Source organism: Pagrus pagrus (genome assembly GCF_965226575.1).
Source record: "Pagrus pagrus genome assembly, contig: HAP1_SCAFFOLD_42, whole genome shotgun sequence".
NCBI classification, from domain to species: Eukaryota; Metazoa; Chordata; class Actinopteri; order Spariformes; family Sparidae; genus Pagrus; species Pagrus pagrus.
This window is the reverse complement of record NW_028175421.1, coordinates 79,728-150,895: the sequence shown is the minus strand read 5'-3', so window position 1 is coordinate 150,895 and position 71,168 is coordinate 79,728. Positions and strand designations below refer to the sequence as shown.

Below are 71,168 nucleotides of genomic sequence, written 5' to 3'. Positions count from 1 at the left end.
TGTACAGTCTCCTAAGCTGCATTTCACTGAAAAAAGGTCTTTCAAACAGGTTTTCTAGCCTGAACTGGTTGAATTTGGATCTTCTTCATGGCAAAGCAGTTTTTACCTGGAATTTAATTTATTAAGGGTGAAAACTGGCTCATGTCAATTTTCAGCGTGTCAGACCGAGAAAGTCCCTTTTATTGCACTTACAGTAGCATAAGCTGTATTTGACTGAAAAAAGGTCTTTCACTTAAGTTTTCTAGCCTGAAGTGGTTGAATTTGGATCCTCTTTATGGCAAACGAGGCTTTACCTGGAATTTAATCCATTAAGGGTCAAAACTTGCTCATGTCAATTTTCAGCGTGTCAGACCGAGAAAGGCCCTTTTTTTGCACTTACAGTAGCATAAGCTGTATTTGACTGAAAAAAGGTCTTTCACTTAAGTTTTCTAGCCTGAAGTGGTTGAATTTGGATCTTCTTTATGGCACACGAGGCTTTACCTGGAATTTAATTCATTAAGGGTGAAAACTGGCACATGTCAATTTTCAGCGTGTCAGACCGAGAAGAGCCCTTTTTTTGCACTTACAGTAGCACATGTTAGGCTCTAAAGTTACAGTAGCCAAATGTGCCAGGTACCCCAGAGACAAAGACACAGAACCGTGCTTCAAGTTTAACAACTTTATTAAACAACTTTACGTGGGAGTGGAGCTGGGCCGAGGAGGGAGAGACTGGGTATCCAGGGAGAGGAGAGAGGGTGGAGGGTCCACGTGGTGGTTAGGTGAGGGGCCTGGAAGGCGTGGATGGAGCGAGGAGACACTGGTTTTAACGGAGGGAGCCTGGAACAAACAAAGAGGAGAACAGGATTAGCAAAGATATACAATACAGTCTATTCGAAGATTTACGAGTGCTGCTAGTACACAGCCAGCTAACCTGACCACAATAGTCGACGTTCAAGCAACGGGCGCCCCCTCTCAGCCTCCTCTAATACTCAGGCAGAGTAGATGACGATGTGGAGCAGCTGGGCTGCTCGTCGTCATCATTGCCAGCACCTGAGCTGGGCTGACTGGCTGCTGGCTGCTGGGCAGCCCCAACAGTACCCCCCCCCCCTGAGGGGAGGCACCGGATGACCGCTCAGGGGCACCTGGGTTGTCCCTGTAGAAAGCATCCAACAAGGAGGGGTCAGCGAGGTAAGACGAGTGCACCCAGCATCGTTCTTTGGGACCATAGCCTTCCCAGTCCACTAAGTACTGGAATCCCCGACCACGGCGACGGACGGCGAGCAGCTTGTGAACTGTCCACACAGGGTCACCATCAGCCAGGACTCGGGAGGCGGAGGAGCTGAAACAGGAGACAAGGCGCTTGTGGCCACAGGTTTAAGCTGAGAGACGTGGAAAACTGGGTGAACCTTGAGAGCAGGAGGGAGAATCAGACGTACTGCCAAAGGGCTAATGACGCGTTCCACAGAGTAGGGGCCAACATACCGGGGATTCAGCTTGCGGGTTGAGGTCTGAGAGGTCTGGAGGCGCAGGTCCCGGGCCAACAGCCAAACCTTCTGGCCAGGTTGGTAGACAGGAGCGCATACCCTCCACTGGTTGGCCCCACGCTGGGCTTGTGCGGTGGTACGAAGAAGCGCAGCCCGGGCCGCCTTCCAGACCCGTCTACACCGGCGGAGGTGGACCCTGGTGGATGGGACTGCCACCTCCAGCTCCTGTTGGGGAAACAGAGGGGGTTGGTAACCCAGTGAGCATTGGAAAGGGGACATACCAGTTGCTGCGCTCTCCATGGCGTTGAGAGAGTACTCCACCCAGGGCAGGTATCTGGACCAGGTCAAAGGGTTGCTGGTGGTGACACAGCGAAGGGCCGTCTCAAGTGTCTGGTTGGCACGCTCTGTTTGCCCATTGGTCTGTGGATGGTGGCCAGAGGAGAGGCTGACTGTGGCCCCGATTCCCTTACAGAAGGCTTGCCACACCTTTGAGACGAATTGGGGACCACGGTCAGACGCAATGTCTGAGGGAATTCCATGCAGGCGAACAACATGGAGGGTGAGGAGGTCTGCAGTCTCTACAGCGGAAGGAAGCTTGGGGAGTGGAATAAAGTGGACAGCCTTAGAGAACCGGTCAACCACAGTCAGGATGGTATTATTGCCCTGGGATACCGAGAGCCCTGTAACAAAGTCCATACCTATGTGGGACCATGGCCGAGTGGGGACGGGGAGTGGTTAAAGCAGGCCCGCTGGAGGACGATGGGAAGCCTTGCTCCGGGCGCAGACGGTGCAGGCAGCTACAAACTCCTTAACATCCTTGTTGAGGGAGGGCCACCAGAATCTGCGGCTGATGAATTCTGCTGTTCGGCGTTCCCCTGGGTGGCAGGCAATGTGACTGGAGTGACCCCACTCCAACACTTGTGGGCAGACAGAGGTGGGAACGAACAGTCTGTTTCGGGGTCCATTGCCCGGATCAGGCTGGGTTCGCTGGGCCCGCCTTACCATGGAGTCGATAGGCCAGGTGACTACACCCACGACTCGGGTGGGGGAAAGGATGGTGTTCGGCACCTCTTGGACCTCAGGTAGTTCCCCAGTGACCTGACGGGAGAGAGCATCAGCCCTGATGTTCTTGGAACCCGGGCGGTAACTAAGGGCAAAATCAAACCGGCTGAAAAATAGGGCCCAGCGGGCCTATCTGGAGTTAAGCCTCTTTGCTGTCCTTAAGTAGGTGAGATTCTTGTGGTCTGACCACACTATGAATGGCAGCTTCGCTCCCTCCAACCAGTGTCTCCACTCTTTCAGTGCATCATGGACCGCCAGTAGCTCCTTATTACCCACGTCGTAGTTCCACTCAGCGGGGTTGTAGGCACAAGGATGCACTCTCTGGTCCCCCTCAGACCGTTGAGAGAGAACTGCCCCGATGCCCGTATCCGAGGCATCTACTTCGACGACAAACTGCCTTGTTGGGTTGGGGTAGACCAGCACAGGAGCTGAAACGAACAGGCTCTTAAGCTTACAGAAAGCTGCCTCCGCCTCCGCTGTCCAGGAGAAAGGAGTGAAAGGGGAAGTGAGGGAATTGAGAGGGGCTGCTAGTTGACTGAAACCCTTGATGAACCTGCAGACGAAGCCAGCAAACCCCAGGAAACGCCTTAGCTGAGTTTGGTCGTTGGGACGTGGCCATTCCTCTACTGCCTTGACCTTGGCAGGATCCACCCGGGTCTGTCCATTCTCCAGTACATTGCCCAGGTACGTAACAGAGTCAGAGTGGAACACACATTTTTCAGCCTTGACGTACAGGCAATTCTCCAACAGCCGCTGAAGAACCAGGCGGATATGCTGGTGGTGTTCCTCCAAAGACTTGGAGAAGACGAGGATGTCGTCCAGGTACACCACCGCAAAGATGTTAAGCATGTCTCTCAGCACGTCGTTCACAAGGGCTTGGAAAATGGCCGGGGCATTGGACAGGCCAAACGGCATACTCGAAGTGGCCAAGATGGGTGTTGAAGGCCGTTTTCCATTCGTCGCCCTCCCTGATCCGGACTAAGTGGTAGGCGTTTCGGAGGTCAAGCTTCTTGAAAACTTTGGCATGAGTAAGTGGCTCGAGGGTGGAGCTGATAAGGGGAAGAGGATATTTATTCTTCAAAGTGAGTTTGTTTAGCCCACGGTAATCAATACATGGTCTCAGGCCGCCATCCTTTTTAGCCACAAAGAAAAAGCCTGCTGCAAGGGGGGAAGACGAGGGTCTGATGATGCCTGAATGCAGGGATTCCGCAATGTAGTTGCGCATTGCTTCCTTCTCTGGAAGAGAGATGTTGTAAAGCCGTCCCTTCAGGAAGGGGGTCCCAGGTAGGAGATTGATGGCACAATCATACGGCCGGTGAGGGGGAAGCGACATAGCCCTGTCCTAACTAAACACTGGGGCAAGATCATGATACTCGGGGGGAACACCTGTGAGGTCTGGGGGAGAGGGCACCGCTTGGGAACCACAGGGCGGGGACAGTGCGGAACGCAGGCAGGTTGCATGGCAGGTAGTGCTCTATCCCAGGATCCGGCCGGAGGCCCAGGAGATATGGGGCTCATGCTTCTCCAACCAAGGTCGACCCAACACCAAGGCATGTAGAACAAAGAAACAGATTGACTCGGTGTGATTACCTGAAAGGGTGAGCATGAGGGGCCTGGTAGAATAGGAGATAGCGCCTAATGGACGTCCGTCTATGGCCTGGGGGAACAACGAGTGGTCCAAGGGAACCAAGGGGACACCTGCTTGGCGAGCAAAGGAAACGTCCATGAGGCACTCATCCGCACCAGAATCAATGAGGGCGCTGACAGAAAGTGTCTCTGTGCCCCAGGCCAGCGTAGCAGGGAAGAGGCGGTTGGGATTCTTCTTGGGCTGGTGGAAAATAGTCTTGCTCACCAGTATAGGGTGGGGCCAGCATAGTATATTTTGGGGGAGTGGGGCAAGAGCGAATGAAATGACCTGACTCACCACAGTAGAGACACAGCCTGTTGTTCAGTCTCTGTTCTCTCTCCTCTGGTGTGAGTCGTGATCAGCCAAAGGAGCTGGGGAACGCAGAGGTGAAGGAGGGGGCTCAGCTCGGCTAGCAGAGAACAGAGTTGGAACCTCCGTAGCTGGGTGGTGGGAGGGTTGGCGAGGAGAGCCTCAATGGGCTCTGTCTGCGCGACGTTCCTGAAGCCGGGAGTCCATTAGGAGGGCCAGGGATATTAAGTCGTTGAGGGTTTCAGGGCAGTCACGGACAACGAGATCCTTGATGGCATCACTCAGCCCCTTGCGATAAACACTGAGAAGGGCATTGGTGTCCCATCGGCTCTCCGCTGCCAGGATTCGGAACTCCAGGGTATACTGAGCCACAGAGCGAGACCCCTGACGGATTACCAGCAAACGACTGGCGGCGTCCTTCCCGTCTACAGGGTGATCGAACACTGCCTGAAACTCCCTCTTAAACTGTGCGTAGTCAGTAGCAAGAGAAAGGTTGCCTTCAACTGCAGCTATAGCCCAACTGAGAGCCTCATCAATCAGAAGAGACATGACCAAGGCAATCCTAGACCCATCGGAAGAATATCTAGACGGCTGATGAGTGAAAAGTAACTCACATTGAGCGAGGAAACCCCGACAGTGGATGAAGTCTCCGTCGAACGGCCTAGGGCTGACCAAGTTGGGCTCAGTTTGGGGGTGCGACTGGGCTGGGGAGGCCGCTGAACCCGCCGCTGCAATGGGAGGGCTGGGACTGGTGTTGGCGATGGGAGCTGGAAGTCCGCTGACCGGTGTTCGGGCTGTAAGGGTATCCAGGGATTTCTGAATGTCGGCCAACGCTCCGGAGATGGCGCTCACTTGGGTGGAAAGGGACGCCACAGTTCCTACTGTGGAACGGGAGGCACTTTCAAGCACTGCTATCTGACTTTGCACAGTGAGAAAGGCCTTCTTCAACTCCTGCTGCAGCTCGGCAAGGTCACGGGCCTGTTTGGCAATCAAACCTCCTAAATCTGCAGGAGTCTGGTTCCCTGCCCCTGGGGACCCGGCTTGGCTCATGGTGACTTGAACGTTCTGTTAGGCTCTAAAGTTACAGCAGCCAAATGTGCCAGGTACCCCAGAGACAAAGACACAGAACCGTGCTTCAAGTTTAACAACTTTATTAAACAACTTTACGTGGGAGTGGAGCAGAGGAGGGAGAGATTGGGTATCCAGGGAGAGGAGAGAGGGTGGAGGGTCCACGTGGTGGTTAGGTGAGGGTGAAGGTGAGGGGCCTGGAAGGCATGGACGGAGCGAGGAGACACTGGTTTTAACGGAGGGAGCCTGGAACAAACAAAGAGGAGAACAGGATTAGCAAAGATATACAATACAGTCTATTCGAAGATTTACGAGTGCTGCTAGTACACAGCCGGCTAACCTGACCACAATAGTCGACGTTCAAGCAACGGGCGCCCCCTCTCAGCCTCCTCTAATACTCAGGCAGAGTAGATGATGATGTGGAACAGCTGGGCTGCTCGTCGTCATCATTGCCAGCACCTGTGCTGGGCTGACTGGCTGCTGGCTGCTGGGCAACAGCATAAGCTGTATTTGACTGAAAAAAGGTCTTTCACTTCTTTTCTAGCCTGAAGTGGTTGAATTTGGATCTTCTTTATGGCAAACGAGGCTTTACCTGGAATTTAATTCATTAAGGGTGAAAACTGGCTCATGTCAATTTTCAGCGTGTCAGACCGAGAAAGTCGCTTTTTTTGCACTTACAGTAGCATAGATGCGCCCACTGGATGCGCCCACTGCTATGGCCCTGCCTGATCGTGGATGCGCCTACTGCTATGGCCCTGCCTGATCGTGGATGCGCCTACTGCCATGACCCTGCCTGACACCCACCACTACTGTCGCTAATATTAGTCACATCTCTGTTACATACGTTCCACTACTATTATTGTAATGCATTACTACATACCATCCTTACCATTAATCACTACTACTGTTATCACTAGTAATCACATTTCCATGTGCATTTCATTATTATTGCTGTAATACATCTTTATGTACTTTCACTCCTGTCAACCATCGCTTATAATTGAATACATTGTGATCTCGTTGATCTGCTCTGTACATGCGACATCTATTGCACGTCTGTCCGTCCTGGGAGAGGGATCCCTCCTCTGTGGCTCTCCCTGAGGTTTCTTCCGCATTTTTTTTGCCTGTTAAAAGGTCCTTTTTTGGGGGGGCAAGTTTTTCCTCACTCGAATCGAGGGTCGAAGGACAGAGGGTGTCGTCTCTGTACAGATTGTAAAGCCCTCTGAGGCAAACTGTGATTTGTGAATTTGGGCTATACAAATAAAATTTTATTTGATTTGATTTTTGATTTGCATAAGCTGTATTTGACTGAAAAAAGGTCTTTCACTTAAGTTTTCTAGCCTGAAGTGGTTGAATTTGGATCTTCTTTATGGCAAACGAGGCTTTGTATTTCTACTGTGTATTTCTATTGTCTGCTCTATATTTCTGAAGTGTATTTCTACTGTGATGTGTATTTCTACTGTGTATTTCTATTGTCTGCTCTGTATTTCTAAAGTGTATTTTGACTCTGCGCTGTGTATTTCTACTGTGTGCTGTGTACTTCTACTGTGTAATTCTATTGTGATGTGTATTTCTACTGTGTATTTAGACTGTGTGCTATGTATTTCTAGTGTATTTGTACTGTGTGTTGTGTATTTGTACCGTGTATTTCTATTGTGATGTGTATTTCTACTGTGATGTGTATTTCTACTGTGTATTTCTATTGTGATGTGTACTTCTACTGTGGTGTGTATTTCTACTGTGTATTTCAACTGTGTGCTATGTATTTCTAGTGTATTTGCACTGTGTGCTGTGTATTTCTACTGTGTATTTGCATTGTGTGCTGTGTATTTCTACTGTGTATTTCTACTGTGATGTGTATTTCTACTGTGTGTTTCTCTTGTCTGCTCTGTATTTCTACTGTGTATTTAGACTGTGTGCTATGTATTTCTAGTGTATTTGTACTGTGTGTTGTGTATTTCTACTGTGTATTTCTATTGTGATGTGTATTTCTACTGTGATGTGTATTTCTACTGTGTATTTCAACTGTGTGCTATGTATTTCTAGTGTATTTGCACTGTGTGCTGTGTATTTCTAGTGTGTATTTGCACTGTGTGCTGTGTATTTCTACTGTGTATTTCTATTGTCTGATCTGTATTTGTACTGTGTGCTGTGTATTTCTACTGTGTATTTCTATTGTGATGTGTATTTCTACTGTAATGTGTATTTCTACTGTGTATTTCTATTGTGATGTGTATTTGTACTGTGATGTCTATTTCTACTGTGTATTTCTATTGTCTGCTCTGTATTTCTTAAGTGTATTTGGACTCTGTGCTGTGTATTTCTACTGTGTACTTCAACTGTGTGCTATGTATTTCTAGTCTATGTGCACTGTGTGCTGTGTATTTCTAAAGTGTATTTCGACTGTGATGTGTATTTCCATTGTGATGTGTATTTCTACTGTGTATTTCTACTGTCTGCTCTGTATTTATACTGTGATGTGTATTTCTACTGTGTATTTCTATTGTCTGCTCTGTATTTCTAAAGTGTATTTCAACTCTGTGCTGTGTATTTCTACTGTTTATTTCTATTGTTGGCTCTGTATTTCTACTGTGTATTTTGACTGTGTGCTATGTATTTCTATAGTATTTGTACTGTGTGCTGTGTATTTCTACTGTGATGTGTATTTCTACTGTGATCTATATTTCTACTGTGTATTTCTACTGTGATGTGTATTTCTACTGTGTATTTCTACAGTATATTTGGACATTGTGATGTGTATTTCTCCAATGTATTTCTACTGTCTGCTATGTATTTCTAGTGTATTTCTACTGTGTGCTGTGTATTTCTACTGTGTATTTCTACTGTGTGCTGTGTATTTCTACTGTGTATTTCTCTTGTCTGCTCTGTATTTCTAATGTGTATTTCGACTGTGTGCTATGTATTTCTAGTGTATTTGCACTGTGTGCTGTGTATTTCTACTGTGTATTTCTACTGTGATGTGTATTTCTACTGTGTATTTTGACTGTGTGCTGTGTATTTCTACTGTGCATTTCTTTTTTCTTGTGATGAAATTTTTATTTTATTTTCCAAACTTTGAAAAAGGCAGTGCATTTTAATAACAAATACAAAACATGATGACAGACATAAGAATGAGAAAACCACAATAGTAAAAAAAAAAAAAAAAAACAACATATAAAATAACCACCCCACCCGCCCACCACCACCACCACCCCTGGGCCCCCCAGAACCAAAAGCTACTAGCAAATTAGGTGGCTAGATCCGCTCCTTTAGTTTCCCTGCCACTGAGACCCACAGCTCAATCTCGGATTCCTTGACTCCAATCACACGAGCAGTGGACAACTCCAGGTAAATAATATCAAGAAATGTGAGGATCCAATTGTTCACTGACAGCTTATCGGGGTGTTTCTACCTCATAGCTACTAATTTCTTAGCTGCAGTAAGGCCAGCAAAAATAAGTCTTTTCTGCTGTCCAGATGTTGAAAACTGAGATAAATCATTCAGGAGTAAAGTAGTTATTGACACCGGAATTGTCAAAGAAAAAATATTTGATAAGTGAGAAGATACACGGCTCCAAAAACTAGCGACAGGAGGGCATTGCCAGAACATGTGAAGAAATGTACCAGGAGCTCCGAGGGAACACAGGGTGCACCAGGAGTCAGCCACCAGACCCATTAAGTGCAATCTTCGTGGGGTTAGGTAAGTTCTATGAGCATAATTCAGGTGGATTTGTTGGTGATTTGGATTACGTGAAGTCAACAAAATGTCAGACCAAACCGTGTCCCAATCAAAATCACTTCTCCACTGTTTGTCTAAGAGCAGGTCCTTGTAAGAGGACTTCAGTAGAAAAGTATAAAAAGTAGAGACAAAGCCCCGGGAGGTTCCTCTGCTCGTAACAAGTTTGTGAAAGGGGTGTTGTTTCAGTGGCTAACCCCACGGGACTCCATAGGCCTTAAGTGCCGCCCTAAGCTGAAGATAAAAAAAGAAAGATGAGCCTGGCAGGTCATAACAGTCTTTCAGATCCTGAAATGAGCGAAGACCAGTATCATTATAAACATCCCCTAAGGTGTGAATGCCTTTCTTCTCCCACTGAGAAAAAGTAATGGGCCTCTGTCTTATCACAATTTGGTTGTTATTAAATACTGTGTATTTCTACTGTGCATTTCAACTGTGTGCTATGTATTTCTAGTGTATTTGCACTGTGTGCTGTGTATTTCTACTGTGTATTTCTACTGTGATGTGTATTTCCATTGTGATATGTAATTCTACTGTGTATTTTGACTGTGCTATGTATTTCTAGTGTATTTGTACTGTGTGCGGTGTATTTCTACCCTGTATTTCTATTGTGATGTGTATTTCTCTTGTCTGCTCTGTATTTCTACTGTGTATTTCGACTGTGCTGTGTATTTCTAGTGCATTTGTACTGTGTGCTGTGTATTTCTACTGTGTATTTCTACTGTGATGCGTATTTCTACTGTGTATTTCGACTGTGTGCTATGTATTTCTAGTGTATTTCTACTGTTTGCTATGTATTTCTACTGTGTATTTCTATTGTGATGTGTATTTCTACTGTGTATTTCTACTGTGAGTTGTATTTCTCTGTGTATGTCTATTGTCTCCTCCTTTTTTCTACTGTGTATTTTGACTGTGTGCTATGTATTTCTTGTGTATTTGCACTGTGTGCTGTGTATTTCTTCTGTGTGTTTCTACAGTGATGTGTATTTCTACTGTGTATTTCTATTGTGATGTGTATTTCTACTGTGATGTGTATTTCTACTTTGTATTTCTATTGTGATGTGTATTTCTACTGTGATGTGTATTTCCACTGTGTATTTCTATTGTCTGCTGTGTATTTCTACTGTCTGCTGTGTATTTCTACTGTGTATTTCTATTGTAATGTGTATTTCTACTGTATATTTGGACTGTGTCCTATGTATTTCTAGTGTATTTCTACTGTGTGCTGTGTATTTCTACTGTGTATTTCTATTGTGATGTGCATTTCTACTGTGTATTTCTATTGTGATGTGTATTTCTACTGTGACATGTATTTCCACTGTGTATTTCTATTGTCTGCTCTGTATTACTACTGTGATGTGTATTTCTACTGTGTATTTCTATTATCTGCTCTGTATTTCTAAAGTGTATTTCAACTCTGTGCTGTGTATTTCTACTGTGTATTTCGACTGTGCTGTGTATTTCTAGTGCATTTGTACTGTGTGCTGTGTATTTCTACTGTGTATTTCTACTGTGATGCGTATTTCTACTGTGTATTTCGACTGTGTGATATGTATTTCTAGTGTATTTCTACTGTTTGCTGTGTATTTCTACTGTGTATTTCTATTGTGATGTGTATTTCTACTATGTATTTCTACTGTGATTTGTATTTCTCTGTGTATGTCTATTGTCTCCTCCTTTTTTCTACTGTGTATTTCTATTGTGATGTGTATTTCTACTGTATATTTCGACTGTGTCCTATGTATTTCTAGTGTATTTGTACTGTGTGCTGTGTATTTCTACTGTGTATTTCTATTGTGATGTGCATTTCTACTGTGTATTTCTATTGTGATGTGTATTTCTACTGTGACGTGTATTTCCACTGTGTATTTCTATTGTCTGCTCTGTATTACTACTGTGATGTGTATTTCTACTGTGTATTTCTATTATCTGCTCTGTATTTCTAAAGTGTATTTCAACTCTGTGCTGTGTATTTCTACTGTGTATTTCTACTGTTTATTTCTATTGTTGGCTCTGTATTTCTACTGTGTATTTCTCTTGTCTGCTCTGTGTATTTCGACTGTGCTGTGTATTTCTAGTGCATTTGTACTGTGTGCTGTGTATTTCTACTGTGTATTTCTACTGTGATGCGTATTTCTACTGTGTGTTTCGACTGTGTGCTATGTATTTCTAGTGTATTTCTACTGTTTGCTGTGTATTTCTACTGTGTATTTCTATTGTGATGTGTATTTCTACTGTGTATTTCTACTGTGATTTGTATTTCTCTGTGTATATCTATTGTCTCCTCCTTTTTTCTACTGTGTATTTCGACTGTGTGCTATGTATTTCTTGTGTATTTGCACTGTGTGCTGTGTATTTCTTCTGTGTTTCTACAGTGATGTGTATTTCTACTGTGTATTTCTATTGTGATGTGTATTTCTACTGTGATGTGTATTTCTACTGTGTATTTCTATTGTGTATTTCTATTGTGATGTGTATTTCTACTGTGATGTGTATTTCCACTGTGTATTTCTATTGTCTGCTGTGTATTTCTACTGTCTGCTGTGTATTTCTACTGTGTATGTCTATTGTGATGTGTATTTCTACTGTATATTTCGACTGTGTCCTATGTATTTCTAGTGTATTTGTACTGTGTGCTGTGTGTTTCTACTGTGTATTTCTATTGTGATGTGTATTTCTACTGTCTATTTCTACTGTGATTTGTATTTCTCTGTGTATATCTATTGTGTCCTCCTTTTTTCTACTGTGTATTTTGACTGTGTGCTATGTATTTCTTGTGTATTTGCGCTGCGTGCTGTGTATTTCTTCTGTGTGTTTCTACAGTGATGTGTATTTCTACTGTGTATTTCTATTGTGATGTGTATTTCTACTGTATATTTCGACTGTGTCCTATGTATTTCTAGTGTATTTGTATTGTGTGCTGTGTGTTTCTACTGTGTATTTCTATTGTGATGTGCATTTCTACTGTGTATTTCTATTGTGATGTGTATTTCTACTGTGACGTGTATTTCCACTGTGTATTTCTATTGTCTGCTCTGTATTACTACTGTGATGTGTATTTCTACTGTGTATTTCTATTGTGATGTGCATTTCTACTGTGTATTTCTATTGTGATGTGTATTTCTACTGTGACGTGTATTTCCACTGTGTATTTCTATTGTCTGCTCTGTATTACTACTGTGTGCTGTGTGTTTCTACTGTGTATTTCTATTGTGATGTGCATTTCTACTGTGTATTTCTATTGTGATGTGTATTTCTACTGTGACGTGTATTTCCACTGTGTATTTCTATTGTCTGCTCTGTATTACTACTGTGATGTGTATTTCTACTGTGTATTTCTATTGTGATGTGCATTTCTACTGTGTATTTCTATTGTGATGTGTATTTCTACTGTGACGTGTATTTCCACTGTGTATTTCTATTGTCTGCTCTGTATTACTACTGTGTGCTGTGTATTTCTACTGTGTATTTCTACTGTGTGCTGTGTATTTCTACTGTGTATTTCTCTTGTCTGCTCTGTATTTCTACTGTGTATTTTGACTGTGTGCTGTGTATTTCTAGTGTATTTGCACTGTGTGCTGTGTATTTCTACTGTGTATTTCTATTGTGATGTGTATTTCTACTGTGATTTCTATTTCTCTGTGTATGTCTATTGTCTCCTCCTTTTTTCTACTGTGTATTTTGACTGTGTGCTATGTATTTCTTGTGTATTTGCAGTGTGTGCTGTGTATTTCTTCTGTGTGTTTCTATTGTGATGTGTATTTCTACTGTGTATTTCTATTGTGATGTGTATTTCTACTGTGATGTGTATTTCCACTGTGTATTTCGACTGTGTCTTATGTATTTCTAGTGTATTTGTACTGTGTGCTGTGTATTTCTACTGTGCATTTCTACTGTGTATTTCTATTGTGATGTGTATTTCTACTGTGACGTGTATTTCCACTGTGTATTTCTATTGTCTGCTCTGTATTACTACTGTGATGTGTATTTCTACTGTGTATTTCTATTGTCTGCTCTGTATTTCTAAAGTGTATTTCAACTCTGTGCTGTGTATTTCTACTGTGTATTTCTATTGTGATATGTATTTCTACTGTTTATTTCTATTGTTGGCTCTGTATTTCTACTGTGTATTTCTCTTGTCTGCTCTGTATTTCTACTGTGTATATTGACTGTGTGCTACAGTAGGTACTACTTCGTTGTGGCCGAGTTCACGCGTGATTCTCGCGTGAATCACGCGAGAATCACACACCTTTTTAGTGGCGGATAAATTGTGTTTTCATGAGAAGCGGCAATGTGCCCAAACAACCACCAGGTGGCATCTGTGAGCAGGAGGACGACAACATGCAGCAGCAGGGAGCAGTGACCATGAACGGGAATGGACAGAGTTGCCTGATTTATGTTTCTGTTCATTGTTGCTTAAATACAAGAATGTAGCTAATAATACCTCACCCACTCCACACCTCATTCCAACTCCTTCCTTCAGCCTGTCGCTACAGGGTCCCTCTAGCAAGGACAAACTTAGTGAGTTGTTGATGATGTTGATGGCGGATGAGATGAATGATTTTTTTTCACTATGAAGCCTTTTAAATTACGCACAGCCTACAGAAGTTTCAACGTCCATATAAGCATTTAAGAAATGATTCTTATCAGTTCCATAATTCAGAGAGGATTTTTACTCAACGAAAAAGTGTATAAAGATCAGCTTTTAGGTTGAAGACACGACAGCAGCACGTATGTCCAGACGCTGGTGTGTCAGCTGGGGCAGCGGGTCGGTGAAAGATAAGGCACATGAAAACATTGTGACTGACGTATAGCTCCCCTGGTAGAGCAGCTCCCTCAGTAAGCAGAATCACCCGCTAATACGAGTTCGAATCTCTGTGTAGGCTGTAACTTAAGTTAATGTGTTTTCTTTTCTCATCATCATTATGATCACATATGGCTCCAAGTTTGCGCAAATAAATGAGCAAATGAGCATTAATTCTCCGCCGGCCGCGGCACCAGCTTTCCTGCTTGTGTACATAGATTCTGACACCACAACTGTAGCGTACCGAATATCAATAGATGATAACCAGAAAAAAAACGTTCTATTGATCTGATTCACCGGCTTCATGGACGTCGGAACTATTTTCTGAGAGGGGGGGCGGGGGAAGCACGCACTTTTATCAATGATTAAGGATTTGATTTGAAGTTATTTTATAATGGCGTGCAGTTATAAGAGAACTAGATGGATGAACACGGCATCTTTATTGTTAAGAAAATGAAACTTTGATCACTAAATCAAGCCATTTAAGGAACATAACGGCATTATTTGTACCCTTGAATGAAAAAAAGAAAAGTCTGCGCTCCTGACTCAGGGCTTTCATGCATATCCAAAAGTGGACCTTCTCTCAGTTGACCCACTGATGAAGATTTTAAGCAGGGTCGAGACATCGCTTTCATCCATAAGGTCACTGTGAACGTTCATAACGGTCAAATGTGTTGGTCTCTCCTGCGTCATGGTGTGCAGCCAGGTTTTCAGCCTGCGCAAGGCTGAGAAAGAGTGCTCGGATGCCGCGACAGATATTGGCAGGGCCAGGCACAGCTTAATGAGCTTCTCCACCTCTCTCGTGGAAAGGGGGTCAGTTCCGAGGAACCCACATCCACTCGTTTCCCCTGAGCCGCCTCAAGAACTGCCTGCTCTCGCCCTGCAGCTATGCGGAGTCCTTCCTGATCAAAACGCCGCTCCGCCTCGGAGCGCACCAGGTCCATATGCACATCCTGGATGGTGCTTACTTCTCGTATCTTCCCGTGGGTAGGGTGGCTGATGGGGTGCGTGAGTTCCGACGTCTATGACCGGCTTTCTTTATTTCAGTTGTGGTGTCAGAATTTAACACAAATATTTGTGCTTTCTATTCCTTATATTTTCTACAACAGGCTTATAGAAAGAAGAACGACGCCACGTCATGTCAGACAGTTTTCTCTAGCTTTATTAAAATACATAATCAGCAGCTTCACAGTAGTCGGATATACAGAAGGTTATTTAAAGCGGACTGAGTCCCTGAAGCCGTCTCCCTGCAGGAGGAGATCCCTTGGCCAAGTGATCAATGTATTTGTTGCAGACCTCTTTGCTGTCCTCAGCGCGCGGGGGTGGGGGTGGGGGCGCTGGCGTAGCAAGCTTCTCAAAAGTGTGGGGGATGGATGTGGTCTTTCCAGTTAAGCAACTTGTTCCAGATGCCTTAACATTTGCATTCCCCCATACTGAGGAATGTGTGTAGGGGACGAGAAGTAAGCACCATCCAGGATGTGTCCATCCTGCATTCGGAGGTGGAGAATCCCATTAAGCTGTGTCTGGCCCTGCCAATGGCCGCGTTTCTCAGATTCGTTAAGGAGCTCTTAAGTGCTAAGATCTTCTTAGGAGCGCTCTTAAGAACGCTGTGAAAGAAGGATGTGTTTTCCAGAGTCGCTCTTAGCTTAAGAAGATCTTTCACTAAGAAGGAAATGTAAGATCGAGCTGACCCACTCTTAACAGCCTTCTTACAGCCAAATGCTCAGTGATCAAGCCGCGTCAGGGAAATTTACATCCTCCACTTTTCGAAATAATAAAACAATGCTCAATGTTGAAATGCGCTCATAGCTGCGGACCACTGGCGCAAGAAACATAGGCTAATAGAAGAAGAAGAAAAAACCTTGTTATTGAATTACACGTTTAAGTTTTCCACACATATCTGCATATGAGTTTATAGTAGGCTGCTACACATAAAAATACAACAACCCTGTGGCATTTCACAGATATCAAGGAAACAGATGTAATTAAACTCAACTGAACCTCATCCAGAGAGGCTTCACCTGCTACTCTACAGTATATAAATGCGTTGCCAAAGTCCGCGCGTGTGAGAAACGATGGCTACAATACAGCACATTCTCGCTGCGAACCAACAGGATCGCCGTGCGCGAAGCCAGACGGTTTACATAAATGCATACGTGCGTCAGCACTTCTCCCCACTGGACGTGCTGTCAGACCGGGCTGTCCAGGCAAAGTACCGGCTGCCCCGTGCGGAGATCCAACGGCTGATCACTCTGTCTCCACACATCCAGAGAGCAACCCGCTGCAATTTTGCCCTCAGCCCGGAGGTGCAGCTCCTGGCTGCGCTGCGTTTTTACGCAGTGGGGAGCTTCCTGGAGTTTCATTTTCTTAACAATAAAGATGCCGTGTTCATCCATCTAGTTCTCTTATAACTGCACGCCATTATAAAATAACTTAAAATCAAATCCTTAATCATTGATAAAAGTGCGTGCTTCCCCCGCCCCCCCTCTCAGAAAATAGTTCCGACGTCCATGAAGCCGGTGAATCAGATCAATAGAACGTTTTTTTTCTGGTTATCATCTATTGATATTCGGTACGCTACAGTTGTGGTGTCAGAATTTAATGTATTTTATGTACACAAGCAGGAAAGCTGGTGCCGCGGCCCGGCAGAGAATTAATGCTCATTTGCTCATTTATTTGCTCAAACTTGGAGCTATATGTGATCATAATGATGATGATGATGAGAAAAGAAAACACATTAACTAAAGTTACAGCCTAAACTGAGATTCGAACTCACACTAGCGGCAGATTCTGCTTTCTGAGGGAGCTGCTCTACCAGGGGAGCTATACGTCAGTCATAACACACACCAGCGTCTGGACATACATGCTGCTGTCGTGTCTTCAACCTAAAAGATGATCTTTATAAATTTTTTCGTTGAGTAAAAATCCTCTCTGAATTATGGAACTGATAAGAATAATTTCTTAAATGCTTGTATGGACGTAGAAAATTCTGTAGGCTGTGCGTAATTGTTTCTGCCTCCGCTTATTAGCCATGGCTGCAGCGAGCGAGCAAGCGAAATCACAACCTCAGATGTCTTTAGGGTATCAGATATTTTTATTGGCTATTCTTATATTTAAGCAACATCCAGTCAGGCCGTGATATATGCTCACGGGGGCGGACTGGGACAATAATTCAGGTCGGCAATTTTACCAGTAAACAAATGTTCCTTAAAAAACGACTAATGTAGTTTAGCTCTACTGTAAAACAAAAAAAGCACAAGTGATTATCCAAGGTCACCCAGATAACTGAGGTGTCCCACCGCTGTGAAACAATCAGTCTGAATCAATATGATACGGTTTAGCAGTCCCCCTCTCCATTCACTCTACCTGTAGCCTAAAACAGCGCCACTCTCCATTGCAGCTACATTGTGGTCAAATGTGGAATTGTCCCAAAATCGTTTCAGCTGCAATTCAGTACTATGCTTCCACCTAGTGGCTACAGTTGTCACTGACATTTCACGCGTTGCGTGAATCTCGCTCCCCGCGAGTGAAATGGCCACTTTGAAGTAGTACCTACTGTATGTATTTCTATAGTATTTGTACTGTGTGCTGTGTATTTCTACTGTGATGTGTATTTCTACTGTGATCTATATTTCTACTGTGTATTTCCACTGTGATGTGTATTTCTACAGTGTATTTGGACTTTATGATGTGTATTTCTACAATGTATTTCTACTGTCTGCTATGTATTTCTAGTGTATTTCTACTGTGTGCTGTGTATTTCTACTGTGTATTTCTACTGTGTGCTGTGTATTTCTACTGTGTATTTCTCTTGTCTGCTCTGTATTTCTACTGTGTATTTTGACTGTGTGCTATGTATTTCTAGTGTATTTGCACTGTGTGCTGTGTATTTCTACTGTGTATTTCTATTGTGATGTGTATTTCTACTGTGGTTTCTATTTCTCTGTGTATGTCTATTGTCTCCTCCTTTTTTCTACTGTGTATTTTGACTGTGTGCTATGTATTTCTTGTGTATTTGCAGTGTGTGCTGTGTATTTCTTCTGTGTTTCTACAATGATGTGTATTTCTACTGTGTATTTCTATTGTGATGTGTATTTCTACTGTGATGTGTATTTCTACTGTGTATTTCTATTGTGATGTGTACTTCTACTGTGATGTGTATTTCCACTGTGTATTTCTATTGTCTGCTGTGTATTTCTACTGTGTATTTCTATTGTGATGTGTATTTCCACTGTATATTTCGACTGTGTCTTATGTATTTCTAGTGTATTTGTACTGTGTGCTGTGTATTTCTACTGTGTATTTCTACTGTGACGTGTATTTCCACTGTGTATTTCTATTGTCTGCTCTGCATTACTACTGTGATGTGTATTTCTACTGTGTATTTCTATTGTCTGCTCTGTATTTCTACTGTGTATTTCTATTGTGCTGTGTATTTCTACTGTGTATTTCTATTGTGATATGTATTTCTACTGTGTATTTCTATTGTCTGCTCTGTATTTCTACTGTGTATATTGACTGTGTGCTATGTATTTCTATAGTATTTGTACTGTGTGCTGTGTATTTCTACTGTGATGTGTATTTCTACTGTGATCTATATTTCTACTGTGTATTTCCACTGTGATGTGTATTTCTACTGTGTATTTCTACAGTGTATTTGGACTTTATGATGTGTATTTCTACAATGTATTTCTACCGTCTGCTATGTATTTCTAGTGTATTCCTACTGTGTGCTGTGTATTTCTACTGTGTATTTCTCTTGTCTGCTCTGTATTTCTACTGTGTGCTGTGTATTTCTACTGTGTATTTCTCTTGTCTGCTCTGTATTTCTACTGTGTATTTCAACTGTGTGCTATGTATTTCTAGTGTATTTGCACTGTGTGCTGTGTATTTCTACTGTGTATTTTGACTGTGTGCTGTGTATTTCTACTGTGCATTTCTATTGTGATGTGTATTTCTACTGCGTATTTCTATTGTCTGCTCTTCATTTCTAAAGTGTATTTCGACTCTGTGCTGTGTATTTCTACTGTGTATTTCTACTGTGTATTTTGACTGTGTGGTATTTCTAGTGTATTTGCACTGTGTGCTGTGTATTTCTACTGTGATGTGTATTTCTACTGTGTATTTCTAGTGTCTGCTCTGTATTTCCACTGTGTTTTTATATTGTGATGTGTATTTCTACTGTGATGTTTATGTCTGCTGTGTATTTTTATTGTCTGCTCTGTATTTCTAAAGTGTATTTCGACTGTGTGCTGTGTACTTCCACTGTGTGATGTGTATTTCTACTGTGCATTTCTACTGTGTGCTCTGTATTTCTACAGTGTATTTCTACTGTGATAAGTATTTCTACTGTGCATTTCTATTGTCTGCTCTGTATTTCGACTGAGTATTTCTATTGTGAGGAGTTATTCTGCTGTGATGTGTAATTCTACTGTATATTTATACTGTGTGCTGTGTATTTCCACTGTGTATTTCTACAGTTTTCTGTATATTTCTACTTTGTTATGTGTATTTGTACTGTGTGCTCTGTGCACTGTACAGTAGCATAAGCTGTATTTGACTGCAAAAAGGTTTCTCAAGCAAGTTTCCTAGCCTGGACTGGCTACTATTGTTCTGAAATGCTAAAAATTGACATAAGCCAGTTTTCACCCTCAATGAATTAAAGATCAGGTAAAACCTTGTTTGTCATGAAATAGATCCACATTCAACCAGTTCAGGCAAGGAAACTTCAGTGAAAGACCTTTTTTCAGTCAAATACAGCTTATGCTACACTGTAAACCCGAACGTTCAAATTAATTAAATAGATTAAGTACTGCATACTCAAAGTTTTAAAAAAGTTCTACTAACTTAATTATGTCAAGTTTGTGTAACATGTTCTTTCTTTTTGAGTAATTTATACTAATAATGTTTGATTAAATTGAAATATTTCTTTATTAAGTAAGCATAAATTAAAAACACAACTTAAGTACAAGTTAATAGAATTAAGGCCTACATATAAGAATGGTAAAGTCTTCTTATTTCTATTATTTCAAATAGGTGGAATTTAATAATAGGCCTTGTACATGCTAAAATGCAATAAAAGGGGGGGAGCACCGAAGACAGGCAGCACGGAGGACTGCAGTTGGACCTACGTGGCAACAGTCAGCCTCACTGGACTTACTGTAAGTTTTGAATGTTCATATATTGTTAATATACTAACATTTAGTTGTATTTTGGGTGCGTGTCGAAAAAAATAGCAGAAATGGCGGGTCCCTATTTTTTATGTGCTTTGCCACGCTTCCAGAAGGAAACATTGTGCTAGCAAGCCTAGCAGGTGTTCAGTTGTGTGTTACCTGTTTTAATGAGGCAGTTTAAAATGTTGGATACTTGTCCTAGAGGAGGTTGCAGGGCCGGCTCTTGGCATAGGGGGTATAGGCAGTCGACTAGAGCATAAAACAAAGTGTTTTAATCTTTATAAAATGTAATTGAATCCCCCCCTCTCATGTCTCATGGTGCAACCAACCCCGCTGTGCCCGCAGTCACACACACAGCAGAGGTGTGTGCAGTGAGATTGTTTTCAAGCCGTTTTCTTGTTAGAAATGCCAGCCCCACATAGCAAGCGGGTCAGGGCCAGATCCGGCATCAAGCCGGCACCTCTGGCCTACATCTGGCATGGCAATAGTATGTTAGCCAGATGTGGGCCAGGTCTGGCAGTGATGGCACCGTTTATGAAATGGCATGCCAAATGTGGGCCAATTGTGGTTAGGTGTATGTGGCCCAGGTCTGTACAGTAGCAGACAGGTCTGGGCCAGATCTGGCATCAAGCCGGCACTTCTGGCCTATTTCTGACCTGGTAAATAGTATGTTAGCCAGGTGTGGGCCAGGTCTGGCAATGATGGCACCGTTTATGTAATGGCATGCCAAATGTGGGCCATTTGTGGTTAGTTGTATGTGGCCCAGATACGTAGCAGACAGGTCTGGGCCAGATCTGGCATCAAGCCGGCACTTCTTGTCTATTTCTGACAAGGCAAATAGTATGTTAACCAGATGTGGGCCAAGTCTGGCAATGATGATACCGTTTATGTGATGGTACGCGATACATGGGCCAATTGTGTGTGAGTTTATTAGACCCTAGAGTGACTTTGACTAGGGTCAAAGGGGACTATTTAAGGTTAAAAAAAAAAGAGACAGGTTTTACACATTTGAATTGGTTTTTTTTTAAGTATATTTTTGGGGCTTTTATGCCTTTAATTGATAGGACAGTTCAGAGAGTGACAGGAAATGGGAGGCAGAGAGGGGGAATGACAGGCAGGATAGGGCCGCTGAATGTGGGATTCGAACCAGGGCCGCCTGCTCTACACATGGGGCGGGTGCTCTACCAACTGAACTAAACACCGCCCCAACACATTTGAATTTTAAAAAGGCAGGACAGTCCCTTTTCTTTAATAAATGATCAAAGCTTTGTCCGAGAAGGCTGAAATCCTGACATGGCCTCTGCAGTTTGTAAAGTCCCCAGCCCATACAACCTTCAGAAACTTGAAAGGTCATCCTGGTGCATGTGAGGTCTTCAAATAAACCCCTTTATTTTTATAAATTTTCACATTCTAAAAGACTTAAAGAGCATATTGCAGGTTAGACCCCCCCCTTAAACCAATGCTTAGAAATATAATGTAGGAACAAGTTTTTCTTAAAATTATATTTATAAATATAAATTTATAAATAAGACTTCCGTTTTTGGGAGAAAATTTTACTTCCGCATCGAAAAACCCTTAACGGAAGTGACGTAGGCAGAGGGAGAGCGGTCGGTTTGAACAATAGGAAAACAATGGATTGTGGTGCTGGTTCTGACCCCGAGGGAACTTTACATGTGTATAATTACAAATACGACAGACCACAACCGTATAACTAGGAGTCCATTATGCACATTAGAGAGCAGAGAGACACCAGGAGGAGAATTGATGGCCAGAGGAGAGAGAAATTGAGCTGTGGTGTCAGGACAGTCAGTGCAGAGTTGGTCAGAGACCTGTGGCTTAGCTTACTGTATACGCATTAGCTACGGATATGCTTACATCACAACATCGTACAGATTACTACCATGTATCATGCAATAAAAAAACTAGTATTGATTATCTAATACATGTCGGAGTACTGATACTTACCAATGACAGAATATATAGAATATTTAGATTGACTACAGTAACATTATGACACAAGTTTGGTGAGAGAACATACATTTTATTAAAAACTGACTCATGAAAGTCATGACGTCAATTCTTCCCCTCAACAGCCAGCAGATGTCACTATTTTGACTGTATCGAATGCTTCGAAGCAGTGCATCATTTTCCAGGCAACTTTGTCAAAGTGGTTCAGTGCTTCAGAAAGCTTCGGTTTCACCACCACTAGGCAAAAGTTGCAATGATGGCTAAGGTGACCCATTCAATGGGTAAAATAATAATAAATAAAAGTCAGATAGCCAGCTTTACAGTGTCACATTTCATTGATTAATTTGGTGTTCCTGTTCAACCACTAGATGGCAACACCAGACATAAAATATTCATACTATTCAGTATTTTTTGTATAGCTAGGCTATTTAAATGTCTCAAATACAATAAATTTGGTTCCACAATAAAACACACATTAACAGATACATTGTCATCTAATAGTTTGCCCATGAAATCACATTTAGCACAGTCTACAATTTATAGCCATCATGGATGCCATAGCGATAATCAAATCAAATTACACTATCATCAAAACTGTAATTAATCAAAATTTTCCAGAACATATTCAGTTTATATTTGGCTGGCAATATGCAATCAATACAACTATTTACAATTCAACATTTGGAGAGTACAACATAACACAACTCACCATTTAAGAACACACTCACTCATCACTTGTATTGGAATTTAGCTCGCCTCTCTTTCAAGCAAGCAAAGCGATCAATCACCCTCTCATTGAAATCAGGCATGTTCCTGACAAGTTCCCTCTCCATGGAAAGCAGGCCCAATGCATTCAGACGTTCCTGTCCCATTGTATTTCTCAGGAATGTCTTGAACCTCTTTAAGGTGGAGAAACACCTCTCAGCTTCAGCTGTTGTCATTGGAGTGATTATGAGGATGTTCAACAGCGCCACAGTCTCAGAGAAGGTTTCCTGGAGGTTGTAGCTCTGTAGAACCTGGTACAGAGCCAGTGCACTGCAGGAGCCCCTGAAGTCTGGACTTTCGTAGATGAGAGAAAGCTCAGTCCTGAGCCTCTCCTTGTGTAGCATGGGGTATGCCCTCATGGTGGTATTCAGAGCCTCTTCAGGGAATGTTTTCAGATGCCGGTCAAACAGCTCTGCCTCTAGCAGCACGGCACTCACAAGGTAGCTGGTGAAGGAGAACCTGTCTTTGGCATGGCCCAGGATTGTTTCACAGATCTGTTAAAATGATAAAAATGTATAGTCAGTAACACACAATTGTAAAAAAAAAAATTCTACTGGTGTTGGCATGAATGTGGCCATGATCTACTGTATCTACTGTCTCACAGTTCCAAAGTATGCATTTTATTATTCATGCAGACTTATTACTGTATCCTTGTGTGAGTATAATGGACAAGTAATGGGTGAGTAAAACAAATGACTACCATCCATTACTGAATTACTGAAAAAGAGATTGTGACTTTATCACTTGGTTCCAACACTTGAGTATGCCTACATCATTGGTCAGTAGTGAATGCAGATACCTCTTTTGACAGCCTCTGCTACTCTTGTTCATAAGGCTCTCCTTGATCTTGTGGTACCTGGTGCTTCTTGCTGCTGCTGTTGAGAGGAGCTTTGGTCCCTGAAGGGAGACAGATCAAAAGTGTGAGAATATGATGACAGTATGTCAATGCCATTATCAATAATTACTCTCTTTAAAAAAAACAGTAATACTAGTAAGTAATAAAAAATTGCCGCGAAACTCTTTCATTCACCAATATTTTGTTATGATACGCTAGTGCTATTCCCCTCTGAGTCCGGGGGTTAGCGGTTATCAACACCCGGGGTCTGTAGGTTGACCTACTGACCTCTGACCTGGACGATATCATCTCCGACCGCTGCCCGGCTCATTCTGATAATAATCATTCCGCTTCGGCATTCGGGTCCATTTTTAGTGCAACTAGCCAGAGCTTTAGTAAGTCTAGGTTGCGGAGAGGAAGCTGAACTTCGTCCAGCTGCTCATTTTGTTCAGACAAGTCGGACACACGCAGAAACGAACCGTAGCATTAGCGATAGCAACAAGGCGCGCCGCAGTCGGAGATGACATCATCCAGATCAGAGGTTAGTAGGTCAACCTACAGACCAACAGCTAACCCCGGACTCAGAGGGGAATAGCAGTAGCGTATCATAACAAAATATTGGTGAAATTAACGAATTTTGCGGCAGATAATGTGTTATTTAGAGGCTACATTGCACTGCCCTGTGTACTTGCATTATACAGATATACGCGGCTCTCAGCTGGATCTAATTTCGTTGGAACGACTTGTAATGACACCAAAGTTATCTGGGTGAGTAAATGATCGTATTTTATGCTAGAAATAAGGTCCAGATTGTAAAAAACGGTTATTATCCATTAATAATCAAAAGAAATATACCATCTGACCCATTTAAAAAAAAAAAAAACAGTGTTATGAGTATGAAAAGCCTCAGAGTTATCAATGTCCTGTATCAAATCATGAATGCTGGCAGTGAATATGCCAACAGCTTCCTCCTTGTTGATCTTCTGGAGGGATCTGGAAAGGGGAGCCGCAGCAGACGAGGACAGGACAGTGCTGCACTCTCGCACTCTCAGAGAATCCATGAGGAGCCAAAAATGCTGACAGACATGAAAGACATATGTGAAAGGCAGAAGATTACAGTACATAAATAACACAAGATATACAAACTGAAATACAAGTTATGATACTTTTTCATCAGAAATCACAAGAAGACCCTTACCTGCTTTATTTTTGCACAAGTTCCCTCCTGCGTCTCAATGTTTCTTTCCGTTGGAGTTACTTACTTCAGTTTCTCCACAACAGGCTGAGCAGTTAGTAAATAGAGACATAAGCTGGCTTTGGCACACAATGAACTTGTCAGTAGCCCTGAAAAAAGAGAATTACCTATTAATTTGCACCATGACACATCTTGGGCTGTGCCTGGAAAGCTAGGATAATAAGAGGTCAATCTTTATACAAATATGTAACTTAATACATTCAATGGTTGGTTTACTACATATACCCTTGTCCAACCTGCAATCCCATACAACAGCTCTGTCACAGAATGTGTTCAAGTGTGTTAAAAATGGAGGTCAGATAGTGTTGGAGTTGTACCGCCTGTATGCATATAGATAGCATATATAACTCGAAAAATTGTATTTCCTGCGAAAATACAGCGTGAATGCTGACGGCTGAAGTGATTTCGGAAATCTGCTGAATGTGCTGGAAAACACTTGCCTAATGCATAAAAAATGCATACAACTATGAGAATGAATGGTCAAGAATTTGCAGAAAAAGCTGTCTTTTTTCAAAAGCTGAAAAGTCAAAGGCGGAAAAGTAATAGGTTCAAAGAGCTTAAAAAGCTGAACATTTTGATAATTGGATGGTTTCTCTAGCTGAACATGAAGCTGAATATTTGAAAAGGATGAAAAGGCTGAAAAGCTGAAAAGTAATAGGCTGAAAGAGCTTAAAAAGCTGAACAGTTTGACAGCCAAACAGTTTCTGTAGCTGCATATGCTGGAGCAATAGCAGAACCAAAGTTGAAAATGTCCCCATAAGAATGAATGGGAAAACACCTCCCAAACTCCTGCAGGTTTAGAAAAAAGTGTAATGGTTATGGCCAAAATATGTATACAGTGAGTAACAGGAGACATTGCTGAACCATGTGATGTCTTTTTTATTTCTGTAAAGTGAAAAATGAGGGAGCCAGAGCGAGAGACAAAACCGGTACCGTCTGCTCCACTCCAGAAATTTAGGCTCAAAGTTAACACTGCAGCTTATGGGGGAGTTGCTGGAGTGCTTGTCGCTCGAGGGCTTCTACAGCCAAAAGTTTAAGTCCTACATCTGAAATAAGAACATCACCTGAAAGCCAACACGATTTCCTACATTTCTATGTATATATTGTCTATGTGAAGTAAAAGCTGTGGGACCCAAATCAAGATGAAGAGAGTTTTTTCTCAAGTTTTTGCAGCTGCTCTCCACTCTAGCGATGATGTCACCCACTCTAGCTCACGCAAATGTTATAAAACAAGACTTACAAGTGGCTGTTCACGTTCAGCTGAGTCTCTGTCTGATCCGTTACTGTCTCCTGCCGGGGCGGCAGCACCAGCAGCTGCTGACAGACAGCGGTCCGGATGAGGCTGTCGGCACCGAAGGCACCGCACCGCACCGGGGGTTGGAGGGGAGAGGGGGGCGGGGGTCGCACAGTTCTTGCTTCGGAATCCCAGTTGAACTCCATCAGATCGCTGGAGTGATAATCCTCTGGTTTAAACTGAGCGACACACAACCGAGTTTTTCGTAGCTGACGCAGAGGTCAAGCCCCGTCTCTTCAGCTGCACAACACGCACCCAGGCACGGAAGATAGCACCGTTTTTTTTCTGGTGGACCGGTGGACTCGATGTCGTGACAGGCTGGAGTTTGTGAAACCACCACAAACTGAATAATTTACCATGTCCATGATAACGCAATCCAAACCTGCTGTAAACACACTGACTCACGATAAGACGACCGCTCTGACAAATAGCCATCTGCTCCCACACTAAGCTATGGCAGCTGCTAGCATACAACTCCCTCTTGTGACGTAATATGACGCGATGTTGGAAAAAAAAAAAGAGAGAGACAGAGAGAGTTTTTAGGCGCTGTGCTCACTTTTTCGGTTAAATTTGTGCTCTTGTGTCTTGAAAAAACATTTCAAATCCTCACTCAACTTTTCAAATGGTATTTTTCACACATTACATTTATTTTGTAAACCAGTATAACCTGCAATATGAAAAATCCTTAGGCACACTTGTATTGGGGGGTCAACCACCGTGCAAAATTTAGGGTCTCTAGGGTCAAAGGGGGCCATTTAAGGCCAAAAAAGACATGTAAAACTGTTCAACAAAAATATCAAAACTTTATTCTAAATGAATACGATTTGAGTATGTTGCTCAGCTAAAATTGTAATACAAGAACATTTTGGTCCCATAATTGGAGCGTTCTTCGCTTTCCTAGTGGCCAGCAGTTGTGAGCTTTTGGAATAGATAACAAGTTTCAAGTCATTCAGTTTGTTGGAATGGTGAGCCTCATTTGGTTTAAAAATGTGAAAGTTTGAAGGCCCGCCTACCAAAAAGTAGATGTTTAATCAAAGCCAAACCAATGCTTATCTACTCATCTGGGGCTACAGAACAACATATCAAAAGCTCAGACTTCCACGACCTCTATAAAAAAAATGCTATAAATTTGTCAGTATGTCAGAGGGTGTAACACCCTTGGGTTTTTGAAAAGGACCTTTTTTCTAAATGACTTATATTTTGCTTTCGTATTCTTGTGTAGGGGCCCCAAGACAACCTCCATGCAAATTTTGGGGTCTCTAAGGTGAAAGGGGGCTGCATGGCAGCCAAAGAGACAGGGGGTATTAAAGGTGAAAAAACAGGATTGAAGGGATTTAGCCAGATTTTTATGTTGCTCACTTATAAGTGTCATACAAAAATATTTTTGTCCCATAATGATTAGAGCTTTCTAAAGCTACTTAGCTTTCCTATTCAAAACACTCTGTACACATTCAGGATGACAAACTCTGTTATTCCTCTTAATCTGCACACAAATGCACCAGTCTGCTTCGAGTCGGATTATGCTGACCACTGGGGCATACCTTTTATGCAAGAGTGTTACTGTTCTGTGCATGTTTAAAATACTTTTATTAAAACATGTTACTGTATATCCTACTGTATAGCCTCCCCTTTCACCCCCTCCATGCCCCCGGCTTTACTGTGCGGTCCCGGCCGGTGGAGCCCCCGCTGCACCATCCACCGGGCCGCCGGTAATGCTCCACTGTCACACCAACTGGGGTAAAAGTCCTCGCAGACATTTCATGGGACACATAAATAATCAAAGTGCACGTGCAGCTAGTGGAAACGAGCCAGGAAAGAGCATGCATGACAGCGTGACGTGAGCATTTCCTCAGAATGATTGACATGTTGGAGGACAAATAAGATGATCCACCCGGGGTGCTGCATTTGCAATGTTATAAAAGGTTGGCCACCAGAAAAATATCTATGACCCAGTAGGATTACAACCTATATGGACAAGCAAGTTAATTTTTTGCTGGAAATCCAATATGGCCACCACAATATTAGCCCCTGTATAATTGAGGTGAATAGGGCAAAAAATTAAACTAAGAGATATATCCATGAAACTTCACAGGTTGATCACTGACATGAATAAGAACATCCTTTGTATTGGAGGTTTCCATGAATATATATTTAAATATGCAAATAGGGCATTATTTGATTACATTTGCCTTAGCCTAACCCTAACACTGTAAAGTAACTCGGATTAATGGGTAGTCGGACTTTTGGGTGGTCGGACTGACGTATGCTCCCCCAATTCTGTATGGAGGCAATTTCCCGAGCAGCATCAGAAATCTCTCTAGTGAGAGGGAGAAGACAGACTTCAAAGCTAAGGCTGTTAAGAGAGGACTCAGGGTGGGGGAGGGGATGCCACCATAGGATGCCACTCAACAGGCTTAGAAACTGACCTTCAGTGTCACTACAATGAGCTGCCAGAGCTAAAATATCAGTCTTTCCTAAATATTGTCCCAATATTCAGCCTTCCATGATAAGTCATTTCTTACAAGTTACAAAATTTAATAGAAAAGAAAAATTCTAATTGTATTTTTTATTTTATTTTCAATAGTAATTTAAATATACATATCTGGTATAAAATATGTGAAAATCCCTATTAAAGATAAACAGCATTTAAAAAGTTCAGACTTGTGCTGCTCTGTATCTCAGATTGAATAAGTGCCATACTACATGCTCCTCTGAAAGTTCACAGTCAGGTCAGGTGCAAGTCAGGGTGGGGGAGGGGAGCTTTCAATGCACCTGCACCTCCAAACTCCCTCCAAAAACACTGCTGCGTTCAAGGCAGGCAGGAATTACTGATTTCCTGGAACTGAATAAATAATGATTATTAATACATGTTTAACTTCTTAATCCCTTTATGATTTGAAATTATTTGAAGATAAAAAAATATTTTAACTCATTTTTACTAATCAAAACCATCCCATGGCTTGCATGACTGAGAATATTAAGATTATTTCATTTTTAATAGGCAGTTTTCGTAGTATTCACTCTGCTTAAAACTATATTTGAAGTAATTATTTAATATGGGAGTAATTACCTCAATCTGTAGTATTTTTGCATTGAAACATTTGATAAAAGTTTCCTTTCAATTTGAGGCCATAACAGTAGTGAAGTTTCCCACTGCCTGTGAATGCAATCGGAGAAGCGGATCGTGCAGAGAAGTTGACTGAGGACTGGAGGTATGTTTGCGATACTATTTTTTTTAAATTAATTTTTGCATGTTATCTTGTCGACATTCAAATTACCCCATTTACTAAATGTTTGAAACCTTAATTACTATCGTCTATTGTATCCTCGTAGCATGAAGTCCGCGAATAAAGCCAAGCCGTATTAGGTCGATTGTAAAGTTACAAAATACATAAATTACGAGATTGAAACAAACAGTGAAAGTGATTCAGATTTTAATGATTAACATCTGTGATAGACTGCCATGAGCTGTTCTGATGGCACAATCCTTTGTGCATATGGTGGCATGCAAGGTTAGCCACAACCACTAGCCACAGCTGTAGTCACCATGGATTTTATTTCAACCAGTATGTAACAAATTACATTTCCATGCTCAACGCTTTTTTTTTTAATGTCGACTTACTCGATTGTGATTTTATACAAAGACGTATTGAAAATGTCAAGATTAAACTCTGCAGGGGACGTCAGCGCCGTTTTGGGAGGAACGCGCATAGTCAAAAATGACCTCCTAGTGTTTACCAAACCACACCTTGACCTTGTTGGAAAGCGTCATGAGGTCAAAGAAAGATGTGAATGAGAATTCAAAAGGACTGAACTGTCTGCGGTGCTCAGAGAATCCGACTACACTATGTCTTCGGGTGTTATTGACATGGTCTGCGAAGGAACAGAAGCACATGGCTAATTCATATGCAAAATAATGTCATCAGACTGTTCGGACCTTCTCTTGAATTATAAACTGTAATTATAAACTTGAGAGGCAGAAGAAACTTTCCTGGAGAAATATACTTAACCATGGGCGAAACTTTAGTTTCAGAAGTGGGGGGGACACAAGTAGGAACGGCAAATTTGTGTACGCATAGCGCGTGTTGTGTTCTGTAACGCTGTTACGTTGGAGTGTCACTAGATGGCACCACTGAATAAGACAGGACTATGTATGTAGGTGAAGAGAAGAAGAAGGAGCTGTTGTTATGAAGCTGTACTTCCTGCTGAAGATGTTGAGTAAAGTCCCTTGAGCTTACAAGTTGGTTTTCATTCTTCACTACACCACAGTGCGCTCGATTTCTGCCTGCGTAGAGCTTAAATCATGCCATTTCTATTTAACCCTAGCCTACTATTTTGTCATTAGCCATACTGCCAGTGGCGGAGCGTGGGTCTCAGCACAGAGAGGGAGGAGCATTCTCGATGGGCCCTTGTGATAGTTATTTAAACATTGCATTTATTCCATTATTTAAACATGCTAGTCACACTAAATATTTCTGCAGAAGACAATGCCACAGATCACCCCCTCTGACACACACACACACACAGGTCACTGTCTGAGTCAGTGGCTACCATGTCTAAGCCATGTAGCTACCATGTTAATTGTAGACTGTCTGTGTCCATTTAATGTTTGTGTTGTACCAAAGACATGGTAGCTACTGACTCAGCCAGACATCAACCTGCTTGAGCTTTCAGCACCATAGACAGTGTTGGTCACAGACTGACAGTCAGACACAAATCAACTCAACTCAGTAACCAATCACACAAGCAGCTCCATGGCTCCATGTTGTCCCTGTGTGATGTTCAGGACAGGTGAGGACAGTCTGAGGACAGAGAGCTCTGAGGTTGAAGTTTATAATTATGAAATGCACCGTGAGACTGTGACAGGTCTGTACGTCTTGACCACATGTCAGCTGTTCAGCTGTAGTAGAGGAAACTCCGCTGTTCTCAGCTCCACCGCAAGGAGCGCTTTTATTTTTATTTTTATTTATTTTTTTAATTTAGCTCCGGTAGCGACCCGGCTGAAATGCATAAGGATGCGCGGATCCGGTGTATTTATCAAGGCTTGGTCATCCTGCTGAGGCACCGGGTTGGTTTGAGCTGCGTTCATGAAGCCAGTCTTTAATCTCGCGTCTCCAACTTGTTCAGAACGCTGCTGCCCGATTTTTAACAGGCACGTCCAGGTGTGAACACATTACCCCTGTGCTGTCGTCACTCCACTGGCTTCCAGTTCGTTTTAGAATTGATTTTAAACTTTTATTGTTTGTTTTTTACTCCATTAATGGCCTGGCTCCATCCTACCTGTCAGAGATTTTAACTGTCCGCGATCATGGCAGGGCCCTCCGTTCTTCCGGCCAGCTCCTGTTAGAGGTACCAAGGTCAAGACTTAAACAGTGGGACGATCGTTCTTTTGCTGTCACAGCTCCCAGGCTGTGGAACAGACTGCCCCCTGACATTCGCACCACTACTGACCTCAGCCTTTTTAAATCGAAGCTGAAGACACACTTTTTTAGATTGGCATTTAACTCTGACTAGGGTAGTCCTGCTCTTAGGTGTACTTATTTTGCCTGTTTTTTACTTAATGCACTTTTGGAGGGCCTTTAACACCCTGCAGCACTAGTAGTACTTTCTTGTGTTTTCTTGCAGCACTGTAGCACTTTCCTGTGTTTTTTATGTATTGCTTTTATGTATTATTTTATTGTTTTGATGTAAAGCACTTTGGGTACCGTCTGGCTATTGTAAAGTGCTATACAAATAAAATGTGATTGATTGATTGATTGATTAAGTTAGAGGCTACTTTCAAACTCGTTACTCACTGGTCGTCAGCGTTTTAGCGATCGTACAGCCTGAGGCCAGTATACAACAGGTAACGGTGTTGTTGTCTCTTTTCACCTCCTCTCTTCCTTGTGTGATCAGTGCGCTGCATACACGTTTTAAACAGAGATGGCTAAGCGCCTGGTTTAACATATTAGTTAGCTAACGTTAGCTACAATAGTGTATAGAGTAAAGTTAGAAATACCAGTAATGACTAATCAACTCACATTTTCTTTCTTCCTTTTTAGTCCCGTTCCAAATAAGGACTTTAAGTTGAGCTGTCGGCTCCTTTTCATCTTTTTGCTGCTGTGCCGCGTCCTGTCTGTGTCTTTGATTGAGCACGTAGTGTGAGGGGGGCTTCCGAGCGGTCAGTTTACGCAGGGTTTCTTGTTGTTTTGCAATTACAGCCTGTGCCTACTGTTAGTTTTCAAAGTGTAAAAAGTGGGGGGGACAAAAACATGATTTTGAAAAGTGGGGCGGACATGTCCCCCCTGTCCCCAGTGGAAATTGCGCCCTTGTCTTCATAGCAAACAAGTTTTTACCTGGAATTTAATTCATTAAGGGTGAAAACTGGCTTATGTCAAAAATGAGCCTTTCAGAGCGAGAGGAGCCTATTTTTGTCTAAGCTGCATTTCACTGAAAAAAGGTCTTTCAAAGAAGTTTTCTAGCCTGAACAGGTTGAATTTGGATCTTCTTCATGGCAAAGGAGTTTTTACCTGGAATTTAATAGATTAAGGGTGAAAACTGACTTATGTCAAAAATGAGCATTTCAGAGCGAGAGGAGCCTGTTTCTGCACTGTACAGTAGCCTAAGCTGCATTTCACTGAAAAAAGGTCTTTCAAACAAGTTTTCTAGCCTGAACTGGTTGAATTTGGATCTTCTTCATGGCAAAGGAGTTTTTACCTGGAATTAAATTCATTAAGACTGAAAAGTGGCTTATGTCAAAAATGAGCGTTTCAGAGCGAGAGGAGCCTGTTTTTGCACTAAGCTGCATTTCACTGAAAAACGGTCTTTCAAACAGGTTTTCTAGCCTGAACTGGTTGAATTTGGATCTTCTTCATGGCAAAGGAGTTTTTACCTGGAATTTCATTCATTAAGGCTGAAAAGTGGCTTATGTGAAAAATGAGCGTTTCAGAGCGAGAGGAGCCTGTTTTTGCACTGTACAGTCGCCTAAGGCTGAAAAGTGGCTTATGTGAAAAATGAGCGTTTCAGAGCGAGAGGAGCCTGTTTTTGCACTAAACTGCATTTCACTTAAAAAAGGTCTTTCAAACAGGTTTTCTAGCCTGAACTGGTTGAATTTGGATCTTCTTCATGGCAAAGGAGTTTTTACCTGGAATTTAATTCATTAAGGGTGAAAACTGGCTTATGTCAAAAATGAGCATTTCAGAGCGAGAGGAGCCTGTTTCTGCACTGTACAGTAGCCTAAGCTGCATTTCACTGAAAAAAGGTCTTTCAAACAAGTTTTCTAGCCTGAACTGGTTGAATTTGGATCTTCTTCATGGCAAAGGAGTTTTTACCTGGAATTTAATTCATTAAGGGTGAAAACTGGCTTATGTCAAAAATGAGCATTTCAGAGCGAGAGGAGCCTGTTTCTGCACTGTACAGTAGCCTAAGCTGCATTTCACTGAAAAAAGGTCTTTCAAACAGGTTTTCTAGCCTGAACTGGTTGAATTTGGATCTTCTTCATGGCAAAGGAGTTTTTACCTGGAATTTAATTCATTAAGACTGAAAAGTGGCTTATGTCAAAAATGAGCGTTTCAGAGCGAGAGGAGCCTGTTTTTGCGCTGAAAAGTGGCTTATGTGAAAAATGAGCGTTTCAGAGCGATAGGAGCCTGTTTTTGCACTGTACAGTCGCCTAAGGCTGAAAAGTGGCTTATGTGAAAAATTAGCGTTTCAGAGCGAGAGGAGCCTGTTTTTGCACTAAACTGCATTTCACTTAAAAAAGGTCTTTCAAACAGGTTTTCTAGCCTGAACTGGTTGAATTTGGATCTTCTTCATGGCAAAGGAGTTTTTACCTGGAATTTAATTCATTAAGGGTGAAAACTGGCTTATGTCAAAAATGAGCATTTCAGAGCGAGAGGAGCCTGTTTCTGCACTGTACAGTAGCCTAAGCTGCATTTCACTGAAAAAAGGTCTTTCAAACAAGTTTTCTAGCCTGAACTGGTTGAATTTGGATCTTCTTCATGGCAAAGGAGTTTTTACCTGGAATTTAATTCATTAAGACTGAAAAGTGGCTTATGTCAAAAATGAGCGTTTCAGAGCGAGAGGAGCCTGTTTTTGCACTAAGCTGCATTTCACTGAAAAAAGGTCTTTCAAACAGGTTTTCTAGCCTGAACTGGTTGAATTTGGATCTTCTCCATGGCAAAGGAGTTTTTACCTGGAATTTAATTCATTAAGGCTGAAAACTGGCTTATGTCAAAAATAGACGTTTCAGAGCGAGAGGAGCCTGTTTTTGCGCTGTACAGTAGCCTAAGCTGCATTTCACTGAAAAAAGGTCTTTCAAACAGGTTTTCTATCCTGAACTGGTTGAATTTGGATCTTCTTCATGGCAAAGGAGTTTTTACCTGGAATTTAATTCATTAAGGGTGAAAAGTGGCTTATGTGAAAAATGAGCGTTTCAGAGCAAGAGGAGCCTGTGTTTGCACTGTACAGTCGCCTAAGCTGCATTTCACTGAAAAAAGATCTTTCAAACAGGTTTTCTAGCCTGAACTGGTTGAATTTGTGTGGCGGAGCGCTGTTGAACGCCCGTCATTTCCTGACCGGCGCGCTCTCTCTCTCAGAGAGTGCCGGTGGGGCGCCTCATTGTTCCGGCAGAGCCAAGCTCCTTATCACCTGTTTCCCCTCTGGCCGCATGTCGCGGTCCAGCAGTGACATAAACTTTTTACCCTGAACTCTGTTCTCCCCTCCGTGGGTTGTCGAGGGTGCACACTCGGCGCCTACGCGACACGTACACACACACACACACACACACACACACACCTACACACATGCTCACCTGCTGTTGCTGCGGAGGTCTGTCTCGGGTTCACGGGCCGAACCGAGGCAGTTCCGGGCCACGTCATAAGTAGCGCACTGTGGCGTGCTTCCATGGGTCAGGCGACCATGGACTAAACTATGTGTGTTAATTGTTTTGAAATATTGTTAATGTATGTGTTCTGTGGGAAAAGTGGCACAGCCATATGAGGGGTTATTAGTGCCACAGTACTGGGGTTATATTTAAAGGGGTTCTGTTAGTTTTGTGCTTTGTTTCCCAGTTTATGTTTCTTAACCCCTGTGTTTTGTTAATTGGTTTGCCCGGGGGAGGGGCCAAGGGGGTTTTTAAAGAGAGCTCGGCTCACTTGAAGGAAGGATTCGGCTGAGTGGCATGTGGATAACAGTTGCTGCCTGTTCCTTGTAAATATTTTTTTTACTCTGTCATATTGTAAATATTCCTGCGTTTTTTTTGTTGCTTTGCCACCTGTGGGTATTTTTGTCTTTGGGTTTTTGGTGTAATAAAAAGAAAATCACCAAACTAAAGTTTGCCGACTGGGCCATCATCTTTCCAAACCAGCGTTTCAAAGTATCGAACCCCGACATTTGGTGTCAGAAGTGGGATGGCCAGTCGACGAGGGCGCATCCGGTACACAGGAAGACGGGTACTGGGTTGCGCTCACAAAAGGAGGAACCAGTGCAGGACAAAGATGGCGAGGAGGGAGCCTGGTCCACAGCCGAGGAGGACGAAGGGGGTGCGGCGGCCCCAGTCCGGCAGGCCGGCCCTGGAGCTCCAAGTCCAGGAGAGGAGCTGGTGGCGGTCATGAGGACCTTCCTGGAGGGACAGCAGAGAAGAGAGGAGGGGTTCCTGGCAGAGCTCAGGGGACTCCAGGCTTCGTGGCCAGCCCCGCAACTGGATCAGGCAGTGGCAGGGCCGAGGCCGGTAGCACCTGTCCCTGCACCTGGGTCCCTATCACCATCTGAGAGGTCGCTGATGAGCCTTAGAATGGACTTACCTACACCTGCTGCACCGCGCCGCAGTTCACCCTTAAGGGCGGCAAGGTTTGGGGTGAGCAGTGGGACAGAACCTCCGAGGCCGGAGAGCAGACCCTTTGGTGACCCCAAGATTCCCCAGTACCTGGCTGGGGAGGACATTGGAAATTACCTGCTTCGCTTCGAGCGGATTGCCAGAACGTGTGGTTGGCCAGATGGTGAGTGGGCGTGTCGCCTGGTGCCGCTACTCACTGGGAAGGCGCTAGAGGCGTACACCGCTATGGACGAGGAGAGGGCTCATTCATACCCGGACCTGAAGGCGGCACTCCTGACCAAGTTTGACGTCTCACCGGAGACGTATCGCCAGCAGTTCCGGGCCATGGCAGTTCCACCGGGAGAGAACCCAACAGAAACTTACCACCGCTTAAAGGGTCTTTACCGTCGATGGATTCGGCCAGAGCAGCATACCAAGGAGCAGATCGGTGAGCAGGTCATCTTGGAGCAGCTGCTGCGAGTCTTCCCAACAGACATCCGCACCTGGGTGAAGGAGCACAAGCCAACGGATGGGTTAGCTGCAGGCAAGCTAGCGCTGCAGTACCTCAACGCACGGAGGGGAGGCCCGCCTGCTTATCACGGTGGTCCCAGTCGCCAGGTTTCGTCGCAGCCCAGACCAGCAGCCAGAGCCAGCCAGCATCCGCCTGGAGAATCCCGGCCCACACCTCGCCAGCGCAGCCCCGGTAAGGAGTTAATCTGTTTCTACCGCCAGCAAGCAGGGCACAAGGCTTCGTTGTGCCCCATCAGAAAAGCTAAGCTTAGCGGGGCATGCTACACTCCTCGGGCTGAGGTTGCAAGTGCTGGGGGAGGGCAACAGCGTTTTAAGGACGTTACCATTAATGGTGAGTCTGTGACTGCTCTGGTTGACTCGGGGAGCTTCCTGACGCTGGTCCGAAGGGAGTTGGTGACAACGGGCGTGGTGGATTATAGCAGACAGGAAGACATTTTGTGTGTGCACGGGGACAGCCATTCCTACCCCACAGCTGAGGTGACGGTGGTGGTGGATGAGCAACCTTACCTGCTGACGGTCGGGCTGGTGGAAAGGTTACCTGTTGCTGCTATCCTGGGGTGGGACTTACCTGTGCTGCTGGACGTGCTGCTGGAGGCCGGCCCCAAAGACAGTGACCTGGGGAAGGGTTTGTCCGGTTATGTGATCACCCGCACCCAGGCCAGGGCGGGGGTGACAGCCGACCCAGGGCCGAAAAAGGGGCCCGATCCCGAGAACTTTTCAACCCTGGACAGCAGTTTGTTTGAGGGGCCCATGAAGGGGCCCAGGAAGTCTCGCCGCCAGCGGCGGTTTGAAAAGGGGCTGAAGTCCCGGGAGCCGGACTGTGCAAAGGGACTGGCAAAGGGCATGTGGGAGGTGCCAGAGGACATTGGGGCCCTGCAAAGGGAGGATGGGACTCTGAAGTCCTTGTTCGCCAAGGTGGTTGGGGGGCTGGATATGTCAAAAGGGGAGAAAGAATGTTTTGTTGTTGACAGTGATGTTTTGTATGCAGTGGCGGAGGGGGTCAAACGCCTTGTGGTTCCTGTGTCATGCCGGCCGATGATAATGCACCTGGCACACACCTTGCCTTGGGCAGGTCATCTTGGCCGCAACAAAACCTATTTGCGCATATCCCCCAGGTTCTATTGGCCTTCCATGTATGTTGATGTGCAAACCTTCTGCAAAACCTGTCCCACCTGTCAGAAAACTTGCTATGTCTGCCAGTCCGACCGAGCCTACCTACAACCCCTGCCCATGATCTCCACTCCGTTTAGGCGTGTGGCCATGGACATTGTGGGCCCATTGGTGAAGAGCAGTGGGGGGCACCAGTACATCCTGGTGCTCTGTGACTACGCCACACGGTTCCCAGAGGCTTTCCCCCTGCGCACGGTCACTGCTCCTGCTGTTCTGCGTTGTCTTGTTCAGTTGTTTTCCAGGGTTGGTGTACCGGACGAGATCATCACAGACCAGGGGACCAACTTCACCTCCAGACTCCTGCAGCTCTTCCACCGGCACTGGGGATTTCGGCGATCAAGACCACCCTCAGACGGACGGCCTGGTCGAGCGCTTCATTCAGACCCTGAAGAAGATGCTGCAGAAGTTTGTGGCCGACACTGGGAGAGACTGGGACCAGTGGCTGCCCTACCTGCTTTTCGCCTACCGGGAGGTTCCCCAAGCGTCCACAGGGTTTTCCCCGTTTGAGCTTCTGTATGGCTGGGAGGTACAGGGGCCATTGGATCTGCTGCGGAAGACCTGGGAGTCTCCCGCAACCGGCACCAGTGACCGTGGTGTGGTCCAGTTCGTGCTGGAGATGAGGGACCGGTTGGCAAGGTACCGAGACGAGGCCGAGGTCAACCTTCGTGAGGCCAAGCAGACCCAGAAGGCGTGGTACGACCGACAGGCCAGGCACAGAGAGTTCCAGCCTGGCCAGAAGGTCCTACTCCTCCTGCCATCCTCCAACAGCAAGCTGCTGGCCAAATGGCAGGGCCCGTACACCGTCCTCAGGAAGATGGGCCCGGTGACCTACGAGATCCACCACCCGGACAAGAAAAGGGCAAAGCAGGTTTACCACGTCAACCTGCTGAAGGAGTGGAGGGAGGCTCGGGTTCCCGTGGCGTCTCTGCTGGTGACGGCGGTGGACAGCGCGGGGGAGGAGGAGTCTACCCTCGCCGACCTGAGCCAGTCTGCGGAGCCTGCTCTCGGGCACCTCTCTGCCGCCCAGTCCAGCCAGCTGTGCCAGGTGTTCCAGCGGGTCGCCAAGCTCTTCGCGGCCAACCCGGGGAAGACTGACCTCGTGGAGCATGTGGTCCGGCTGAAAGACAAGGGGCCGGTTCGTCAGAGGGCCTACCGGGTGCCCCAGCACCTGGTGGCCAAACTTCAGAAGGAGGTGGAGGAGATGCAGCGCTTGGGGGTGATCGAGCCGTCGCAGTCTGAGTGGTGTAGCCCGGTGGTCATTGTGGGGAAGAAGGACGGTTCCCTGCGCATCTGCATGGACTTCAGGAAGGTCAACGCCATGTCAGAGTTCGACGCCTACCCGATGCCCCGGATCGACGACCTGCTGGAGAGGATTGGTCGGGCTAGGTTCATCACCACCCTGGACCTCTGTAAAGGGTACTGGCAGGTACCCCTGGAAGCGTCCAGTCGTCCCTGCACAGCGTTCCAGACACCTGCTGGCCTCTTCCAGTTCACGGTGATGCCCTTCGGCCTACATGGAGCACCAGCAACTTTCCAGAGGCTGATGGACCGTGTCCTGCGGAGGTGTGAGGACTGCAGTGCTACCTACCTCGATGACGTGGTCATCTTCAGTGCCACCTGGGAGCAGCACCTGCATGATCTGGAGCGAGTCCTGGGCCAGATCCAGCAGGCAGGCCTGACGCTGAATCCAGCCAAGTGTCAATGGGCCTGGGAGGAGGCGAAGTACTTGGGGTACCGGCTTGGACGAGGGGAGGTCCGACCACAGGTGGACAAGGTCGAGGCCATCCGTAGCTGCCCACGCCCTCGCACGAAGAAGGAGGTGAGGTCCTTCTTGGGCTTGGCCGGCTGGTACAGGAGGTTCGTCCCACAGTTCGCCACCCTCGCAGCACCTCTGACAGCACTGACGGCGAAGGACCAGAGGAACCCGGTCATCTGGAACGAGGACTGCGAGGCGGCGTTCCAAGCTCTCAAGGCCTGTTTGTGCTCTTTGCCAGTTCTGAGGAGCCCTGAATTCAGCCAGCGGTTCCTGGTTCAGACCGATGCCTCAGCGGTGGGACTGGGGGCAGTCCTGGCCCAAGGTGAGCCTGGTGACGAGCGACCGGTGCTGTACCTGAGCCGGAAGCTGCTGCCACGGGAGACCAGGTACTCCACTGTGGAGAAGGAGGGCCTGGCCATCAAATGGGCCCTGGAGAGTTTGAGGTACTACCTGCTGGGGAGAGAGTTTGACTTAGAGACTGATCACAGGGCTCTGACCTGGATTAACTCCATGAAAGACCACAACAGTCGTCTCACCCGCTGGTACCTCTCTCTCCAGCCGTTCCAGTTCCAGATCCGACACCGAGCGGGCAAGACCAATGTTGTGGCAGACTATCTCTCCAGGTTGCCGCACATCGTCAACCTCGGGGAGGAGGGGGATAATGTGGCGGAGCGCTGTTGAACGCCCGTCATTTCCTGACCGGCGCGCTCTCTCTGTCAGAGAGTGCCGGTGGGGCGCGCTGCGCCCTCATTGTTCCGGCGGAGCCAAGCTCCTTATCACCTGTTTCCCCGCCGGCCGCATCTCGCGGTCCAGCAGTGACATAAACTTTTTACCCTGAACTCTGTTCTCCCCTCCGTGGGTCGTCGAGGGTGCACACTCGGCGCCTACGCAACACGTACACACACACACACACACACACACCTACACACACGCTCACCTGCTGTTGCTGCAGAGGTCTGTCTCGGGTTCACGGGCCGAACCGAGGCAGTTCCGGGCCACGTCATAAGTAGCGCACTGTGGCGCGCTTCCATGGGTCAGGTGACCATGGACTAAACTATGTGTGTTAATTGTTTTGAAATATTGTTAATGTATGTGTTCTGTGGGAAAAGTGGCACAGCTATATGAGGGGTTATTAGTGCCACAGTACTGGGGTTAGATTTAAAGGGGTTCTGTTAGTTTTGTGCTTTCCCAGATAGCATACGGATGTGGGCCACTTCAGGCAACAATCCGGCACTGTAGGCATTCTTCTGGCCCGCACAAAACAGATGTGAGCCTAAACTGGCCCATGTGGTAAATGCTACATTCGGCCCTTATATCACAAAACAGATATGGCCCATCTTTGGCAAATACGTGGCAGAGTAGGGAATGGTTATTCCTTAAGTGAACCAAGGCTGGGCCACATATGGTTCAGCACACGTGGCCCACCTTTGCTGAAACACATTTGGGCCAGTTTTGGGCAAAAGACGGCATATTAGCATCGACTAATCTGGATGTGAGCCTAAAGTGGCCAACATATGAGAAAATACAAGTGGCCCACCTTTGCTGAAACACAATTGGGCCAGTTTTGGCCGAAAGACGGCAAGTAAGCATCGACTAATCTGGATGTGAGCCTAAAGTGGCCCACATGTGGTTTAGCACACGTGGCCCACCTTTGTTGAAACACATTTGGGCCAGTTTTGGCCGAAAGACGGCAAATTAGCATCGACTAATCTGGATGTGAGCCTAAAGTGGCCCACATATGAGAAAACACAAGTGGCCCACCTTTGTTGAAACACATTTGGGCCAGTTTTGGCCGAAAGACGGCAAATTAGCATCGACTAATCTAGATGTGAGCCTAAAGTGGCCCACATATGGTTTAGCACACGTGGCCCACCTTTGTTGAAACACATTTGGGCCAGTTTTGGCCGAAAGACGGCAAATTAGCATCGACTAATCTGGATGTGAGCCTAAAGTGGCCCACATATGACAAAATGCAAGTGGCCCACCTTTGTTGAAACACATTTGGGCCAGTTTTGGCCGAAAGACGGCAAATTAGCATCGACTAATCTGGATGTGAGCCTAAAGTGGCCCACATATGGTTTAGCACACGTGGCCCACCTTTGTTGAAACACATTTGGGCCAGTTTTGGCCGAAAGACGGCAAATTAGCATCGACTAATCTGGATGTGAGCCTAAAGTGGCCCACATATGACAAAACGCAAGTGGCCCACCTTTGCTGAAACACAATTGGGCCAGTTTTGGCCGAAAGACAGCAAATTAGCATCGACTAATCTGGATGTGAGCCTATGTGGCCCACTTATGAGAAAACGCATGTGGCCCACCTTTGCTCAAACACAATTGGGCCAGTTTTGGCCAAAAGACGTAAGTAAGCATCGACTAATCTGGATGTGAGCCTAAAGTGGCCCACTTATGGCTCCACACACGTGGCCCACCTTTATTGAAACACATTTGGGCCAGTTTTGGCTGAAAGACGACAAGTTAGCATCGACTAATCTGGATGTGAGCCTAAAGTGGCCCACATATGGTTCCACACAGGTGGCCCACCTTTGTTGAAACACATTTGGGCCATTTTTGGCCGAAAGACGGCAAGTTAGCATCGACTAATCTGGATGTGAGCCTAAAGTGGCCCACATATGGTTCAGTAACATTGTGGGGTCCATACTTTGTGAAGTACAAATGTGCCAGGACAAGAAAAGACAAGACAAGTTAAGTTAAGTTAGTTTGCTTCTCTCATTGAACCGCTGTCCACTATTCAGGGTATAGGGGATAACAGGACCCAAATGCAGACTCAAATGGAACAGTTTATTATTTTAGAAAGAGGTAAATAAACAGGTAATCAAAGTCCAACAGAAATAAAGTAGCAACAAAAGAGTCAACGAGCCTAAGTCTCGGACAGGGGAAAAAACAAGGAATCCAAAGTGCAAAGTGCAAGTAGATATTCCTTTTTCGGTGGAAATGTTCCATGATGGGCATGATTGGCAATGTTGCAGCATGAACGACCTGCAATATTGATCCTTCACTCATTCTGGAAGAAGCTCGCCACTAATGGAGCCCCCGTCCAGCTTCTTTGCTGGAGCTTGAAGCAGAGGACTGAAGACTTTTAGGCCTGAACTGCCTTAATTGTGTTCTCCACTATGGAGGTGAGAATTTTATCCAAGCTAATGTCTATCATGAACAACACATCCCCATGGAAAAGCCTGGATGTTGCACCCATGATACAAAGAGAAACAAAACCGTTCATAAAAATCTGAGAGAAAAAAGTTAACACAACAAGCGGATGGTGAATTCTGAGAGTTGTTATCCGTCTGATACCAGCAGGAATTACATACAGTAGGCATAGTCAAGTTTAACTTGTTCTTCTCTTAGTGCAATATTATCTGTCAGTATAAATAATATGCTGACTGTGATGAATTTGTTGTTTGTTGATGAAAGTTAATTTATAAAAATATATATATATTGACCAACAATTCTGTGTTTTCTCTGATTTGAGTATATGCATTTTCATGTGTGGCCAATGGAATGTCCTTCCAGAACTTATTCTATGTACAAATCCCTACATGTTCTCATGCTTGTCAAAGCGCTGGTTACTGAGGAAGCGAGTTTGCACACATTGTTGAGTTACATGTGTGTATACGTGTCTGGTTATTAATATGTGTATGAATGTGGTTATTAGAGGAGGATAGTTGGACTGTTATCTGTTTGAATGTGTGATAAGAGTAAGAGAGAGTATGTGCTGTTGTGCACTTCATGATTTGGTGCTCTTGTTCCCTGCTTTTACTAGTGTATTCTGTCTATTTTTAAAATATTATGGTCATCATGTCACTCATATTTCAATGATTTTAATACTGTATCTGCTTTAACTTTACCTGCCCAGGGACTACAGGCGGAACTATAACCTGGCTCAAAGCATCTCTTCTTGTCTTACAAGATTAATGTTTTTTTGTGCATTGTCCCTGTTTTAAATAAATAAATTCAATTCAATTCATTAAATTCACAACATACTGTACATTCCTTGACCGAGTGTGCCAATAAGAGCATAGCCTAGGCCAAGAGTGACAGTTCATTTGTGAACAGAAACCGCTCCCACCTGCTCTCTGTGTCACATAGAAAATGACTGGCAGGTCGACATTGGAAAATGTATTGACCTACATTTACCTGAACATATCACCCACAGTGACAGTGTTTTTTTTTTTTTTTTTTTTTTTTTTTTTATTAAGTCAACGCTATTAAGTCTGTAAGGATCGTATCTTTATTCAAACTCTACTTTCCGTTATGTTTTTTTCCGCTTTAAGTTGGAGTTTTCCAAATTACGAGTCTTTTGAATGCATCATATTCGAATTGACGAAAGGGAGCAAGGGAGCAAAAAGTGCGCGAGCCGGAGATCGAGGAGAGAAGTCACGGTGAGGTGAGTCCCTGAACGAAAAATAAATGAATGAATTTCTGTGGGAAACATTCAGTCCTTATTGTTGGAATTTCACATTGTTTTGTCAGGTTGCCAGTGCTGCGAAAAATGTTAGCTAGTTAACATTCAGTTTTTATACAAGGTTAATATGACCAGGCAGCAGGGCTCGAAATTAACGATGTCCCGGCGGGGACCATAAAAATTCCTGCTGGGACACACTTATATTTTGTCCGGGACAATTACGGGACAGTGAAAAAAAAATGTCAAACGCTCACTCTCAAACAAAATGCTCAATTCCCTCCTCCGTATATCATTGCATTTCCCTGAGGTTGAGGACTATAATGCAGAGCAGGCAGTTGAGAAGTGGTGGCAAAGTGGTCAGAGAACATGCCGACCCATGTTCAACGACTCTGTGTGAGACAAGAAAAATAAATCTCTGTGGCAGTGAACTTTCCCTCCAGAAAACAGCATCCCTCCCCGCGAGTGAAATAGTCAGACAGCGTCCTGTTTACTGATGGTGATTATGTAATTTTGTACGAAAAACGTAACTTTGTCACTTTCCAGGATGTTTGGTGGGTCAGGATCTCAATCACAACACATTATAACAGCATCCATATGATTATAACAGTCAGAGGGTACATGTTTAAACACATGCCGCTGAAAGCCCGACTAGGATTCAGAGAAGCACAGTACAGAAGCACAGAATGTGTTGCTGCCGTTATTACTGGTACCGGTGCCGCGTCGAGTCTCCCTGATCCTCTCCCCAACACACAGCCGCTTCTAGCCGCAGCGGCAACCTGAGCGGGGTCGCTCTGCGAACTACGGCGCCGCGGAGCTACAGGCCCCGGTCTTCCTACTCCTCTCCCCCACATACAGCACCCTGTGCTGGGTCGCCCAGAGCGACGAGTCTCCCTCCAGCTCTGGAGCTCTCCAAGGTGCTGCTAATGGCGGCTTCTCATCGTCTTTCAGACCTTAGACCATAGCTTTAAGTAATACAATTAATTAAAAATGCTGATAGTCTAATACTCGTTATAAAATACTTATAATACAACAACATATACACCCAATCACATTTTATAAGGCACCAGTTTAAAGCTGCCATTCTTAAATTGCTCTGTTTGCTTTGAAGAAGACATACTCTGTGCCGAAATGTCAGCAACCTGCACCATAATAAAAATATCTAAAACTATGTGCTTCACCATCTTCTCCAGCTATTTATCTGCCCCCTGCTCTAAGATGCACCAGTCTGCAATCAGTTCGTCAGCTGAAGGCGAGAGTTTTCCTCCTACAATTTTAGTAATTGGCTGGTCATGGCTAGACTGTTTTCAAACTACATTCATTGCTGCCCAACTATGGGCAGGATATAGCATGTCATGCAGTTAGCCATTTCTCACCATTGTGTGCAATCTATCCAAAGCTTTACAGTTTTCTCAATTTTTAGGAACGGTCAGAAACAATCAATTGACGGCCACTGCAACAGACCAGGAGGTGGAGGCTTATATAAAAAGGTGGCTTCATCTCGCTGGAGACAGGGATGGTGGGAGGAGAGAGAGAGAGGAGAAAAGGCGTGCCACACAGCTCGCACGTAAGTCAGCTACAATACCTATTTTGCAATATATGTGTGATACTGTTCTACAGCAGAAATCAAGATGAAGCTGTCAGCATATGTAAAAAAAAAACGAGCGCAAAGTACAGAACAAATCTCCCCAATTCTAAATGAGCAAATACAATTAAAAAAGGCAGTGTTGTGATTTTTGCCATTTTTTCCGCTATGGTCACTTAGGAATTAGAAGCTTGTTCAGCCACCATGCAGCAAGCATAGCCATTTTCTTGTAAATGTAAAGATTTCACTTGGCAGTGGTGGGACAGTAATGTAAACTGTAACTGGAATTGTCACCCATTGCCTTTCTTAAAAGCCAGTACATGGGTCTGAAAAGTAGGGAAATCACATTTCAGTTAGAAACACATCTTTAATGAAAACTGTATTTGACTTTAGTATAATATTCTATCTACAAAATAAATTAATGAATATGAAGCAACAGCTGAAATATATTTTTAAATATATTAATATTACATGCCATCTCCCTGCTAAATTGAGCTGGAATGAAAGAACCCCCTATCAAACACAAAAACATACTTCTAATGTTAACATGAGTGGATGAAGTTTTGAGTCTTAAGATGTGGTCTTATCTAACCTCAAACTTTTCCCTTTACTGCTGCATTCATGGTCTTCAGCTCCACCATGTGGGCAGGTCTGATGTAACTACACAGCGATTGTGTGAGTGAGGCTAGCTGACTCATTGTCATCTCAGACTTGATATGTGATAGGTTTAATATGTAGGATGGAGTTGCTTCCAACTGAGAGCCTCAGCCATGTTGCAATGGAATATAATACTTACCTTGGCATTATATATAAAGAATAAACCAGGACAGAGAGACCTCACCTCAACTTTTATCCCAACTCTCTCCTCTTGTGAGGGCTTTTAGATCTGAGTATGGCCCCAGTGTTCCGCCAGAGCACCGTGCCATAGCACACAGACCTCTGGTCCAGTAAATGTCCAGTTTTGTGGATACCTATTACGCACCACCAGACTGACAGCTATCTTGGGGGTCCCCATGGAGAGTCATTAAAGAGGAAATATTCAAGATTTTTACCTACTTTTTACTTAAAGCAGAAGTAAGCGATCCGGTCGTTTTGGCTAACTTCCTGTCAGCGGATGGAGTTAGCAGTCCTCGCCCTCTTCCCTACGTCAACACATGCGCGTGCATCCCTTGGCTGCACACACAGAGAGGACCGCCCCTTTATGCCGTTCTCTCTCCTCATTGGATAAAGGTTGTAGGATACAAGGAAAGTTTTCTCCTCGGCTTACAGCAGAGCAGGGTGACTGACAGACCCGTGTTTCGGACCAAACACTCTATATAAGTGATTGCTGTCGGAAGATATAACTATATAAGACTTATATTAACACAAACATTCCGCTCACTTATGCTTTAATGAAACAGCTTCAGAGTAATGTTGCTGGCTTGTTCCAGGGAGAATGGAGGCTCTCTGCCTTCCACCTAGCGTCACTTGGCTGAAAACCAACCTTGTAAGATCAGACCCTCCGACCCAGTATCCCAGCTCTCGTGCTGGCAGCATCATGACACACCAAAACACCCTGTATCCATTATCTTTTTATGAAAGGATAGAACCACACAAATACACACATTGCAACATGTATATGATATGCTCCATTAATTGCATTATGGCTGGCTTCAGTGAACCAACAAATGCTGAGGAAAGGTTAGCAAAATAGCAAAAAATCAAATGGCTGTGCACTATTCCCCTTTAACATGAAGACAAACTCAAATATACATTATGTTTTATTACTGTAACTTCAGGTTAAATGTGAAGTTTGTCAGAGTGTTTGATGAACACAATATTGTATAACTTTATATCACTTTACAGGGCCTTTTTTGTTTGGTCTCCTGATAAGGTTTTGTGTTTTGCACTGCAACCATATACAGTAACCACAGTACTGCTTTACTGAGTCAACAAAATATGTTCTTTTGTGCATTTCTTAAAGGGCCAGATGAAGAGGAGACAATGGTGGGGCCATGAGTGAGCGTGTTCCGCAACAGTGTTCCGCAGTCAGAATTTTCATGTTCATCTTCATGTTTGTTTTGTTTGTGTTGTGTTGTTGTTTGTGGCACATGTTAAAAAAATAAAATAGTTCTCTACTGTTCACAAGTTGTTTCTCGTGTCTGTTTTTTTCTTCAATTCTTCAGTAGGTATCTTCATCTTTGACTGAGACCAACAAGACTGGACCATTGCCACCATTTAACACAGTATCTGGAGGTACCATAATGACATGTACAGTAGCCACAAATTCAGACCAGTTCTGGTTTATTTATATGATGTGTTCATATTTGACATAGAACTTTGTCATGGTTTGGTTGTGACTCCAATGTGTACAGGCTAGACAAGATCATAGACTGTAAACCAGTTCTGATGTATTCAGCTCTTGGTTAATATGTAGCATTATGACTAGGCTGTGGGTCATATGTGAGAAACAAGTGTGGACCACTCATGTCATTCCATGTGGTAGGTGGGTCAGAATAAAAATGCATAGTGGCCCAAATTTGGGTGAGTGCTGGTTTATTTGGTCTATTTTTGGCTGACACTTGGCACTGTGTTGGTTTGGTTGTGGCCCACTTCTTGGCAAACAACTGTGGACCACATTTGTGCCATCATTCCAAGTGGTATATGGGCCAGAATAAAAATGTACAGTGGTGGCCCACATTTGGGTGAGTGCTGGTTTATTTGGTCATGGCTGACATTTGGCACTGTGTTGGTTTGGTTGTGGCCCACTTCTAGCAAACAGCTGTGGACCACTCATGTGCCATCATTCCATGTGGGATGTGGGCCAGAATAAAAATGTACAGTGGTGGCCCACATTTGGGTGAGTGCTGGTTTATTGCGTGTCGGCTGACATTTGGCACTGTGTTGGTTTGGTTGTGGCCCACTTCTGGCAAACAACTGTGGACCACCCTTGTGCCATCTTCCCATGCCGTACTTGGGCTAGAATAAAAGTGTACAGTGGCCCACATTCGGTTGATTGCTGGTTTATTTGGCCTGTTTTTGGTTGACATCTGGCATTGTGATGGCTTGGTTGTGGCCCACTTTTGGCAAACAGGAGCGGACCTCCCAAGTGCCATCATTCCATGCGGTATGTGGACCGGATGAACATGTCAGGTGTGGGCCAGATATGGGCCAAAAGAATTTTGCTATCTGGGTTGTTTCCCAGTTTATGTTTCTTAACCCCTGTGTTTTGTTAATTGGTTTGCCCGGGGGAGGGGCCAAGGGGGTATTTAAAGAGAGCTCGGCTCACTTGAAGGAAGGATTCGGCTGAGTGGCATGTGGATGACAGTTGCTGCCTGTTCCTTGTAAATATTTTTTTTACTCTGTCATATTGTAAATATCCCTGCGTTTTTTTTGTTGCTTTGCCACCTGTGGGTATTTTTGTCTTTGGGTTTTTGGTGTAATAAAAAGAAAATCACCAAACTAAAGTTTGCCGACTGGGCCATCATCTTTCCAAACCAGCGTTTCAAAGTATCGAACCCCGACAATTTGGATCTTCTTCATGGCAAAGGAGTTTTTACCTGGAATTTAATTCATTAAGGGTGAAAAGTGGGTTATGTGAAAAATGAGCGTTTCAGAGCGAGAGCAGCCTGTTTTTGCACTGTACAGTCGCCTAAGGCTGAAAAGTGGCTTATGTGAAAAATGAGCGTTTCAGAGCGAGAGCAGCCTGTTTTTGCACGAAGCTGCATTTCACTGAAAAAAGGTCTTTCAAACAGGTTTACTAGCCTGAACTGGTTGAATTTGGATCTTCTTCATGGCAAAGGAGTTTTTACCTGGAATTTAATTCATTAAGGGTGAAAAGTGGCTTATGTCAAAAATGAGCGTTTCAGAGCGATAGGAGGCTGTTTTAGCACTGTACAGTCGCCTAAGGCTGAAAAGTGGCTTATGTGAAAAATGAGCGTTTCAGAGCGAGAGCAGCCTGTTTTTGCACTAAGCTGCATTTCACTGAAAAAAGGTCTTTCAAACAGGTTTACTAGCCTGAACTGGTTGAATTTGGATCTTCTTCATGGCAAAGGAGTTTTTACCTGGAATTTCATTCATTAAAGGTGAAAAGTGGCTTATGTCAAAAATGAGCGTTTCAGAGCGATTGGAGGCTGTTTTTGCACTGTACAGTCGCCTAAGGCTGAAAAGTGGCTTATGTGAAAAATGAGCGTTTCAGAGCGAGAGCAGCCTGTTTTTGCACTAAGCTGCATTTCACTGAAAAAAGGTCTTTCAAACAGGTTTACTAGCCTGAACTTGTTGAATTTGGATCTTCTTCATGGCAAAGGAGTTTTTACCTGGAATTTAATTCATTAAGGCTGAAAAGTGGGTTATGTCAAAAATGAGCGTTTCAGAGCGATAGGAGGCTGTTTTAGCACTGTACAGTCGCCTAAGGCTGAAAAGTGGCTTATGTGAAAAATGAGCGTTTCAGAGCGAGAGGAGGCTGTTTTTGCACTGTACAGTCGCCTATAAGGCTGAAAAGTGGCTTATGTGAAAAATGAGCGTTTCAGAGCGAGAGCAGCCTGTTTTTGCACTAAGCTGCATTTCACTGAAAAAAGGTCTTTCAAACAGGTTTACTAGCCTGAACTGGTTGAATTTGGATCTTCTTCATGGCAAAGGAGTTTTTACCTGGAATTTCATTCTTTAAGGCTGAAAAGTGGCTTATGTCAAAAATGAGCGTTTCAGAGCGATTGGAGGCTGTTTTAGCGCTGAAAAGTGGCTTATGTGAAAAATGAGCGTTTCAGAGCGAGAGCAGCCTGTTTTTGCACTAAGCTGCATTTCACTGAAAAAAGGTCTTTCAACCAGGTTTACTAGCCTGAACTGGATGAATTTGGATCTTCTTCATGGCAAAGGAGTTTTTACCTGGAATTTCATTCATTAACGGTGAAAAGTGGCTTATGTCAAAAATGAGCGTTTCAGAGCGATTGGAGGCTGTTTTAGCGCTGAAAAGTGGCTTATGTGAAAAATGAGCGTTTCAGAGCGAGAGCAGCCTGTTTTTGCACTAAGCTGCATTTCACTGAAAAAAGGTCTTTCAAACAGGTTTACTAGCCTGAACTGGTTGAATTTGGATCTTCTTCATGGCAAAGGAGTTTTTACCTGGAATTTAATTCATTAAGGGTGAAAAGTGGGTTATGTGAAAAATGAGCGTTTCAGAGCGAGAGCAGCCTGTTTTTGCACTGTACAGTCGCCTAAGGCTGAAAAGTGGCTTATGTGAAAAATGAGCGTTTCAGAGCGAGAGCAGCCTGTTTTTGCACTAAGCTGCATTTCACTGAAAAAAGGTCTTTCAAACAGGTTTACTAGCCTGAACTGGTTGAATTTGGATCTTCTTCATGGCAAAGGAGTTTTTACCTGGAATTTAATTCATTAAGGGTGAAAAGTGGGTTATGTGAAAAATGAGCGTTTCAGAGCGAGAGCAGCCTGTTTTTGCACTGTACAGTCGCCTAAGGCTGAAAAGTGGCTTATGTGAAAAATGAGCGTTTCAGAGCGAGAGCAGCCTGTTTTTGCACTAAGCTGCATTTCACTGAAAAAAGGTCTTTCAAACAGGTTTACTAGCCTGAACTGGTTGAATTTGGTTCTTCTTCATGGCAAATGAGTTTTTACCTGGAATTTAATTCATTAAGGCTGAAAAGTGGCTTATGTCAAAAATGAGCGTTTCAGAGCGATAGGAGGCTGTTTTAGCACTGTACAGTCGCCTAAGGCTGAAAAGTGGCTTATGTGAAAAATGAGCGTTTCAGAGCGAGAGCAGCCTGTTTTTGCACTAAGCTGCATTTCACTGAAAAAAGGTCTTTCAAACAGGTTCACTAGCCTGAACTGGTTGAATTTGGATCTTCTTCATGGCAAAGGAGTTTTTACCTGGAATTTAATTCATTAAGGCTGAAAAGTGGGTTATGTCAAAAATGAGCGTTTCAGAGCGATAGGAGGCTGTTTTAGCACTGTACAGTCGCCTAAGGCTGAAAAGTGGCTTATGTGAAAAATGAGCGTTTCAGAGCGAGAGCAGCCTGTTTTTGCACTAAGCTGCATTTCACTGAAAAAAGGTCTTTCAAACAGGTTTACTAGCCTGAACTGGTTGAATTTGGATCTTCTTCATGGCAAAGGAGTTTTTACCTGGAATTTAATTCATTAAGGCTGAAAAGTGGGTTATGTCAGAAATGAGCGTCTCAGAGCGATAGGAGGCTGTTTTAGCACTGTACAGTCGCCTAAGGCTGAAAAGTGGCTTATGTGAAAAATGAGCGTTTCAGAGCGAGAGCAGCCTGTTTTTGCACTAAGCTGCATTTCACTGAAAAAAGGTCTTTCAACCAGGTTTACTAGCCTGAACTGGATGAATTTGGATCTTCTTCATGGCAAAGGAGTTTTTACCTGGAATTTCATTCATTAAAGGTGAAAAGTGGCTTATGTCAAAAATGAGCGTTTCAGAGCGATTGGAGGCTGTTTTAGCGCTGAAAAGTGGCTTATGTGAAAAATGAGCGTTTCAGAGCGAGAGCAGCCTGTTTTTGCACTAAGCTGCATTTCACTGAAAAAAGGTCTTTCAAACAGGTTTACTAGCCTGAACTGGTTGAATTTGGATCTTCTTCATGGCAAAGGAGTTTTTACCTGGAATTTAATTCATTAAGGGTGAAAAGTGGGTTATGTGAAAAATGAGCGTTTCAGAGCGAGAGCAGCCTGTTTTTGCACTGTACAGTCGCCTAAGGCTGAAAAGTGGCTTATGTGAAAAATGAGCGTTTCAGAGCGAGAGCAGCCTGTTTTTGCACGAAGCTGCATTTCACTGAAAAAAGGTCTTTCAAACAGGTTTACTAGCCTGAACTGGTTGAATTTGGATCTTCTTCATGGCAAAGGAGTTTTTACCTGGAATTTAATTCATTAAGGGTGAAAAGTGGCTTATGTCAAAAATGAGCGTTTCAGAGCGATAGGAGGCTGTTTTAGCACTGTACAGTCGCCTAAGGCTGAAAAGTGGCTTATGTGAAAAATGAGCGTTTCAGAGCGAGAGCAGCCTGTTTTTGCACTAAGCTGCATTTCACTGAAAAAAGGTCTTTCAAACAGGTTTACTAGCCTGAACTGGTTGAATTTGGATCTTCTTCATGGCAAAGGAGTTTTTACCTGGAATTTCATTCATTAAAGGTGAAAAGTGGCTTATGTCAAAAATGAGCGTTTCAGAGCGATTGGAGGCTGTTTTTGCACTGTACAGTCGCCTAAGGCTGAAAAGTGGCTTATGTGAAAAATGAGCGTTTCAGAGCGAGAGCAGCCTGTTTTTGCACTAAGCTGCATTTCACTGAAAAAAGGTCTTTCAAACAGGTTTACTAGCCTGAACTTGTTGAATTTGGATCTTCTTCATGGCAAAGGAGTTTTTACCTGGAATTTAATTCATTAAGGCTGAAAAGTGGGTTATGTCAAAAATGAGCGTTTCAGAGCGATAGGAGGCTGTTTTAGCACTGTACAGTCGCCTAAGGCTGAAAAGTGGCTTATGTGAAAAATGAGCGTTTCAGAGCGAGAGGAGGCTGTTTTTGCACTGTACAGTCGCCTATAAGGCTGAAAAGTGGCTTATGTGAAAAATGAGCGTTTCAGAGCGAGAGCAGCCTGTTTTTGCACTAAGCTGCATTTCACTGAAAAAAGGTCTTTCAAACAGGTTTACTAGCCTGAACTGGTTGAATTTGGATCTTCTTCGTGGCAAAGGAGTTTTTACCTGGAATTTCATTCTTTAAGGCTGAAAAGTGGCTTATGTCAAAAATGAGCGTTTCAGAGCGATTGGAGGCTGTTTTAGCGCTGAAAAGTGGCTTATGTGAAAAATGAGCGTTTCAGAGCGAGAGCAGCCTGTTTTTGCACTAAGCTGCATTTCACTGAAAAAAGGTCTTTCAACCAGGTTTACTAGCCTGAACTGGATGAATTTGGATCTTCTTCATGGCAAAGGAGTTTTTACCTGGAATTTCATTCATTAACGGTGAAAAGTGGCTTATGTCAAAAATGAGCGTTTCAGAGCGATTGGAGGCTGTTTTAGCGCTGAAAAGTGGCTTATGTGAAAAATGAGCGTTTCAGAGCGAGAGCAGCCTGTTTTTGCACTAAGCTGCATTTCACTGAAAAAAGGTCTTTCAAACAGGTTTACTAGCCTGAACTGGTTGAATTTGGATCTTCTTCATGGCAAAGGAGTTTTTACCTGGAATTTAATTCATTAAGGGTGAAAAGTGGGTTATGTGAAAAATGAGCGTTTCAGAGCGAGAGCAGCCTGTTTTTGCACTGTACAGTCGCCTAAGGCTGAAAAGTGGCTTATGTGAAAAATGAGCGTTTCAGAGCGAGAGCAGCCTGTTTTTGCACTAAGCTGCATTTCACTGAAAAAAGGTCTTTCAAACAGGTTTACTAGCCTGAACTGGTTGAATTTGGATCTTCTTCATGGCAAAGGAGTTTTTACCTGGAATTTAATTCATTAAGGGTGAAAAGTGGGTTATGTGAAAAATGAGCGTTTCAGAGCGAGAGCAGCCTGTTTTTGCACTGTACAGTCGCCTAAGGCTGAAAAGTGGCTTATGTGAAAAATGAGCGTTTCAGAGCGAGAGCAGCCTGTTTTTGCACTAAGCTGCATTTCACTGAAAAAAGGTCTTTCAAACAGGTTTACTAGCCTGAACTGGTTGAATTTGGTTCTTCTTCATGGCAAATGAGTTTTTACCTGGAATTTAATTCATTAAGGCTGAAAAGTGGCTTATGTCAAAAATGAGCGTTTCAGAGCGATAGGAGGCTGTTTTAGCACTGTACAGTCGCCTAAGGCTGAAAAGTGGCTTATGTGAAAAATGAGCGTTTCAGAGCGAGAGCAGCCTGTTTTTGCACTAAGCTGCATTTCACTGAAAAAAGGTCTTTCAAACAGGTTCACTAGCCTGAACTGGTTGAATTTGGATCTTCTTCATGGCAAAGGAGTTTTTACCTGGAATTTAATTCATTAAGGCTGAAAAGTGGGTTATGTCAAAAATGAGCGTTTCAGAGCGATAGGAGGCTGTTTTAGCACTGTACAGTCGCCTAAGGCTGAAAAGTGGCTTATGTGAAAAATGAGCGTTTCAGAGCGAGAGCAGCCTGTTTTTGCACTAAGCTGCATTTCACTGAAAGAAGGTCTTTCAAACAGGTTTACTAGCCTGAACTGGTTGAATTTGGATCTTCTTCATGGCAAAGGAGTTTTTACCTGGAATTTAATTCATTAAGGCTGAAAAGTGGGTTATGTCAAAAATGAGCGTTTCAGAGCGATAGGAGGCTGTTTTAGCACTGTACAGTCGCCTAAGGCTGAAAAGTGGCTTATGTGAAAAATGAGCGTTTCAGAGCGAGAGCAGCCTGTTTTTGCACTAAGCTGCATTTCACTGAAAAAAGGTCTTTCAAACAGGTTTACTAGCCTGAACTGGTTGAATTTGGATCTTCTTCATGGCAAAGGAGTTTTTACCTGGAATTTAATTCATTAAGGCTGAAAAGTGGGTTATGTCAAAAATGAGCGTTTCAGAGCGATAGGAGGCTGTTTTAGCACTGTACAGTCTCCTAAGGCTGAAAAGTGGCTTATGTGAAAAATGAGCGTTTCAGAGCGAGAGCAGCCTGTTTTTGCACTAAGCTGCATTTCACTGAAAAAAGGTCTTTCAAACAGGTTTACTAGCCTGAACTGGTTGAATTTGGATCTTCTTCATGGCAAAGGAGTTTTTACCTGGAATTTCATTCATTAAAGGTGAAAAGTGGCTTATGTCAAAAATGAGCGTTTCAGAGCGATTGGAGGCTGTTTTTGCACTGTACAGTCGCCTAAGGCTGAAAAGTGGCTTATGTGAAAAATGAGCGTTTCAGAGCGAGAGCAGCCTGTTTTTGCACTAAGCTGCATTTCACTGAAAAAAGGTCTTTCAAACAGGTTTACTAGCCTGAACTGGTTGAATTTGGATCTTCTTCATGGCAAAGGAGTTTTTACCTGGAATTTAATTCATTAAGGGTGAAAAGTGGGTTATGTGAAAAATGAGCGTTTCAGAGCGAGAGCAGCCTGTTTTAGCACTGTACTGTCGCCTAAGGCTGAAAAGTTGCTTATGTGAAAAATGAGCGTTTCAGAGCGAGAGCAGCCTGTTTTTGCACTAAGCTGCATTTCACTGAAAAAAGGTCTTTCAAACAGGTTTACTAGCCTGAACTGGTTGAATTTGGATCTTCTTCATGGCAAAGGAGTTTTTACCTGGAATTTAATTCATTAAGGGTGAAAAGTGGCTTATGTCAAAAATGAGCGTTTCAGAGCGATAGGAGGCTGTTTTAGCACTGTACAGTCGCCTAAGGCTGAAAAGTGGCTTATGTGAAAAATGAGCGTTTCAGAGCGAGAGCAGCCTGTTTTTGCACTAAGCTGCATTTCACTGAAAAAAGGTCTTTCAAACAGGTTTACTAGCCTGAACTGGTTGAATTTGGATCTTCTTCATGGCAAAGGAGTTTTTACCTGGAATTTCATTCATTAAAGGTGAAAAGTGGCTTATGTCAAAAATGAGCGTTTCAGAGCGATTGGAGGCTGTTTTTGCACTGTACAGTCGCCTAAGGCTGAAAAGTGGCTTATGTGAAAAATGAGCGTTTCAGAGCGAGAGCAGCCTGTTTTTGCACTAAGCTGCATTTCACTGAAAAAAGGTCTTTCAAACAGGTTTACTAGCCTGAACTGGTTGAATTTGGATCCTCTTCATGGCAAATGAGTTTTTACCTGGAATTTAATTCATCAAGGCTGAAAAGTGGGTTATGTCAAAAATGAGCGTTTCAGAGCGATAGGAGGCTGTTTTAGCACTGTACAGTCGCCTAAGGCTGAAAAGTGGCTTATGTGAAAAATGAGCGTTTCAGAGCGAGAGCAGCCTGTTTTTGCACTAAGCTGCATTTCACTGAAAAAAGGTCTTTCAAACAGGTTTACTAGCCTGAACTTGTTGAATTTGGATCTTCTTCATGGCAAAGGAGTTTTTACCTGGAATTTAATTCATTAAGGCTGAAAAGTGGGTTATGTCAAAAATGAGCGTTTCAGAGCGATAGGAGGCTGTTTTAGCACTGTACAGTCGCCTAAGGCTGAAAAGTGGCTTATGTGAAAAATGAGCGTTTCAGAGCGAGAGCAGCCTGTTTTTGCACTGTACAGTCGCCTATAAGGCTGAAAAGTGGCTTATGTCAAAAATGAGCGTTTCAGAGCGATTGGAGGCTGTTTTAGCGCTGAAAAGTGGCTTATGTGAAAAATGAGCGTTTCAGAGCGAGAGCAGCCTGTTTTTGCACTAAGCTGCATTTCACTGAAAAAAGGTCTTTCAAACAGGTTTACTAGCCTGAACTGGTTGAATTTGGATCTTCTTCATGGCAAAGGAGTTTTTACCTGGAATTTAATTCATTAAGGGTGAAAAGTGGGTTATGTGAAAAGTGAGCGTTTCAGAGCGAGAGCAGCCTGTTTTTGCACTGTACAGTCGCCTAAGGCTGAAAAGTGGCTTATGTGAAAAATGAGCGTTTCAGAGCGAGAGCAGCCTGTTTTTGCACTAAGCTGCATTTCACTGAAAAAAGGTCTTTCAACCAGGTTTACTAGCCTGAACTGGATGAATTTGGATCTTCTTCATGGCAAAGGAGTTTTTACCTGGAATTTCATTCATTAAAGGTGAAAAGTGGCTTATGTCAAAAATGAGCGTTTCAGAGCGATTGGAGGCTGTTTTAGCGCTGAAAAGTGGCTTATGTGAAAAATGAGCGTTTCAGAGCGAGAGCAGCCTGTTTTTGCACTAAGCTGCATTTCACTGAAAAAAGGTCTTTCAACCAGGTTTACTAGCCTGAACTGGATGAATTTGGATCTTCTTCATGGCAAAGGAGTTTTTACCTGGAATTTCATTCATTAACGGTGAAAAGTGGCTTATGTCAAAAATGAGCGTTTCAGAGCGATTGGAGGCTGTTTTAGCGCTGAAAAGTGGCTTATGTGAAAAATGAGCGTTTCAGAGCGAGAGCAGCCTGTTTTTGCACTAAGCTGCATTTCACTGAAAAAAGGTCTTTCAAACAGGTTTACTAGCCTGAACTGGTTGAATTTGGATCTTCTTCATGGCAAAGGAGTTTTTACCTGGAATTTAATTCATTAAGGGTGAAAAGTGGGTTATGTGAAAAATGAGCGTTTCAGAGCGAGAGCAGCCTGTTTTTGCACTGTACAGTCGCCTAAGGCTGAAAAGTGGCTTATGTGAAAAATGAGCGTTTCAGAGCGAGAGCAGCCTGTTTTTGCACTAAGCTGCATTTCACTGAAAAAAGGTCTTTCAAACAGGTTTACTAGCCTGAACTGGTTGAATTTGGATCTTCTTCATGGCAAAGGAGTTTTTACCTGGAATTTAATTCATTAAGGGTGAAAAGTGGGTTATGTGAAAAATGAGCGTTTCAGAGCGAGAGCAGCCTGTTTTTGCACTGTACAGTCGCCTAAGGCTGAAAAGTGGCTTATGTGAAAAATGAGCGTTTCAGAGCGAGAGCAGCCTGTTTTTGCACTAAGCTGCATTTCACTGAAAAAAGGTCTTTCAAACAGGTTTACTAGCCTGAACTGGTTGAATTTGGTTCTTCTTCATGGCAAATGAGTTTTTACCTGGAATTTAATTCATTAAGGCTGAAAAGTGGCTTATGTCAAAAATGAGCGTTTCAGAGCGATAGGAGGCTGTTTTAGCACTGTACAGTCGCCTAAGGCTGAAAAGTGGCTTATGTGAAAAATGAGCGTTTCAGAGCGAGAGCAGCCTGTTTTTGCACTAAGCTGCATTTCACTGAAAAAAGGTCTTTCAAACAGGTTCACTAGCCTGAACTGGTTGAATTTGGATCTTCTTCATGGCAAAGGAGTTTTTACCTGGAATTTAATTCATTAAGGCTGAAAAGTGGGTTATGTCAAAAATGAGCGTTTCAGAGCGATAGGAGGCTGTTTTAGCACTGTACAGTCGCCTAAGGCTGAAAAGTGGCTTATGTGAAAAATGAGCGTTTCAGAGCGAGAGCAGCCTGTTTTTGCACTAAGCTGCATTTCACTGAAAGAAGGTCTTTCAAACAGGTTTACTAGCCTGAACTGGTTGAATTTGGATCTTCTTCATGGCAAAGGAGTTTTTACCTGGAATTTAATTCATTAAGGCTGAAAAGTGGGTTATGTCAAAAATGAGCGTTTCAGAGCGATAGGAGGCTGTTTTAGCACTGTACAGTCGCCTAAGGCTGAAAAGTGGCTTATGTGAAAAATGAGCGTTTCAGAGCGAGAGCAGCCTGTTTTTGCACTAAGCTGCATTTCACTGAAAAAAGGTCTTTCAAACAGGTTTACTAGCCTGAACTGGTTGAATTTGGATCTTCTTCATGGCAAAGGAGTTTTTACCTGGAATTTAATTCATTAAGGCTGAAAAGTGGGTTATGTCAAAAATGAGCGTTTCAGAGCGATAGGAGGCTGTTTTAGCACTGTACAGTCTCCTAAGGCTGAAAAGTGGCTTATGTGAAAAATGAGCGTTTCAGAGCGAGAGCAGCCTGTTTTTGCACTAAGCTGCATTTCACTGAAAAAAGGTCTTTCAAACAGGTTTACTAGCCTGAACTGGTTGAATTTGGATCTTCTTCATGGCAAAGGAGTTTTTACCTGGAATTTCATTCATTAAAGGTGAAAAGTGGCTTATGTCAAAAATGAGCGTTTCAGAGCGATTGGAGGCTGTTTTTGCACTGTACAGTCGCCTAAGGCTGAAAAGTGGCTTATGTGAAAAATGAGCGTTTCAGAGCGAGAGCAGCCTGTTTTTGCACTAAGCTGCATTTCACTGAAAAAAGGTCTTTCAAACAGGTTTACTAGCCTGAACTGGTTGAATTTGGATCTTCTTCATGGCAAAGGAGTTTTTACCTGGAATTTAATTCATTAAGGGTGAAAAGTGGGTTATGTGAAAAATGAGCGTTTCAGAGCGAGAGCAGCCTGTTTTAGCACTGTACTGTCGCCTAAGGCTGAAAAGTTGCTTATGTGAAAAATGAGCGTTTCAGAGCGAGAGCAGCCTGTTTTTGCACTAAGCTGCATTTCACTGAAAAAAGGTCTTTCAAACAGGTTTACTAGCCTGAACTGGTTGAATTTGGATCTTCTTCATGGCAAAGGAGTTTTTACCTGGAATTTAATTCATTAAGGGTGAAAAGTGGCTTATGTCAAAAATGAGCGTTTCAGAGCGATAGGAGGCTGTTTTAGCACTGTACAGTCGCCTAAGGCTGAAAAGTGGCTTATGTGAAAAATGAGCGTTTCAGAGCGAGAGCAGCCTGTTTTTGCACTAAGCTGCATTTCACTGAAAAAAGGTCTTTCAAACAGGTTTACTAGCCTGAACTGGTTGAATTTGGATCCTCTTCATGGCAAATGAGTTTTTACCTGGAATTTAATTCATCAAGGCTGAAAAGTGGGTTATGTCAAAAATGAGCGTTTCAGAGCGATAGGAGGCTGTTTTAGCACTGTACAGTCGCCTAAGGCTGAAAAGTGGCTTATGTGAAAAATGAGCGTTTCAGAGCGAGAGCAGCCTGTTTTTGCACTAAGCTGCATTTCACTGAAAAAAGGTCTTTCAAACAGGTTTACTAGCCTGAACTTGTTGAATTTGGATCTTCTTCATGGCAAAGGAGTTTTTACCTGGAATTTAATTCATTAAGGCTGAAAAGTGGGTTATGTCAAAAATGAGCGTTTCAGAGCGATAGGAGGCTGTTTTAGCACTGTACAGTCGCCTAAGGCTGAAAAGTGGCTTATGTGAAAAATGAGCGTTTCAGAGCGAGAGCAGCCTGTTTTTGCACTGTACAGTCGCCTATAAGGCTGAAAAGTGGCTTATGTCAAAAATGAGCGTTTCAGAGCGATTGGAGGCTGTTTTAGCGCTGAAAAGTGGCTTATGTGAAAAATGAGCGTTTCAGAGCGAGAGCAGCCTGTTTTTGCACTAAGCTGCATTTCACTGAAAAAAGGTCTTTCAAACAGGTTTACTAGCCTGAACTGGTTGAATTTGGATCTTCTTCATGGCAAAGGAGTTTTTACCTGGAATTTAATTCATTAAGGGTGAAAAGTGGGTTATGTGAAAAGTGAGCGTTTCAGAGCGAGAGCAGCCTGTTTTTGCACTGTACAGTCGCCTAAGGCTGAAAAGTGGCTTATGTGAAAAATGAGCGTTTCAGAGCGAGAGCAGCCTGTTTTTGCACTAAGCTGCATTTCACTGAAAAAAGGTCTTTCAACCAGGTTTACTAGCCTGAACTGGATGAATTTGGATCTTCTTCATGGCAAAGGAGTTTTTACCTGGAATTTCATTCATTAAAGGTGAAAAGTGGCTTATGTCAAAAATGAGCGTTTCAGAGCGATTGGAGGCTGTTTTAGCGCTGAAAAGTGGCTTATGTGAAAAATGAGCGTTTCAGAGCGAGAGCAGCCTGTTTTTGCACTAAGCTGCATTTCACTGAAAAAAGGTCTTTCAACCAGGTTTACTAGCCTGAACTGGATGAATTTGGATCTTCTTCATGGCAATGGAGTTTTTACCTGGAATTTCATTCATTAAAGGTGAAAAGTGGCTTATGTCAAAAATGAGCGTTTCAGAGCGATTGGAGGCTGTTTTAGCGCTGAAAAGTGGCTTATGTGAAAAATGAGCGTTTCAGAGCGAGAGCAGCCTGTTTTTGCACTAAGCTGCATTTCACTGAAAAAAGGTCTTTCAAACAGGTTTACTAGCCTGAACTGGTTGAATTTGGATCTTCTTCATGGCAAAGGAGTTTTTACCTGGAATTTCATTCTTTAAGGCTGAAAAGTGGCTTATGTCAAAAATGAGCGTTTCAGAGCGATTGGAGGCTGTTTTAGCGCTGAAAAGTGGCTTATGTGAAAAATGAGCGTTTCAGAGCGAGAGCAGCCTGTTTTTGCACTAAGCTGCATTTCACTGAAAAAAGGTCTTTCAACCAGGTTTACTAGCCTGAACTGGATGAATTTGGATCTTCTTCATGGCAAAGGAGTTTTTACCTGGAATTTCATTCATTAACGGTGAAAAGTGGCTTATGTCAAAAATGAGCGTTTCAGAGCGATTGGAGGCTGTTTTAGCGCTGAAAAGTGGCTTATGTGAAAAATGAGCGTTTCAGAGCGAGAGCAGCCTGTTTTTGCACTAAGCTGCATTTCACTGAAAAAAGGTCTTTCAAACAGGTTTACTAGCCTGAACTGGTTGAATTTGGATCTTCTTCATGGCAAAGGAGTTTTTACCTGGAATTTCATTCATTAAAGGTGAAAAGTGGCTTATGTCAAAAATGAGCGTTTCAGAGCGATTGGAGGCTGTTTTTGCACTGTACAGTCGCCTAAGGCTGAAAAGTGGCTTATGTGAAAAATGAGCGTTTCAGAGCGAGAGGAGGCTGTTTTTGCACTGTACAGTCGCCTATAAGGCTGAAAAGTGGCTTATGTGAAAAATGAGCGTTTCAGAGCGAGAGCAGCCTGTTTTTGCACTAAGCTGCATTTCACTGAAAAAAGGTCTTTCAAACAGGTTTACTAGCCTGAACTGGATGAATTTGGATCTTCTTCATGGCAAAGGAGTTTTTACCTGGAATTTCATTCATTAAAGGTGAAAAGTGGCTTATGTCAAAAATGAGCGTTTCAGAGCGATTGGAGGCTGTTTTAGCGCTGAAAAGTGGCTTATGTGACAAATGAGCGTTTCAGAGCGAGAGCAGCCTGTTTTTGCACTAAGCTGCATTTCACTGAAAAAAGGTCTTTCAAACAGGTTTACTAGCCTGAACTGGTTGAATTTGGATCTTCTTCATGGCAAAGGAGTTTTTACCTGGAATTTAATTCATTAAGGGTGAAAAGTGGGTTATGTGAAAAATGAGCGTTTCAGAGCGAGAGCAGCCTGTTTTTGCACTGTACAGTCGCCTAAGGCTGAAAAGTGGCTTATGTGAAAAATGAGCGTTTCAGAGCGAGAGCAGCCTGTTTTTGCACTAAGCTGCATTTCACTGAAAAAAGGTCTTTCAAACAGGTTTACTAGCCTGAACTGGTTGAATTTGGATCTTCTTCATGGCAAAGGAGTTTTTACCTGGAATTTAATTCATTAAGGGTGAAAAGTGGGTTATGTGAAAAATGAGCGTTTCAGAGCGAGAGCAGCCTGTTTTTGCACTAAGCTGCATTTCACTGAAAAAAGGTCTTTCAAACAGGTTTACTAGCCTGAACTGGTTGAATTTGGATCTTCTTCATGGCAAAGGAGTTTTTACCTGGAATTTCATTCATTAAAGGTGAAAAGTGGCTTATGTCAAAAATGAGCGTTTCAGAGCGATTGGAGGCTGTTTTTGCACTGTACAGTCGCCTAAGGCTGAAAAGTGGCTTATGTGAAAAATGAGCGTTTCAGAGCGAGAGGAGGCTGTTTTTGCACTGTACAGTCGCCTATAAGGCTGAAAAGTGGCTTATGTGAAAAATGAGCGTTTCAGAGCGAGAGCAGCCTGTTTTTGCACTAAGCTGCATTTCACTGAAAAAAGGTCTTTCAAACAGGTTTACTAGCCTGAACTGGTTGAATTTGGATCTTCTTCATGGCAAAGGAGTTTTTACCTGGAATTTCATTCTTTAAGGCTGAAAAGTGGCTTATGTCAAAAATGAGCGTTTCAGAGCGATTGGAGGCTGTTTTAGCGCTGAAAAGTGGCTTATGTGAAAAATGAGCGTTTCAGAGCGAGAGCAGCCTGTTTTTGCACTAAGCTGCATTTCACTGAAAAAAGGTCTTTCAACCAGGTTTACTAGCCTGAACTGGATGAATTTGGATCTTCTTCATGGCAAAGGAGTTTTTACCTGGAATTTCATTCATTAAAGGTGAAAAGTGGCTTATGTCAAAAATGAGCGTTTCAGAGCGATTGGAGGCTGTTTTAGCGCTGAAAAGTGGCTTATGTGACAAATGAGCGTTTCAGAGCGAGAGCAGCCTGTTTTTGCACTAAGCTGCATTTCACTGAAAAAAGGTCTTTCAAACAGGTTTACTAGCCTGAACTGGTTGAATTTGGATCTTCTTCATGGCAAAGGAGTTTTTACCTGGAATTTAATTCATTAAGGGTGAAAAGTGGGTTATGTGAAAAATGAGCGTTTCAGAGCGAGAGCAGCCTGTTTTTGCACTGTACAGTCGCCTAAGGCTGAAAAGTGGCTTATGTGAAAAATGAGCGTTTCAGAGCGAGAGCAGCCTGTTTTTGCACTAAGCTGCATTTCACTGAAAAAAGGTCTTTCAAACAGGTTTACTAGCCTGAACTGGTTGAATTTGGATCTTCTTCATGGCAAAGGAGTTTTTACCTGGAATTTAATTCATTAAGGGTGAAAAGTGGGTTATGTGAAAAATGAGCGTTTCAGAGCGAGAGCAGCCTGTTTTTGCACTGTACAGTCGCCTAAGGCTGAAAAGTGGCTTATGTGAAAAATGAGCGTTTCAGAGCGAGAGCAGCCTGTTTTTGCACTAAGCTGCATTTCACTGAAAAAAGGTCTTTCAAACAGGTTTACTAGCCTGAACTGGTTGAATTTGGTTCTTCTTCATGGCAAAGGAGTTTTTACCTGGAATTTAATTCATTAAGGCTGAAAAGTGGCTTATGTCAAAAATGAGCGTTTCAGAGCGATAGGAGGCTGTTTTAGCACTGTACAGTCGCCTAAGGCTGAAAAGTGGCTTATGTGAAAAATGAGCGTTTCAGAGCGAGAGCAGCCTGTTTTTGCACGAAGCTGCATTTCACTGAAAAAAGGTCTTTCAAACAGGTTCACTAGCCTGAACTGGTTGAATTTGGATCTTCTTCATGGCAAAGGAGTTTTTACCTGGAATTTAATTCATTAAGGCTGAAAAGTGGGTTATGTCAAAAATGAGCGTTTCAGAGCGATAGGAGGCTGTTTTAGCACTGTACAGTCTCCTAAGGCTGAAAAGTGGCTGATGTGAAAAATGAGCGTTTCAGAGCGAGAGCAGCCTGTTTTTGCACTAAGCTGCATTTCACTGAAAAAAGGTCTTTCAAACAGGTTTACTAGCCTGAACTGGTTGAATTTGGATCTTCTTCATGGCAAAGGAGTTTTTACCTGGAATTTCATTCATTAAAGGTGAAAAGTGGCTTATGTCAAAAATGAGCATTTCAGAGCGATTGGAGGCTGTTTTAGCGCTGAAAAGTGGCTTATGTGAAAAATGAGCGTTTCAGAGCGAGAGCAGCCTGTTTTTGCACTAAGCTGCATTTCACTGAAAAAAGGTCTTTCAAACAGGTTTACTAGCCTGAACTGGTTGAATTTGGATCTTCTTCATGGCAAAGGAGTTTTTACCTGGAATTTCATTCATTAAAGGTGAAAAGTGGCTTATGTCAAAAATGAGCGTTTCAGAGCGATTGGAGGCTGTTTTTGCACTGTACAGTCGCCTAAGGCTGAAAAGTGGCTTATGTGAAAAATGAGCGTTTCAGAGCGAGAGCAGCCTGTTTTTGCACTAAGCTGCATTTCACTGAAAAAAGGTCTTTCAACCAGGTTTACTAGCCTGAACTGGATGAATTTGGATCTTCTTCATGGCAAAGGAGTTTTTACCTGGAATTTCATTCATTAAAGGTGAAAAGTGGCTTATGTCAAAAATGAGCGTTTCAGAGCGATTGGAGGCTGTTTTAGCGCTGAAAAGTGGCTTATGTGAAAAATGAGCGTTTCAGAGCGAGAGCAGCCTGTTTTTGCACTAAGCTGCATTTCACTGAAAAAAGGTCTTTCAAACAGGTTTACTAGCCTGAACTTGTTGAATTTGGATCTTCTTCATGGCAAAGGAGTTTTTACCTGGAATTTAATTCATTAAGGGTGAAAAGTGGGTTATGTGAAAAATGAGCGTTTCAGAGCGAGAGCAGCCTGTTTTTGCACTGTACAGTCGCCTAAGGCTGAAAAGTGGCTTATGTGAAAAATGAGCGTTTCAGAGCGAGAGCAGCCTGTTTTTGCACTAAGCTGCATTTCACTGAAAAAAGGTCTTTCAAACAGGTTTACTAGCCTGAACTGGTTGAATTTGGTTCTTCGTCATGGCAAATGAGTTTTTACCTGGAATTTAATTCATTAAGGCTGAAAAGTGGCTTATGTCAAAAATGAGCGTTTCAGAGCGATAGGAGGCTGTTTTAGCACTGTACAGTCGCCTAAGGCTGAAAAGTGGCTTATGTGAAAAATGAGCGCTTCAGAGCGAGAGCAGCCTGTTTTTGCACTAAGCTGCATTTCACTGAAAAAAGGTCTTTCAAACAGGTTTACTAGCCTGAACTGGTTGAATTTGGATCTTCTTCATGGCAAAGGAGTTTTTACCTGGAATTTAATTCATTAAGGGTGAAAAGTGGCTTATGTGAAAAATGAGCGTTTCAGAGCGAGAGCAGCCTGTTTTTGCACTAAGCTGCATTTCACTGAAAAAAGGTCTTTCAAACAGGTTTACTAGCCTGAACTGGTTGAATTTGGTTCTTCTTCATGGCAAATGAGTTTTTACCTGGAATTTAATTCATTAAGGCTGAAAAGTGGCTTATGTCAAAAATGAGCGTTTCAGAGCGATAGGAGGCTGTTTTAGCACTGAAAAGTGGCTTATGTGAAAAATGAGCGTTTCAGAGCGAGAGCAGCCTGTTTTTGCACTAAGCTGCATTTCACTGAAAAAAGGTCTTTCAAACAGGTTTACTAGCCTGAACTTGTTGAATTTGGATCTTCTTCATGGCAAAGGAGTTTTTACCTGGAATTTAATTCATTAAGGGTGAAAAGTGGGTTATGTGAAAAATGAGCGTTTCAGAGCGAGAGCAGCCTGTTTTTGCACTGTACAGTCGCCTAAGGCTGAAAAGTGGCTTATGTGAAAAATGAGCGTTTCAGAGCGAGAGCAGCCTGTTTTTGCACTAAGCTGCATTTCACTGAAAAAAGGTCTTTCAAACAGGTTTACTAGCCTGAACTGGTTGAATTTGGTTCTTCGTCATGGCAAATGAGTTTTTACCTGGAATTTAATTCATTAAGGCTGAAAAGTGGCTTATGTCAAAAATGAGCGTTTCAGAGCGATAGGAGGCTGTTTTAGCACTGTACAGTCGCCTAAGGCTGAAAAGTGGCTTATGTGAAAAATGAGCGCTTCAGAGCGAGAGCAGCCTGTTTTTGCACTAAGCTGCATTTCACTGAAAAAAGGTCTTTCAAACAGGTTTACTAGCCTGAACTGGTTGAATTTGGATCTTCTTCATGGCAAAGGAGTTTTTACCTGGAATTTAATTCATTAAGGGTGAAAAGTGGCTTATGTGAAAAATGAGCGTTTCAGAGCGAGAGCAGCCTGTTTTTGCACTAAGCTGCATTTCACTGAAAAAAGGTCTTTCAAACAGGTTTACTAGCCTGAACTGGTTGAATTTGGTTCTTCTTCATGGCAAATGAGTTTTTACCTGGAATTTAATTCATTAAGGCTGAAAAGTGGCTTATGTCAAAAATGAGCGTTTCAGAGCGATAGGAGGCTGTTTTAGCACTGTACAGTCGCCTAAGGCTGAAAAGTGGCTTATGTGAAAAATGAGCGTTTCAGAGCGAGAGCAGCCTGTTTTTGCACTAAGCTGCATTTCACTGAAAAAAGGTCTTTCAAACAGGTTTACTAGCCTGAACTGGTTGAATTTGGATCTTCTTCATGGCAAAGGAGTTTTTACCTGGAATTTAATTCATTAAGGCTGAAAAGTGGGTTATGTCAGAAATGAGCGTCTCAGAGCGATAGGAGGCTGTTTTAGCACTGTACAGTCGCCTAAGGCTGAAAAGTGGCTTATGTGAAAAATGAGCGTTTCAGAGCGAGAGCAGCCTGTTTTTGCACTAAGCTGCATTTCACTGAAAAAAGGTCTTTCAACCAGGTTTACTAGCCTGAACTGGATGAATTTGGATCTTCTTCATGGCAAAGGAGTTTTTACCTGGAATTTCATTCATTAAAGGTGAAAAGTGGCTTATGTCAAAAATGAGCGTTTCAGAGCGATTGGAGGCTGTTTTTGCACTGTACAGTCGCCTAAGGCTGAAAAGTGGCTTATGTGAAAAATGAGCGTTTCAGAGCGAGAGCAGCCTGTTTTTGCACTAAGCTGCATTTCACTGAAAAAAGGTCTTTCAAACAGGTTTACTAGCCTGAACTTGTTGAATTTGGATCTTCTTCATGGCAAAGGAGTTTTTACCTGGAATTTAATTCATTAAGGCTGAAAAGTGGGTTATGTCAAAAATGAGCGTTTCAGAGCGATAGGAGGCTGTTTTAGCACTGTACAGTCGCCTAAGGCTGAAAAGTGGCTTATGTGAAAAATGAGCGTTTCAGAGCGAGAGGAGGCTGTTTTTGCACTGTACAGTCGCCTATAAGGCTGAAAAGTGGCTTATGTGAAAAATGAGCGTTTCAGAGCGAGAGCAGCCTGTTTTTGCACTAAGCTGCATTTCACTGAAAAAAGGTCTTTCAAACAGGTTTACTAGCCTGAACTGGTTGAATTTGGATCTTCTTCATGGCAAAGGAGTTTTTACCTGGAATTTCATTCTTTAAGGCTGAAAAGTGGCTTATGTCAAAAATGAGCGTTTCAGAGCGATTGGAGGCTGTTTTAGCGCTGAAAAGTGGCTTATGTGAAAAATGAGCGTTTCAGAGCGAGAGCAGCCTGTTTTTGCACTAAGCTGCATTTCACTGAAAAAAGGTCTTTCAACCAGGTTTACTAGCCTGAACTGGATGAATTTGGATCTTCTTCATGGCAAAGGAGTTTTTACCTGGAATTTCATTCATTAACGGTGAAAAGTGGCTTATGTCAAAAATGAGCGTTTCAGAGCGATTGGAGGCTGTTTTAGCGCTGAAAAGTGGCTTATGTGAAAAATGAGCGTTTCAGAGCGAGAGCAGCCTGTTTTTGCACTAAGCTGCATTTCACTGAAAAAAGGTCTTTCAAACAGGTTTACTAGCCTGAACTGGTTGAATTTGGATCTTCTTCATGGCAAAGGAGTTTTTACCTGGAATTTAATTCATTAAGGGTGAAAAGTGGGTTATGTGAAAAATGAGCGTTTCAGAGCGAGAGCAGCCTGTTTTTGCACTGTACAGTCGCCTAAGGCTGAAAAGTGGCTTATGTGAAAAATGAGCGTTTCAGAGCGAGAGCAGCCTGTTTTTGCACTAAGCTGCATTTCACTGAAAAAAGGTCTTTCAAACAGGTTTACTAGCCTGAACTGGTTGAATTTGGATCTTCTTCATGGCAAAGGAGTTTTTACCTGGAATTTAATTCATTAAGGGTGAAAAGTGGGTTATGTGAAAAATGAGCGTTTCAGAGCGAGAGCAGCCTGTTTTTGCACTGTACAGTCGCCTAAGGCTGAAAAGTGGCTTATGTGAAAAATGAGCGTTTTAGAGCGAGAGCAGCCTGTTTTTGCACTAAGCTGCATTTCACTGAAAAAAGGTCTTTCAAACAGGTTTACTAGCCTGAACTGGTTGAATTTGGTTCTTCTTCATGGCAAATGAGTTTTTACCTGGAATTTAATTCATTAAGGCTGAAAAGTGGCTTATGTCAAAAATGAGCGTTTCAGAGCGATAGGAGGCTGTTTTAGCACTGTACAGTCGCCTAAGGCTGAAAAGTGGCTTATGTGAAAAATGAGCGTTTCAGAGCGAGAGCAGCCTGTTTTTGCACTAAGCTGCATTTCACTGAAAAAAGGTCTTTCAAACAGGTTTACTAGCCTGAACTGGTTGAATTTGGATCTTCTTCATGGCAAAGGAGTTTTTACCTGGAATTTAATTCATTAAGGCTGAAAAGTGGGTTATGTCAGAAATGAGCGTCTCAGAGCGATAGGAGGCTGTTTTAGCACTGTACAGTCGCCTAAGGCTGAAAAGTGGCTTATGTGAAAAATGAGCGTTTCAGAGCGAGAGCAGCCTGTTTTTGCACTAAGCTGCATTTCACTGAAAAAAGGTCTTTCAACCAGGTTTACTAGCCTGAACTGGATGAATTTGGATCTTCTTCATGGCAAAGGAGTTTTTACCTGGAATTTCATTCATTAAAGGTGAAAAGTGGCTTATGTCAAAAATGAGCGTTTCAGAGCGATTGGAGGCTGTTTTAGCGCTGAAAAGTGGCTTATGTGAAAAATGAGCGTTTCAGAGCGAGAGCAGCCTGTTTTTGCACTAAGCTGCATTTCACTGAAAAAAGGTCTTTCAAACAGGTTTACTAGCCTGAACTGGTTGAATTTGGATCTTCTTCATGGCAAAGGAGTTTTTACCTGGAATTTAATTCATTAAGGGTGAAAAGTGGGTTATGTGAAAAATGAGCGTTTCAGAGCGAGAGCAGCCTGTTTTTGCACTGTACAGTCGCCTAAGGCTGAAAAGTGGCTTATGTGAAAAATGAGCGTTTCAGAGCGAGAGCAGCCTGTTTTTGCACGAAGCTGCATTTCACTGAAAAAAGGTCTTTCAAACAGGTTTACTAGCCTGAACTGGTTGAATTTGGATCTTCTTCATGGCAAAGGAGTTTTTACCTGGAATTTAATTCATTAAGGGTGAAAAGTGGCTTATGTCAAAAATGAGCGTTTCAGAGCGATAGGAGGCTGTTTTAGCACTGTACAGTCGCCTAAGGCTGAAAAGTGGCTTATGTGAAAAATGAGCGTTTCAGAGCGAGAGCAGCCTGTTTTTGCACTAAGCTGCATTTCACTGAAAAAAGGTCTTTCAAACAGGTTTACTAGCCTGAACTGGTTGAATTTGGATCTTCTTCATGGCAAAGGAGTTTTTACCTGGAATTTCATTCATTAAAGGTGAAAAGTGGCTTATGTCAAAAATGAGCGTTTCAGAGCGATTGGAGGCTGTTTTTGCACTGTACAGTCGCCTAAGGCTGAAAAGTGGCTTATGTGAAAAATGAGCGTTTCAGAGCGAGAGCAGCCTGTTTTTGCACTAAGCTGCATTTCACTGAAAAAAGGTCTTTCAAACAGGTTTACTAGCCTGAACTTGTTGAATTTGGATCTTCTTCATGGCAAAGGAGTTTTTACCTGGAATTTAATTCATTAAGGCTGAAAAGTGGGTTATGTCAAAAATGAGCGTTTCAGAGCGATAGGAGGCTGTTTTAGCACTGTACAGTCGCCTAAGGCTGAAAAGTGGCTTATGTGAAAAATGAGCGTTTCAGAGCGAGAGGAGGCTGTTTTTGCACTGTACAGTCGCCTATAAGGCTGAAAAGTGGCTTATGTGAAAAATGAGCGTTTCAGAGCGAGAGCAGCCTGTTTTTGCACTAAGCTGCATTTCACTGAAAAAAGGTCTTTCAAACAGGTTTACTAGCCTGAACTGGTTGAATTTGGATCTTCTTCATGGCAAAGGAGTTTTTACCTGGAATTTCATTCTTTAAGGCTGAAAAGTGGCTTATGTCAAAAATGAGCGTTTCAGAGCGATTGGAGGCTGTTTTAGCGCTGAAAAGTGGCTTATGTGAAAAATGAGCGTTTCAGAGCGAGAGCAGCCTGTTTTTGCACTAAGCTGCATTTCACTGAAAAAAGGTCTTTCAAACAGGTTTACTAGCCTGAACTTGTTGAATTTGGATCTTCTTCATGGCAAAGGAGTTTTTACCTGGAATTTAATTCATTAAGGGTGAAAAGTGGGTTATGTGAAAAATGAGCGTTTCAGAGCGAGAGCAGCCTGTTTTTGCACTGTACAGTCGCCTAAGGCTGAAAAGTGGCTTATGTGAAAAATGAGCGTTTCAGAGCGAGAGCAGCCTGTTTTTGCACTAAGCTGCATTTCACTGAAAAAAGGTCTTTCAAACAGGTTTACTAGCCT

At 43.3% G+C, this 71,168-nt stretch overlaps 1 protein-coding gene and 1 long non-coding RNA gene across 4 annotated transcripts; one reads left to right on the top strand and one right to left on the bottom strand.

Moving 5' to 3' along the window:
- Positions 1-22,267: 22,267 nt before the first annotated feature.
- On the bottom strand, positions 22,268-44,750 carry LOC311253760 (uncharacterized protein). 3 transcript variants are annotated; one of them, XM_084384235.1, is made up of 4 exons: positions 26,305-26,457; positions 25,008-25,153; positions 23,831-24,885; positions 22,268-23,468 (listed from the first exon to the last, which is right to left on the bottom strand). In XM_084384235.1, exons 3-4 carry the CDS (start codon positions 23,924-23,926, stop codon positions 22,941-22,943), a joined length of 624 nt encoding a protein of 207 aa, XP_084240361.1. In that variant the 5' UTR covers positions 23,927-24,885; positions 25,008-25,153; positions 26,305-26,457; the 3' UTR covers positions 22,268-22,940. The 3 variants fall into 3 exon arrangements, 2 of the variants coding, with proteins under 2 accessions (XP_084240361.1, XP_084240360.1); XR_014621869.1 differs by having other exon boundaries at positions 23,774-25,153; XM_084384234.1 differs by lacking the exon at positions 26,305-26,457 and adding an exon at positions 44,738-44,750 and having other exon boundaries at positions 23,831-25,153.
- LOC311253761 lies at positions 43,938-47,730 on the top strand. Its single transcript, XR_014621870.1, has 3 exons — positions 43,938-44,009; positions 45,448-45,591; positions 47,573-47,730. It is a non-coding gene; the product is annotated as an uncharacterized lncRNA (long non-coding RNA).
- Positions 47,731-71,168: the final 23,438 nt, after the last annotated feature.

Excerpts from the sequence above, each read along its gene's own strand:
- LOC311253760 (XM_084384234.1), bottom strand. The coding sequence starts at position 23,926 with ATGGCATTGACATACTGTCATCATATTCTCACACTTTTGATCTGTCTC. Across the intron at positions 23,469-23,830 it reads GCAGCAGCAAGAAGCACCAG|ATCTGTGAAACAATCCTGGG; the intron begins GTACCACAAGAT and ends TCATTTTAACAG.